Source organism: Limanda limanda, chromosome 23 (assembly GCF_963576545.1).
Source record: "Limanda limanda chromosome 23, fLimLim1.1, whole genome shotgun sequence".
Taxonomy (NCBI): domain Eukaryota; kingdom Metazoa; phylum Chordata; class Actinopteri; order Pleuronectiformes; family Pleuronectidae; genus Limanda; species Limanda limanda.
This window is the reverse complement of record NC_083658.1, coordinates 11,915,526-11,987,614: the sequence shown is the minus strand read 5'-3', so window position 1 is coordinate 11,987,614 and position 72,089 is coordinate 11,915,526. Positions and strand designations below refer to the sequence as shown.

At 43.8% G+C, this 72,089-nt stretch overlaps 1 protein-coding gene and 1 long non-coding RNA gene across 2 annotated transcripts; one reads left to right on the top strand and one right to left on the bottom strand.

Moving 5' to 3' along the window:
• Positions 1-20,022: 20,022 nt before the first annotated feature.
• LOC132996471 (uncharacterized) lies at positions 20,023-20,443 on the bottom strand. Its single transcript, XR_009677119.1, has 3 exons — positions 20,385-20,443; positions 20,172-20,265; positions 20,023-20,080 (listed from the first exon to the last, which is right to left on the bottom strand). It is a non-coding gene; the product is annotated as an uncharacterized LOC132996471 (long non-coding RNA).
• Positions 20,444-33,541: 13,098 nt separating this feature from the next.
• LOC132996911 (SLIT and NTRK-like protein 1) lies at positions 33,542-35,656 on the top strand. The gene has a single exon (XM_061067272.1). The coding sequence runs from the start codon at positions 33,542-33,544 to the stop codon at positions 35,654-35,656; it is 2,115 nt and encodes a 704-aa protein (XP_060923255.1).
• Positions 35,657-72,089: the final 36,433 nt, after the last annotated feature.

Sequence of the window (72,089 nt, the reverse complement as noted above, 5' to 3'; positions counted from 1 at the left end):
TAACCGCTGCTTTACCTTTATCTCCATAAGAGCAGTTATCTCTTTGAGAGTTGTCCAAGCAGTATGCATCATCCGTTGGCGCAGAGCAGAGGAATGCATCACGCAATCATCGAGCGATTGTATCCCCCTGTGTAGTGAAGCGAGGGGCCTGATTCTCCTGGTGGGCAGACAGACGGGGATGGGAAAGAGAAATACGTAGAATTGGTAAATTCAATCACTTCCATACTTCAGTTGTGCGTTATTATGATGGTGGACCTGTGTGGGCCCAGTTCACAGGGCACATCTATAGGGAATTATCTCTCTCAGCTGGAGTCTCACTTATTCAGCTTGAATAGAGTCCCAGGAAATAGATCAAAACCTCACCAAAGACTTACACGAGCTTCCGATGCAAAGAGATGAATTTGAGCTGCACAGAAAGTTTACTCGTTTGCATTCTTTTTATACGTAGTTTTTGTCCTTTGGCTCTAAAAGGCAGCGTAAACAATATTGGCAGCCGAAAAAACCGCTCTGCTTCACACATGCTTTCATGTATAGATTTTTTTATTGTTGCAACGCTCTCATTTGGCAGAATAAGCCTCACGCTGCAGAAAGTTGTAAAACTCAATACCACATGGATATGTCAGATTTTCTGAAAGCTCAAACAATTTATGAGTTTCTATAATCCTTGGGTGAATTGTTGACCTTTGCTTCGGCGGGCGGTGAACCAGAGGCTGCGCCATTCTCCCGCCGACACATGCAAACACCGTCAGACACAAACACAAACACACGCGAGCCCCTATTTGATGCTACAAGGGTAAGTGCACTGGGATATTACGCTCCCCTGCACTTTGGTACTTTGTGAAACATTACCTCGCACAGCAATATGATAATACATTGCATAATGCACGCACACTTAAAAGCCCACACAGGCAAATTACCTGGAAGTGCAGTGGGCCGCGTTGGACTCTCCCACTGTGCCATGTATCGCAGATCGCAGAGGAGTAGTTGGTACGGGGGTAAGGTGAGGTGGACTTGGCCGCGTTGCACCGCCCGATCAGCCTGGGTGGAGCCTGAGGCGGCGGCGTGATGGGTACTGGAACAAATGCGAAGGGAAAAGAGGCTCACGGTCCTGCGGTCCCGGCTCGAGCTGACTCCACATCGGCCTGACACATGGAGGCCGCATGCCGCTTCAGGAGCGAGACACAAGGAGGCTTCATGCTAAAACAAAAGGGGGGAGAGAGGGCGAGAGGAAAGGAATGAGTGTGATTTAGAGAGAAGCAGAGAGAGGGAAGCGGCCTGTGTGTGTGTGTGTGTGTGTGTGTATGTGTGTGTGTGTGTGTGTGTGTGTGTGTGTGTGTGTGCGTGTGTGTTTGTGCACATGTGGTCAACAGAGTGGCCAGTAAGGCGAGGAGCAGGCAGGCTTCTGCTGCGATCCTCCTTCAGAGCTTCTGACAGATGCTCACAGACAAAATAAACAATCTAAATATAGTAGCTTGTACACACACACACACATACACACACGTTACTGCTGCTCATTGACTTAAAATGGGGCAAACAGGTCCCTACAAAGACATAGAGCGTAAGTACACAGAGGCAATCTTAATTAGGACTTTTCTTTGATTTGGACAACCTACCCAAAACCTTATACCTAACTCTAGACTACCCATAATTAACAATTGTTAACATTATATTTGGAAATGATATAGGGCCAAGCTTAGGTCCCCATTAGGTCTATTGGTCCTGACAAGTTCAGTGTTTTATGCTGGAAAAGGCAACAAAACACACACTATATTTAAATACATGTGTGTAAACCTACTGTAGAAATACACATACACACAGTATTTGACAGTGGCTTCCATTGGTCAAGACCTACACCGACACTATGTGTCAAAGGAATGATCCACTGCTGGTTTCTTTTTGTTTTGAGGGGGGTTGTTTCTCCTGCAACGTGTCAGCAAGTCTACTGGACAACAACACCAACAACACAATGACCCGCTGCCTCTGTGATTTATCTCTCAGTTGGTCTCAGATTGATCCCTACGAGAGCTTCCTTTGCAACCCCCCCCCCACCCCCACCCTCCCCCCGCACACTTCCCGGTCCTGGATGTTTCTAGCGCACATAGTTTTGTTTTAATTTTGTCCATGTTTGTCAGATCTGTGTACATTTCCATCCATTAAGCAGCCTAAAAACGAAAATTAATTACAAAACGTTTTCAAATAGATACAGTGCTCGGGTTCCCTCTGCTTTTTTAAGGTTTAATAACAACTTGTAATGCATTATGTTAATAATATGTGACCCGTGCGTATGTTCCCTGGTTAGATATCCTCCCACACTGCCTTTTGAACAGGTGGAGATCTGAAAAACCACTCTTAGAAATGGTTCTTCACGTCGGAAATGTCGTGCAGCGTTTGGCCCCATGGCTTGATCAAACAGGTCGCGGCGAATTATCAAAAGTAAAAGCCCCTTCACTCAGACGCAGCTTTTCCAAAGGGAGGCGTTATTACTGCGGAGAGTCTCTTCAAATGAAAGCTTTCTAAGAGATACAGAGAGGAGAGGGCGGCACGCACAAGAGCGGGGAGGGGGTGTTCATCTCGGAGGAAAATTAACGAGGAGGAGATGCAAAGGCTTGTCAGTTTGTTGCTCATAAAAGGTTTGAATTTGCTTCACATCAAACAGCACGGACACAGTTCAGCCCTGGAGAGGATTCAAGGTAGATGTCCTTCGTATAAAACGTGTTTATCTCAGCGTACTAGAGGTACTCGCAGAATGGGCCGTAAAAGGTTTTAGGCAGGACCTAATAATTTGAAAGGACCTTTAGAGCTGATTGAGAACCGTCTTCCGTTGCCGTTTAACATTTCTGAATCAGACTCAGCGCCTCTGCCCTTCTCCGAAACTTGAGTAAAGCTCCATTGTTTTGTTTTCAACCTGCCTCCTTATTATTCATGCCATCTTGCATCACTCCAATCCTCCATTATGACTTATAGGGGGGGAAAATGAATGGCAGAACAGCAAGTTGGATAAGTTCAATTGTCAGAGCCTCCGCATGTGGGAGTTTTTGGAGAAGCCTCCTGCTATTACCATTTAAATAATGCAGCTGCCGAATGGTTTGGCTAGCAGCCATTACATTGCTTTCCTCTATTCCACTTTTCTATTACATATCGTTCCATTTCCCCGCTGTGCTGCCCCGTCTAGCCGTCTATACCACAAACACTTCGATGAGCTGGTGATACACCCGACAAAAGAATCGCAACAAGTAGGAGTCAAAGTGATGAGCCTGAATATTTCTTCTCTCCACTCTTCCTGGGCATGCAGTGTGAAATATCGATTGCTCCACCTGCACTTAGGGGTGTGACAGTTTGATGGACGTTTCTAACAAGACTGTAGTGCAGGACTCGTTTCCTCAGCCCTATCTCTGTTTCCCACAAATTAGGTTTCAGGAATTTTTCCAAATTACACGCGGGAGTATGAGAGGATATGCAATAAGGGTGTTTACCACCTGCCTCTTCTTGAGCTGCATACAGTGTAGACAGTGAGAGTTAAAATATTATTCAGCTATTTGAAACTCGTCCGACATATGTCAGGAACCCGAGAAGACCTCAGCCTTGGGCTGCCCACAGTCTTTCTATTCCGCTCTCAATCAAAGCATTTGTTCATTTTATTATTTTGTGATTAGGGTTAGGGTCAGGGTAAGGGTATGGTATGGACTCATGTCCAAGATGCTGTCATAGACTTACTTGAATTATACCCGACACAGTTAACGTTTTCAGTAACCCCTCCGGGCTCTGTGGTGTTCCCTAAGGCTTTTTCCTTTGTACCCTTTGGTTGTTTATATGCATGTTCATATTTCACCAGGACATATAATCCCCAAACAAAATATTAATTTATACAGACGACCCTCCACTTACATTCTCAAATATCGTGTCTTTCAAAAATTGAGCGTTGGATGATCAAGAACTCATTAAAACATATTAACAACAGTGCCACCATGAGAACAGTTAGAGTACCCCATATCTGCTTTTACATTTTTACAGCTTGAGCTGATACTTAATTTCTCAGATATTCAATCTATTCTATTAAAGAGACGAATAAATGTATTAAACATTTGAATATATTTTATAGTATTTGGACATAGACTTTGGTCTGAAATTGCTCGTAGGTGTGTGTGAATGGTTGTTTTCATCATTTCATTCAAAGTGGACTGGGATTGGCACCAGCAAAGAACAAGCAGTAAATCTAACGGATGGATGGATGGAGTTACATTATTTCACGTCTGAATATTTTATGAATATCCTTTTCATTGTGGTTGGTGGGAATGAGCATTAAATCATCAATATCGAACCAAGGCACGATCTCGTGTTCTCAAACTAAGGAAACTCTCATGAATTAAATATTCTGTCACCTCTGTATCTTACTTATATTACTGCATCATTTGCTTGTACCATTCCCATTCCCTTAAAACATTCAGGAGACAATCGTATGCCTTTACTGATTACAACATGTAGCGACACGACTTCTGGCCTCTCTCCACAGGGCGATTAAACAATTGATTTTATTATTAGGACCATTTAGATCAGTATTTCCTTGTCCCAAGAACGGGGTTAAAAAAATATACCTGAACATGTGTTTTTGTTTCAGATTCATGATCCCAAGACCTGACACTAATTAGGCGTTTTCATAACCCTGTAGGAAATAGGGCAAAAAAGAAAGAAAAAAAGAAACTGAATACTGACAATGTGCGTTGCCTTGCTCTCCTAGATAAAATAATTATGGGAGGACAACGAACTCTGGCAGTTCTCTTATCATGCAGCCAAACCTGACTTGAGACGATTGTGTACACTGTCTGGCCGAGTGAAACAAAGCAAAGTGAGACTGAAAAGAAAGCCCCGAAAAATGTGAAGCGTCAAACTCGGTGGCATCGGGAGCAAAAGCCACAAATGGAGGGAGACAGATAATTGAGTGCGTTGCGTGTGTCTTCCCCTGGAATCCCCTCACTGCCGGGCGACATGGGGAGTAACACATTGTAATGAGTGTCACAGATGTTAATGAGGTGCCTCCTTTGGCGACACGCTCTCTGAAAGACTCTAACTTCTTATAGTGAGAGAAGATGGCCAAAAAACAAACTCTTGGACATGCATAGATTACAGTGAAAAGTGGGAAAGCCTGACACCTCCACGCAGAATCTCTTACAGGCCGACTCTTGAGGACATTTAAGGATCCATAGAAATCATAAGTTCAATTTCCTCCCTGGGTAGTATGTCCATTAATTGGCTTGGTACAGTGGCGAAGGGAATCCACTGTCTTCAATGTTAAAAAAACGAATAATTTAACTGAAAAGGGAGATTTCAATTAGACTGAAAGGCTGTACGAGAATGGCATTTTCAATAAAAGAAAAAGTCCCTGTCCTGTCAGACTCAACCTGAAGTAACCTCATCTATTTGACCAAATGAAAACGGTTGGCGATGGGCACAGGCAGGGAACGTCCATTGCATACAGAAACCGGTGGATCGAAATCAAAGCGGGCCACTGCTCACGAAAAACGACAAAAATGTACAGATGAATACCGATTCATTTGCCTTACAAAACCACAAGAATGAAATAGGATCTGATAACGTGTGTGATCTCTAAAAAGACAATTCACAAAATCCTCCTTTTATCCCCAACGCTGTGGATAGGGATTGCAGCTGTCACAGATGGAGTTAGAAAACTTCAGAGTAGCCATTTACATGATTTGAGCGTCTTTTCCGCTTAAAACTACAAAAGATATCGAACATGTTTTATATTTGCCGTCAGGGAGACTCACAGGGAACATGGATTGGATGAATGAGCACAGTGACCGGTGAGAGTGAGCTGATGTGGAATACTTGTGTTTAGAACTTCCTGCAGCGTAATTAAAACTTTATTTTCCTGTACCAGTGGAACAGTAGAAAAGGATACATTTTTTGGAACTGTGACAGTATGAGGGCTTGTTTGCGTACATACACATGTTGATACAAAGGTAGTTAAATAACAAAAGAAGCTTACATGCCGATGGGCCGAACAGCTCAGGCGACTGAAGAAGTTTGGCATGGCTGCAAAAATACTGACAAACTTTTACAGGTGCACCATCGAGAGCATCCTCTCAGGCTGCATCACTGTCTGGTTTGGTAGCTGCTCTGCTGCTGATCGCAAGGCCCTGCAGAGGGTGGTGAAGACAGCGGACAGTGGACTTCTCACACTGCTGCCGTCTGGGAAACGCTATCGGAGCATCCGAGCACGGACCACCAGGCTCAAAAACAACTTCTTCCCCCAGGCCGTAAGGCTTTTGAACAATCAACACTGACCCTCTGAACAGTTACCATGCACATTCTGCTCCACCACCCATACAAATACACTTACTACACATATATTCATATTCATATTATTTAATTTAATTTAATATTCCCCACTCCTTCACCCGGTGAACACTTACTGCTGCTTCTTTTTGCAATCTGCTACTTCATTTTGATATGTTGCTGCTTCGTTCTGCTATGCTATAGGTTATATGTTATATGTTATATGTTATATGTTATATGTTATATGTTATATGTTATATGTTATATGTTATATGGTATGTGTCATTTTTTAAAATTTTGTAAAAAGCCTGTCTACTGCGTAGATGTTGCCTGTCATGTCATAAGAATTTCACTGCTCTGATGACACTGTCATTGGTGCATGTGACAATAAACTTTGATTTGATTTGATTTGAAATACAAAATCTCAAAAAATCCACAGAAAAAGGCAAAGCCACTGGAGCGTGAGGATGCATAGAGTATAGTGAGAGATATAGAGGACTGGAAAACAAAGACAGGAAGAAAATCCAAACAAGAGTCTTGTCCAAACAAGAGTCCCAAAATCAATGAATTCAAAACACAAAGTCTCACCGAGATAATTAATATTAATGTAACTGGAATACACTTCAAAAAACATTAGAAAAAATCATTTCAAAGCAGATCCTGTGACATTCCTTCTCAAATGCCTTACGGATGCATTTTCACCTCAAAAACATCCCATAACGCGGTGTGATCTCTGTGCAAAGAGGACACAGGGTCACTGCTGACTGCTGTTAGCAAACAGCAGCCCCCCCCACCCCCCATCCCGGTGTCAACGCCTGACACTTTGAACGCTGGAGAACCCTCCCGGAGGTTTTGCATCACAATTACATCAGGCTACTCGAGAGAGGCACAGAGGAGACGTCACTTGTCGGGAAAACATTGAGGTCGTGCAGGCGTCTTGGGTAAACAACTGAAGCTAATGTTTTTACCGTGATGTCATGTCACATGGAGCTTTTAGGGGATTTTAAAGCGTATTTTTCACAATATTTGCAAATTGAAAATAGCACAAAGAAGTAGAAACGTTGTGGGTACTGAAATATATTGTCGTTATTCTGCTTTTTTCTCATTTCAGGAATCACCCAGGAGCTTGTTTGCATCTATTTTCTCATCCTCATCCTCAGTACTACATTTCCCACTCCATATATACATTGGTTGCCCTTTAAATATATTCAAATGCATATTTGATATAAAAAATAAATATCTCCTGGTGGTTTTCTCTTCATCTCTCTCAGCGATGCACAAGCAGCCTTCCCTCCCGCGCTTATGTATGTGTACAGAATTCTGCTTAAAATCGACTGTATATACGGCCTCCAATCTCCCACGGATCTCAAAGTGAGCAGAAAATTGTCTCGCAAGAAAGTTTCCTCCAAATAAAACACATTTTGTTCGGTGTCGGGGGAGCCCTACAGTATCTCCGAGGAGCAGGTGTGTTTGGAGACAACTGCTGTGATTGTCATCTACTACAGAGAAGCCAAGGAGTGCAAAGTTTGTAAGCGCTGCTTTCAGAATCGAGGAGGAAACTGGGAGGATGCACCCAAACAGACACAACACAGAGGGAACCATGCGCATTCATATGCACGCTTCCAGTTTGGTTTTGCATTCATTTTTTACACCACAATCTGTTGATCTGTGTCTACAGGGTCCTATCTTTAAATAATAGATGTATTAGAAAATGGAGCATTTCTACCACTGTAAAAGTCCATGAATAAATCAGGATTATGAACGTACACCCCTTGTCTGTGTGTCTCTGTGTGTGTGTGTGTGTGTGTGTGTGTGTGTGTGTGTGTGTGTGTGTGTGTGTGTGTGTGTGTGTGTGTGTGTGTGTGTGTGTCTGTCTGTGTGCACTCCGACACCCGTCTCACTTGTATTCCTGCATCAGGACTGCTCGTGCCCGTCCCCATTAAAAAGTCCCTTTACAAGCTGTTCATGTTGTCGTCGCACTCCAGTCTCTCCATGCTGCGATTGATTCCCCCCCCCCCCGTCTTTCTTTAAACCATTCATCATCCATTATGCTTAAGTCGGGTGGGGGCTACTTTCAAAATTAAATCTTTTACAAATGAACGATTAGTGCGGTGGTACAGAAAGATGACCAGGAGAATAGGGCTGTGGGATCGATGCAGCTGGATTTACTCCAACTGAGCCCCAAAGTGTCATTAATAATTTTATGGATCTATAGCGAGTTAAACGGGTTGAATTATTGCGATATACTGATGCTGAGTTGTATTTTTTCAATATATATTTTAAGGAACATTTTTTATTTAAAGATCTGTTATTAAATTGCTTCTCACATTTCCTGGAATTACCATTTTCGTTGGGAACATGATTCGGTGTAATCCAAACTGCGATCACACATGATATCGCTACGGGCGCTCATTATGAAACGTGTCCATATAAACAATATCAAAACACTGTCGGTGATATAATTTTCGTGTAAACACTCCAGTGACATATTTCTCCATTAAGATGATGTTGTCGCTACCTGACAATAATCCTTCTCGCCTCACAGAGTACGAGTCCCCATCCGTCTTCATTCGCGCAGCCATATTTGCTTCCCACAGACGACAGGTCAAAGGTGAAAGGCCATTCAATTTGACATTTCACCCACCCCTGTGCTGATTTATCGCTCCGGTGGGTTACTGGTCTGTATTGGGAGACAGTGAAGCTGGATGAGAGGGTAGATTAATGATGTATGTGTGTTTAGCGGTGGGTCACTTGTTAAATGCATGTGCGTGAGGGCGCTTTTTGAAGATAGGTGTTTATTTAGACAATTTACTACCGTCACTGCAGGAGCTGATTCTTTCAGCTCAGCCTCACTAAAGAAATCACCAATAAACATGTACCACACAGCTTTTCACAGGAGGAAACCCACTGCCAGAGTTATCTAAATGTTTAATAGATAAACAATTAATTGTCAAATCTCTAAATCCTTAATGTTGAGAGTTAACGGCAAATTAATTTAAAGCACCAACAAAGTTTTTTTTTCTATGCATGCAATAGGTTTTGTTGTAGAAATGTCTAAATGGATGTTATCGATTTCAAGTGTATGTCTTTTTTACTTGGTTAAGTTCTTCTTTGACACATTTAAAAAACGATTCCTCTGATCACCAAAATGAAATAAAAAAAAAGTTCCAATCTTCCTGTGATGTTATTTTAAGAGCTATCAGAGCAGCTATATACCTGAGTTCTGTAGCTGCAGATCCCACTGGACCCACACAATGGGATGCTCCCACACTGCCCACTGTAGGTCGGCGGAGGGTGACACAAACAAAGGCACTCGTGGTGTGACTCTCCTCTGCAGGGCAGAGCAAACTAAAAGCATTGCCATGTGCACACGTCGCCGCAAAGACAGTCGAGGCTCCGACACAAAGGAAACAAAGATATGACTAAAACAGGAGGAGTGAAGCCTGGTGTTAGAAGAAGAAGATGAAGAAGATACACTTTTATTTATCCCACACACATCCACAAACATGCATAGACACACTCATGCAATGGGGAAATTAGTCCTCTGCATTTATCCCATCTGGTGTGATATTTGGACAGACACACAGAGCAGAGCAGAGTTATCCATCATGTTTAAAAGTCTTCTTGTCCACATGACACCTGAGGTTGCAGCTGATGCTTCCTGCTGATTGACACCTCACCTGTAACACGCCGCCGCCGCCCCCCTGCCGCAGCTCAAGGTGAACGCCGCAGCTCGTCGCATTGATTTATGGTCGAGACGCACGAGGGCACGCGCACAGGGGAGCAACACACATGCATGTGCGCAGATCAAACGCACACAGAGTCAATAACCTGACAGGTGTCAAACCCAGTTTTAGCGAGGCTCCCTCCATCTCATTTGCCCTCATCGTTTTTATTTTTTTTATCCCAGCACCAAAGCTCAAGTGCCCCTGAGTATTAATTATTTGTATTGCCTGCACTCTGATCTACAGTCTCCTGTTAGGATTTGCATGGATGGTGCAAGGCAAGCATGTCTAATCCTTTGCCAGAGAGAATTCAGCATCTTTATGTAGTAAGAAACACGAAGACAGGTTCAGGGTTTGGTATCGATGGAGTTGTTGCTCAGATTTTCTTCAAATGGGGGAAGGAGAAGAAGACGTGTGCAGCTGCTGAGGGAGGATTCAGATCACATTTTTGGGGCTTTTCACCGTGAATCCAGCGACAGGGTTTGGCGGCAGATCACTGGGAGGGAACAAAAAGATTAACTGATGAACCTACATTATTCACACACTCTGGGACACTTCAGGGCCTTAAAGTAAGCCACCAACACCCCTGCCTGGAGTGATCATTCAATTAGACACTGGTTTTAATTTGAATTACCATTACTGAAATCCCAAGGTCACTGTGGCTTTTTTGGCCGAGGGATTTTAAGACCCACTTTATCTGTGGATCTTTGAGTTCTGTCATTTGAAGCTTAATAGACAGAAGCAGGGATTTGGGGACGTAATTAAATGTTCCCCGACTGGCGATATCTGTGGCCAGACCTAAATGTCCTGATGAAAAGTGAACTGAATAGCAGCAGGGAATTATTAGCGAGAAATGTAATTGATAGTGCTGATTACAGACTGAATAAAAAGATGGATGACGCGTATCCATTTTCTCCCTCTTTTTTAGAAATGAAGCCAAAATATCACAGATACGAATGCAGCCAGAGTCTGTGGAATTGCGATTGTCCCAACAATACACACATACACAAATATTTACATAGATTTATGTACAACTTTCGAAACAGGACAGAAAATGAAACGGATGGAGAAACGTCTTATCCGAAGCTTGTGGTACATACCTTGTTAAACCTAAAGAGCTAAGTGCTAACGTCTCAGCTTAGCATGTGCGCCATACACTGTATATAAAGATTGACCAGGTGCCTCCATATACTCCCTCTATTCAGAAATGAAGCCCACATATCCTGAATACATGGAGAAAACAATCTTTACCTCATTTTCAAGCAACAGCATGTGATGATTTAAGACTGATTAAGCACAACTTCAACCAGTGCTGTAAAAGTCACTCAAATCCACGAATCAATAATTGTCTACATTTCCTTTACTTGTCTGTGTCTGTGTTTTTGCTTCTGTGTTGTGTTGCCTGTAGCGGAATGACGCATGTTCACATGTTGTTAATCCCACAAGGTCACTGTCAAGCTCGAGGAGAGGCAGCTCTGTATCTATTCCCACTACTGTATATGTGCTGCAGTTGGTACTTTTGCCTTTAAGCAGTAGCAGTTGGCATTTATTTGATATATGAACATGTCGAAGTCCTGAATTCATGTTGGTAGATGTTTACACCCCAAAATTCCTCTTAATCCTTTCTCAGTAGGGCTTTCGAGACGGCACTTTCATTTCATGAGATCACTTTAGCACTCTCTTCAACCTCTTGGTCCTGGGTAAAAGATCTCCTGGTGCCGCAGTACTTAGGAAACCCATCCCCACATGTGCCTCCACTTGCCTGGAATCAAACCCACCAGGCCCCACTCGATATATTCTCCACCACTCTCCGACTGTCTCAATTAGGACGTACTACAGCGGCTCCCCCAGGCACCGCGGTTAATGAGAAAGTGCTCTTAATCTTTGCTTTAGTCTTCCTCGCCTGTTAAAATAGGGGGTATAAACAATAAAGAAAGAGTGGAATTTTTTCAATCACATTCTCTCAGCGATTCAATGGGATGCCTTGTCTCAGGAGTTCAACTTGTCTGGCTGGGGATCAAATCCCATCTGAATGTCCTCACCGCTATCAGTCCTGTTCCCACAGAGGACACATGGGTGTTTGTGAATACAGCTAAATGAAGCATATCTCTCATCAGCAGCCCCGGTCTCCTGGTGGCTCTTATTCTTTTACTACCGGGGCTTTAATTTAATTCAACCGAATGTGCAGGAGGATTCAAAAAGAATCCAAGCTGTGACCACAAAAAAAAGAAAAAAAAGACAAAGGTTTTTTTTATCACTGTCCGTGGTGCTGAATAAGAATTTTGTGTTACTATCCTAGGTACTGTAAAAAACAATTTTTGTCACTATGTTATACAACCACAAGCTGTGAAGGAGATACAATGTAGTATGATTAAATAAATGTCAAGACAGAACAAGTTGAACACTGCTGTAACCGATCTGGCTTTAGACAGGGTTAGATCCGCCTACCTATATAACATCTGGACACAGCAATAAATTAATAAATATGCAAAAAATAAATATATAAATAATTTCATGTATAAATATGTTTTGGGGTAATAACAGAAAAAGTATTTTTCATTGAAAATTACCTTTTTCTTACATTTATTTTTACTCATGTCATTATAATTATTATTAATAATAATAATCTGCATCTCAAATTACATTTAAAGTTACTTTACAACACGTTAATGTTTGTGCTGGTCTTTATTGTTCATTTCAAGTTGAACAATCAAATATTGAGTCTGATTTAAGCTCCGTTGTCATTGAGGCCTGGTTCAGATGCAGAGGCTGGTGTCACTCTCCATGGTTCTGATTTAAGTTTAGTGTGCACTCTCCATGGTGCAGACTGAAAAAGATCATCGGTGCTGTATGCATCACTATCCATGGTTGTGTCCAAAATCCCTCTGTCATTCACTGCTTCAATCCCTAATTATAGTAGAAAATATGCGGTAGAAAGAGAACAACGTTTTGGATAAACATTGATCAACTGTAATTGCAACATTCAGAAATAGCACTTTTACCTCTGCCACTAAAGTTATGTTTTCATTTTGTTTGTGGAAGGATGGGCTATCATCAGGTTAGATATCGTCATTGTTGTAAGAATTATGATTTTTGTCCGATAATTATGAAACTAGGAGAAATAAAAATATGGATGACCGTCACAGTCGAGAATATAAATAGGAAACACGGCCTTGAGATGGTGAGATGGGGCATTAGTCTTGTCAGAGGTATGCACTCTCAGAGACAGTTGCATGTTAGTATTTGCAACATAAGTTAAACCCTGATTTCTTTTGTGTTTCCAGATTTTGGACACTAAATTACACTGACTACAGAGTATATATAACTTTGACACAGTCGCTATCGGTGGTTCTAAGTGAATTGTGTCGCTGTCCGTGGTGCTGAATCATGTTTTATAACTCACTGTGACTCTCACTCAAAGAAGGTACGTTACTGTCGTTTATCCTGAATCAAACTCCATGATTCTAACTGACACGACATTCCGATTCATCTTTGCACTATTTGTGGAGTTAAATCAATCATGGTGCGCTGCCGTCCATCTTCCTGGATCAAGTTAGTGTGTCACTGAGGCGAGGATTTGTGTCACTGTCCGTGGAACAGAATCACACGGCAGCCTTCGAAAAAAAGACTTTGGCAGAACAGCTAAAAACATTTCAAAACCTTCACCTACTTTTGTATCAGCCAAAATAGAAAGGTTAAAAAATTATTAGAGTCATAGTTACTATTACTACTAGTTTGTGTATTTATGGTGGAGATCTGATATTCAGCAGTATCTTTTGAGAATTACCCTTTCAACTTGATTATTAATTTATTCTGCCAATTATTGTGATGGAGCAGTGGTGTATGGAATGTCAATTCTTCTCTCCTTACCCTGTAACTTTGCCTTAATCTGATTCATTAAATATCTAAATCACTGAGGACATTGCAGCTCTCCAAGGACAAGATTTGATGAAATATTTTACATAAACTCTGGATTGCATTTAGAGTATCACACTGCTGCTTTTTTTGAATTGTCTTTTAGTTCGTATGTGCACACAGGTTCTGAGAAATGTAATTTTACCAGTTCCATGTTGCTAGTATCTGTGTTTGTAAAGAACTACAACATAAAGAGGGATTACCTGATTATAACATGCAACGGAAGTAGGGTTTATTGAGTGTTAACATAATTACGACTTAAGGCTCATTTACAGGATTTACGTGTGAAAAGAGATTTATGTAACTGGCACGGAAAACTCCAATGCGTTGTTTACGGTAGTATGCATCCAGGAGAGGGCAGTGCAGAGTTGAGAGCGTCTGACAGCAATCGAGGCGACAGTGGAAAAAGTCTCATCGGAACGTTCCACTTATTGGATATACTGCCCCCCACATGATTCCCGGTAGTACTGCACCGGATGAAATGAACAGACGGGAGGCTCCATCTGTTTCTGTAGCTAACATTGAGCATAAATGAGCCTTTACCTAAACACATCTAAGACAAAGTATGTATTTAAGCCATTTGAAGACCCTGCAGTACCCCTGTGATACTGCATGTGGATGACAATAATCCACAGTTTGCATACATCATAAAACCCGGCCTAGCTGGGCCCGCAGGCTAACTAGCTGTACCTCGCAGTTGACATGAAAACTGAAACACTGGCCACAGCACAGCAGGACTGTATTAGCCGTGCTAGGCTGAGTGCACAATGAAATGAGGATTAAAATGCTTGGATACGAGCCCAGAAACCATTCAGACAGGGGACAGGCTGCTTTTCTTCTCCCGCATAGACGAGCAAGACGAAATGACTGCATGGCTTCTAAGTGTTTTTGTATTGTATTGCATATCTTGAAGTGAACGCAGAGCCCTGATTGAGATTTACCACTTTAATAACGCCGCGATTGTGCCATCGTTGTGGATGCAAATGGCAAATTGAAAACCCCTGCGTGTTATCAGTGATGTATTTGTCGGCAACGCGGTGCATTGACTAAACTTACAATGCACACAGACGGAAATGAGCGAGTTGTTTCCTTCTTTAACATGCCGCGAATAAAAAAGAAATGAATTTGCATAAGCCTCCTCTTTCTCCCCTGTTCAGAATTGTGCACCCAAAAAATGTGTCCTGTGCAAGAGTGACAAGACGGAAACATTCAATCTCTCCACTCCTTCTCGTGGGAACGCAGCAGCGGTGCGCGGTGGCTGAGACGCTACTTGTGACAGATCTGCATCTGTGGCTGTCGTTGTTTAAGAACCGCTGCTTACAACTCCATTACAGGCTTCAGGCTTTAAACTGGTCCCATAAACGCCAACATGAAAGAAAAGAGAGAGAGTCAGAGAGAGAGAGAGAGAGAGGTTGCTGCATATGGTCACGTGCTGCGGAGACCATTAAACTGTCGCAGTGATCCACAGTGTTTACACAGTACATATGTTTGCATGGGCAGGGTCGGCTGCTCTGCATATCATAAAACAATAAAAATTCTCGGGTACCACGTCTCGGGGTTAACAGCGACCATTTACAAGTCGTTTTATTGCGATTTGGTATTTATGTGCAACCAGACTTGTTTAGAGTTATTGATTTTTGCAGAGCGATGATGTTGTTTGATGAGGTTTAATTGAATGCTCCTGCACCAAAGCTCCACTTAGGCCAGCTGCACGTATGCAGTCATGAGAGTGGATGAAGAAATATCTTCCACGAGAGAAGCTCAACCTAAAATTAGAGACAATTATCGGAAAGTGCTTTATTTTTTCAATTCATTTTTTTTCCCTCCCCTCCACATATTTATTGTCTGAGCCCTCAAGGCAGCTGATCGATCTTTTGATGATCTGAGAAGAAAACTTTTCACAGCTGGATTTTGAACTGAGGCCTAAAAAGCACCAGGTCCAGATAATAATCCAAATCACTAATTCAGAGTGTTTACACATAAAATGCAAGGTCAGTTTAAGGCTTTAAGACCTTTTAATAAAACTAGAAGCTTACATTTTAAACCAACCTGGATTAGAAATTCACAACAAAAGTATGAATACACTCCACTGCCTTCATGCGTATCATTCCAAGTTATATAATAAAGACATTTTACGCACAGTGTAGTTTGCTTTATGAGAGCTACCAACCACTACAAGTAATCATCATTCTCAAGCCACTTGACATTGATTTACATCTCTCCATGTTCATAAACTAGCCATCAGGCTTTCGAGAAAAGCTGTAAGTGGATGAATATACTAAATGACGCAGCAGATACCAGAACAAAAATAAATAAATGTAGGTCTGGCAGAGTGGAGACATTTTCATGGTGACCTTGGGAGAAGCGTGTCTACAAAACACGACCCATAATGAATTCAAGTTTTTTAGGGGCCTTTATTTGTGAAATCTAGTTGTCAAAATCTTGCTTTGAAACCGTAATTGTTATATATTTGTTAATCGTTAATTTTTCCCTGTTCCTAATATACAACCATCAAAAACTAGGGGCAAGTTTCCCTCCATCACATTAGAGGCTGCAACCAACAATTATTTCCCTCAATAATCAGTCGGCAGCGTACAAAATGTCAGTCTCTCATTATTCCCTGAATCCAAGTTACCGTATTCAATATATATATATTTGTTTTTTTAAACCCAAAGATGGTAAGTTTAGAAGAAGAAGAAAAATGGAGAAACAAGTATTCACACAGGAGAGACTGGTATTACATTTGACAATTTTTGTTTAAATTTAAACATAACAATTAAATATGCCATATCATTTTCTATCAATTACTATTTTTAAGCGCTATGAGGCAATTTGTGATTTGTGAACACGGGCCATACAAATTAAATGTGATTTATTGATTAACTGACAGAATTTTGGACAGAATAAGGAAGGAATAACAAAACTGCTGTAAATCCTTGGTGGCCAATAGGGGCAGAACAACAAAGTTTTGCACCACAGGTCAATCCGGACATGAAATATGATGAATAACTTGTGTCTATGTAGTTTTTGATGGCTTTGATGATTCAAGGAATATTTTGCATCTGGGACTTTATTTCTCTGTCCTAACAGGTGTTAAAATAATATATATTTCCTCTTATAAAGGATTTTATCTATCTATATTAGGTTTAGGCAGAGACAGAAACGCTGGTGTTAAGTTTCAAAATCATCATGGAAATAAAAAAAGTGGGGGAACTGTACATTACCATCATCGTGAAGAGAGAAAAGAAACACGAGGGGGGAGATAACAAAGCAAATGTGAGACTGAAACGCCTGATTGAAGAGCTCTGATCACCAACCACAGGCCCAGATCTGTCAAGCCTCTCAAAACAAGGCCTCTGATCTTAGAGGGAAGAAGGAGGACGGGTGGACAGAGTCGTCGAGAAATGACACGGGACCCTGAAAACAGGAAGCGTGACACATATGTGGAGCTGCTGCTTCTAAAGTGTTTTTCGTTTTTAGCTCCTCTTCTTTTCATTGTTATGGTTCGAAGAGAGGTTATCTTTTGAAATATGCTGCACAAAAGGCAAAAAGTCAGGTGTAAGACAAACAACTTAAAACCCGAATTTAGTTGTGTTTTATATCAATCAGTGAAGACTGAACATAATTAGAAAAATCTCATTTTCATAGGGGCCCTGAGTAAAAAACCTACACTGTATACACACACACACACGCACACACACATATATTTGAAAGAAAACTAGTACAAATTTTGGTGATTCCAAAAGTTATATAGACATAAAAAAATAATTTCTTTCCCCACACAAGAACAGGAATATTCTGCTATGAGTCACCGCCCAGTGTTTCTCAAGACAATACATTCAGCATGATTCACTATAGCTTTTCTCAGAAGGTGCAAGTGGTTTTAATAGAGTTTGGTATTTCAGTGTTGTTTTATACATAAATGTCTGCAGACATAAACAGTGAAGGGTGTTATGGGTGAGCGTAGATTTCAGGGAGCCTACGTACACAACTCCCAATGCCTCCTGTCAGCACTCGGGCTACAAAGTGACACTCCGCTAAAACGTACCATTGACACCAGCAAGACCAGAAGTATTATTCCAGTTTACCACCCTCCCATTATTAATCTGCATATTCATCCCAGGACTCAACAAAGGTCTAAAATTTAAAGATTATAACTCTATTCCTTCCTATTCTTTACAACAAACCAAAACACTTAGAATTTATGTTTTTCCAATATTGGCAAAAATAAAATCCAGCATTTTAACCCTTAAACTTACATTTGCTCCGAAGAGAGTATTTATTTTATGTTATTTATTTGAAAGGGCTGGTGAAAAAAACAAATTTCTCCTCTACCTGCTTCTTTATTTGTCCGTAGAAGGTGCATAAGTGTGCTCTCTTGTTTTGTAGATTTGTTTTGGTTTGCTCTGAAGGGAATGAAATAAATTAAATTGAAAAAGAGAGACGCAGAGGTCTCAACCTGTTGCAATTTGGTTTTCCTTTTGTTTTCACTAGGATGAATTCCCCTATGATTTAATTTACGTTTTATAAATATATTAAAATACAATCAATTGTACATGTTGTGGCAAGTAAGTATTTTTCAAACAATTGTTTTCAAAATGTCCTGTCTTCGTGACGCATGAATCAAAGTTGGAGATAAAGTTATTTCTATAGATTTCAACAAAACAACGGTTGAACCAGGCGCAGGGCATTGAGGCTGTCAGGATCATCAAATCCCTCAAACAGGAAACAAACATCCCGTCCGACAGGATCTTGTCGGGGATCACAGATCGCTCCTCCAAAGGCCTGAGCACTGCGAGGAAGAGGAAGTGCCTGTAACACATTTGATATTTGGCTCCGAGGTCCACGGCACGCAGCAGTGGAGGGGACCTCACAGCTGACGGGTCAGAAACTCTTCGACAGTTTCGGAGAGTTTTGATGAAGATGAATAAACTGGAGTATTTCTCACATTTTAAGATCTGATGATGTGCAGAAATTGTTATTCATTTTCACTCGTTTTGGCAGTCAACACCATTCACCCTATTATGGATGAAAAAAACCTTTTGGTGCATCATCCGTCCCATCCAGACAATCATCTACTCGTCCTATCTGCTCGTCTCTGGCTCCCATTTATCACGGCGGGCTTGTGGAACTAAGGAGCACTTCCTTTCATGTGATTTCCTGCCAATTACCGTGAGATCAGGGCTGCTCGCTCACTCCCACTGAATATCTGCTCCGAGTGTGGCGGAGAAGGAAAAAAAAATAATAAGACACTGATTCAGCAGAGATGAACTGGCTGCCATGGTAACAAGCCGCCGTGGCATCAAACGTGGCGCTTTAAGACGCACGACCCTGCGCTCTTTCCACTAGACGAAAAGCAGTATTATTGTCACAGGAAACCTCTTCGGACAGGCCTAATCCCCCCGCATTTACCTACTGTTTCCATGACGTTACCTCGGCGTTCGCCAGTGGCAATAAGCTGAGGGAAGCGGCGTTTGCGAACCTTATGGGGGATATGGAGAACAAAGGAGAGAGCCGCGGGTGGGCTCGCTGAGCCTCGCGGACCGATCGCGACGTGTGATCTAATTAGCATATGAATCGGAGTCCAGCCGCTGGAAAGAACCTCTCTCTACTCACCATTGGAGGATACCACAGGATACCCAGCCAAGTACTCGTGATTGGCTGGTAGAAGTGTTGCTATTGGTCACCCTGGGTCATTGCAGTGCACACGTGGGGTCACAGCATTCCGCACGTGGGGTAAGCCCCTCCCACACAATATTAATAATAAAAATGTATATATTAATATTTATTATTATTTATTAGTAAGCCTTTACCAAAAGCACTGCAGTTAATTAAAACTAAACATTCATGTGATGCTTGATGTTATAGGTGAACATATTGTACAGGGAACAAATGTGAACAAGGTATATGTGGAGTCAAAGCTTTATTTACATACAGCAAAAATATTGTACAAAAACTCAGGTGAGGCTTGAAATGTTTCTCTGCAGCCTCTGGGTCATGACTTCTTTGTGGGACTCTGTGTAGACGTCTGTGGTGTGTAGCTGTGAGATCCAGTGTAGCTTCCAGTCTTATATGAAGTGTGGGTAACAGGTCGGTGAGCTCCTGGCTGTGGAAGGATGGATGCATGTCATCTGTCCCGCTTCAATCAGCTGTAAACACATTCAGTAAAATTAGCACAGTTCAATGACAACATACACCTTTACATGTAACTGGAAAAATATTTAATGAATATAACCTTACCCTCTTTCTTCTCCGACAACTCCTCAATGCTGATGTAAGGTCTGGTCGGATCATACTGGCTCATAGTGTGTCTTAGTACGTCATGGACAGGCAGCTGGAAAACAACACGAGTAACATGAGTTTATTATTAATAAACGGAAATAGCCGCGCTGCATCACCGTTGGAAGATCCACAGCAAAAAAACACCATAACAATTCATAAACAGTTACTTACATTCAATGGCTTAATTTTCTGCACTTTAAATCCGGACTTTCAGCGTCTCGGCCTCACGCGCAATGACCGCCTCGTTGTGTGTGTGTGTGTGTGTGTGTGGGGGGGGACTCAGGCTGTGAAAACATAGAGAAAAAAGTCACGTTGATTAAAAAAAACTTAACGAGAACAAACTGTTACATCTAAGTAATTCATACATATTTACACATGCACTAGTTCTGCTCAAGCACTCGATGCTGTATTCGTATTTTAGCAACTTTCTCGCTATCCCAAAGTGGCGGACATGCTTTCAGATGTAGGGTTAGCTTAGTGGTTAGCATGGCGTCTCCTAGCTTAGCTCTCACCTTAACTCAGGGACTGTGTGCCCGTCTTCTCCGCCTCGACTCGTCCACACCGCGGCTCTGCTTACACACGCACTCATCTTCTCCTCCAGGGAAAAGCGTTGTGTCGACTTCAGCAAGTTATTTACCCCGAAGACAGAGTCACTCGTACGGAACAAACTTAACATAAGCCGGAGTTTCATATCTGCGGGAGACTCGACGCTGCTGCACTGCGTTTACGAGGCTGTGATTGGACGAGCCCATCAGCTGATGACGCGAGCGGGTGACGTGAGGTCACCCGCTCGCGTCATCTTAAAGTAGCGGTTACTTCATATGGGATGAGTATGTGACTGAGGCCCAGTTTATTTTTTCTGGTGTTTAGTAAATGAACACACATGATTCACGCTGTTCTGTGTTCGTAACCTTATAGTTGAATGCACTTATTGTAAGTCGCTTTGGATAAAAGTGTTGACTGTTTTAATGGAATACTGAGAAAGTTTAATAACAACAATTAGACAATTGAAGTTCAAATTATGAAGGAATTTCAGCTCTATATTGTGTCTTCTTTATATTTAAAATAATAATCAAACTGAGTGGAGATGTATGTTGTAGCCAAACAGCCGGCTGCTGTGTTTTCTCACTGTGCAGTCCATGGGGGATTAAATATTATACTGAAAAAATAAATCATTAAATCAATGAATGTTTCATAGCAATTTTGAAAAAAGTGGTGAAAAGGTAGCATTTATAATTCATGGAAAACAGCTTAGTTTTCCATTGACATGTGAATTTGATGCCAGTATTTTGGGAGGACAGATATTTTTATGGAAAGCCAGTAGAAGTTTGGAGTTTACAGGAGACAGATGATCATACCCAGCATCATTTCTTTGCTGGTAGAGGTGTGGTTAACAAATCCTCTGTGCATTTAACCAGCACAATTGAAAAAGTGACTGTAATCATGCCACTCTGTACAGTGGTTGAGATTCAGGATTGTTTTGGATGACAATAAAAATTTGAAATAAAGTGCATTGTTTAATTTGACAGCATTGACCTTTGTTCGTGGTATACAATGTAATTCATTATAGCACACTTACTTATTTAAGAACAATTTAAAATTTCAGGTTTCATATATATTTTCAGCGTGGTTCACTCTGCCAGATAGTTTAGTTTACTCTTAGAAAAAGGTGTTATCTGCTCTGAGGGGAACTATCCTGATTTGCATTTGTGAAGCTCAGAGCATTGTCATTTGCATGTGAAAGCGTCCTCTAGGCGTAGGAGCAGGGGGGTCACCTCACAACAGCTCTCAGGCTTGACAACTGCAGCAAACTTGAGAGTTTCCTTTGCTGCCTGCAGATACGTGTGAAAGTCGTTAACCGAAGGATGTGCCAACACTTTCCTGCGACACAGATTGACACAAACGCTTCTTTTCATGCAGTGTTCACCTAAACCGATACCCCATTGCTTTTCACCTCTTCACTACATCAAGGGTGCATTTTTCAGGAACTGATTTTTTCACCTCCATCGTGGGACTTGGATGAAATCTTAGTTGTAGTACTGCGGAGCAACACGGTGAGAGACGGAGAGAGAGAGAGAGAGAGAGAGAGAGAGAGAGAGAGAGAGAGAGAGAGAGAGAGAGAGAGAGAGAGAGAGAGAGAGAGAGAGAGAGAGAGAGATAAGAGGCTTGCCAGATGCTTTAAAAGGCTTCTAGAGCAGACGCAGCACTTGCTGAATAACAGAAAGAAGCAAGGTCCCTCAAACAAGATTTGGGCTTTTATGTGTCGACGTTTATGTAGGCAGAAGTATGAGCGATAACTCAAATCGATAAGCAGGCCGCCTGCTTATTGGCTGATGTCGCCTCGGAGATGGCAGCGCTCGGAAAACAGTAGAGGAGATTTTAATTCTATAGCTTGATCAGGGTTTTGTATCACTTTTTCATTTTGATCCCTTATTCCACACGGAATCGGTTGAAACGCGTTTGGCTCAGACTGGACGTGACGCTTTACAGAATTGTGAACGTGCAATTTTTCCTTACGTCCCTTCCTTATTTGTTCAAAGCAAGAATTCAGATTTCCTACGCCGCTGTCCCAATATTGGCCCACACACTAAAACAGAGGTCTTCAACAGGGGGTCCGCGGCCCCTAGGGGGTCTGCGGAGGTACTGCAGGGGGGCTGCGAAATCTTTGGTTGATTAGACAATTTTTAAAAAATTTTATAATTTTTTTTTTTTTCACAAATTTAATTGTCTTTCAATACACATTAACATGCATCCAACATATTGTGAGGCTGATTTGACCCTCTGCCTGACAACCTCCATCCATCCAAGATTAGATAAGTTGTGTGCTACCCATCAGGGTCCGACATCTCACTAATGTGGGAGTATGTGTGCCATCCACAGATGAGGATTCACTGTCTCTTCTACATGTATGTTTAAAATAAAAACATGAGCCTGTGAATTACTTTAATAGCTCAGTGTTGTATGCAAGATGTACAGTGGGTATGGGAAGTATTCAGACCCCTATAAATATTTCACTCTTTGTTTCATTGCAGCAATTTGCAAAAATAAAAAAAGTTCATTTTATTTCTCATTAATATACACTCAGCACCCCATCTTGACAGAAAAAAAACAGAAATGTAGAAATTTTTTCAAATTTATTAAAAAAGAAAAACTGAAATATCACATGGTCATAAGTATTCAGACCTTTTGCTGTGACACTCATATTTAACTCACATGCTGTCCATTTCTACTGATCCTCCTTGAGATGGTTCTACTCCTTCATTGAAGTCCAGCTGTGTTTAATTAAACTGATTGGACTTGATTAGGAAAGGCACACACCTGTCTATATAAGACCTTACAGCTCACAGTGCATGTCAGAGCAAATGAGAATCATGAGGTCGAAGGAACTGCCCAAAGAGCTCAGAGACAGAATTGTGGCAAAGCACAGATCTGGCCAAGGTTACAAAATAATTTCTGCAGCACTCAAGGTTCCTAAGAGCACAGTGGCCTCCATAATCCTTAAATGGAAGAAGTTTGGGACGACCAGAACTCTTCCTAGACCTGGCCGTCCAGCCAAACTGAGCAATCGTGGGAGAAGAGCCTTGGTGAGAGAGGTAAAGAAGAACCCAAAGATCACTGTGGCTGAGCTCCAGAGATGCAGTAGGGAGATGGGAGAAAGTTCCACAAAGTCAACTATCACTGCAGCCCTCCACCACTCAGGGCTTTATGCCAGAGTGCCCCGACTGAAGCCTCTCCTCAGTGCAAGACATATGAAAGCCCGCAGAGAGTTTGCCAAAAAACACATGGAGAACACTCCCAGACTATGAGAAATAATATTCTCTGGTCTGATGAGACCAAGATTGAACTTGTTGGCATTAATTCTAAGTGGTATGTGTGGAGAAAACCAGGCACTGCTCATCACCTGCCCAATACAATCCCAACAGTGAAACATGGTGGTGGCAGCATCATGCTATGGGGATGTTTTTCAGCTGCAGGGACAGGACGACTGGTTGCAATTGAAGGAAATATGAATGCGGCCAAGTACAGAGATATCCTGGAAGAAAACCTCTTCCAGAGTGCTCTGCACCTTAGACTGGGCCGATGGTTCACCTTCCAACAAGGCAATGACCCTAAGCACACAACTAAAATAACAAAGGAGTGGCTTCAGAACAACTCTGTGACCATCCTTGACTGGCCCAGCCAGAGCCCTGACCTAAACCCAATTGAGCATCTCTGGTGAGACCTGAAAATGGCTGTCCACCAACGTTCACCATCCAACCTGACGGAACTGGAGAGGATCTGCAAGGAAAAATGGCAGAGGATCCCCAAATCCAGGTGTGAAAAACTTGTTGCATCATTCCAAAGAAGACTCATGGCTGTACTAGCTCAAAAGGGTGCTTCTACTCAATACTGAGCAAAGGGTCTGAATACGTGTGATATTTCAGTTTTTCTTTTTTAATAAATTTGCAAATATTTCTACATTTCTGTTTTTTTTTCTGTCAAGATGGGGTGCCAAGTGTACATTGATGAGAAATAAAATGAACTTTTTTGTTTTTAGCAAATGGCTGCAATGAAACAGAGTGAAACATTTAAAGGGGTCTGAATAGTTTCTGTACCCACTGTATGTTTATAAATGGCAGTGGCATGGCCACCCTGTACCGTGCACATGTTTAAATAAATGTATGAACCCGTGTAATATTTGAATTGCTTAGTATTGAATGCACAATATCAGGGTTGTTATGTTGAACATGGCACTAGGTCCAGTTTAATATTAAACACAATTTTATACAATATATATAGTATGGGGTCCCTGCTCCATCTCTCCACCTGTTTGGGGGTCCTTGGCCTGAAAAACGTTGAAGACCTCTGCACTAAAATACACCTGCACATGCATTGGAAATATTGAGAGTAAATGATCGTTAAACAAATAATAAGTGTGTCTATCTATTTCTCTGTCTGTCTGTCTGTCTGTCTGTCTGTCTGTCTGTCTGTCTGTCTGTCTGTCTGTCTGTCTGTCTGTCTGTCTGTCTGTGTGTCTGTCTGTCTGTGTGTGTCTGTGTGTGTCTGTCTGTCTGTCTGTCTGTCTGTCTGTCTGTCTGTCTGTCTGTCTGTCTGTCTGTCTGTCTGTCTGTCTGTCTGTCTGTCTGTCTGTCTGTCTGTCTGTCTGTCTGTCTGTCTGTCTGTCTGTCTGTCTGTCTGTCTGTCTGTCTGTCTGTCTGTCTGTCTGTCTGTCTGTCTGTCTGTCTGTCTGTCTGTCTGTCTGTCTGTCTGTCTGTCTGTCTGTCTGTCTGTCTGTCTGTCTGTCTGTCTGTCTGTCTGTCTGTCTGTCTGTCTTTCCGTCCATCCGTCCGTCCATCTGTCTGTCTGTCTGTCTGTCTGTCTATTTATCCATCCATCCATCCATCCCTCCATCCATCTAAATCTGTAAACATACGGATGCCACAAACAATATATATTTTCTGCAGTTTCACCACAAAGTGAAATACCACCAAGAATGAAAGATGTGGGAATCTCCCATACATGTCCGATCCAATTCTTATATTAACCTTAAGGTGAATCGAACGTGGCACACTGACACATCACTTTAACAAGCATAACTTTCCACAAGCCACCTGTCAAAGTCAAATGTCCTTTTTCCGAAATTTAATTTGAACTAAAGGAAAGTGACTTATCCTGAAACTTAGCTTATTTCTTTTTTTAAACTCTTATGAACAGTGTTTGGTGCAGACACAAAGGGCAAAGAGTGTGTGTCTACCACCACAACTAAAACAACACAAATCTAAAAATCTGCTTCCTGAATGTCTTTGTACTCCGATCTTCACTAAAGAGGAATGGAGAGGAGAGAATAAAACATTCATAAGCGCCAAGTGAAGCAAATATTCCCAACTCAGGTTGTCAGCAGAGTCAAACCCCGGTGAGATCAAATAGTTTTTAACAACCACAAGCTCAAAATTGTGCAACTAAACGCTAACAGGTTCAGCTGTTGTCACGGAGATGAGCGCAGCAACGCTAACAGACGATGGTTGACGGTACAAAAGTAAAGATCAGGTTATTATTGGATTTACGAGCCTCGATATTCCTTAAGATCCTTAAGTTCGACACGGTACTTTAAGAATAATAACGTGCTGCAGGGGTGATCAACCAGGAAGTGGGAATCCCACTGAGCCAATCGGATCTTTTCTTTTAGCTTTGTGAATGAATACAGAAAAGACGCTCAGTGACAAACCAAGGTTTACGATGCAGACACCTTTTGTCTGACCAAGATATTTGCTGCCTCTGTATGTTTAAAAGATGAGAAATTTCCCATCACTGTAATCTTTAGGCTAACTTCCAAGAGTATATTCAAAATGCATGCTGGTGCCAGCAGCCCTTCCTCGTCAAGTGTCGGGATTTAAAATGGAACATTTACGATCTGTCATATGAAAATATTTAAATAAAAAGTGGAAAAAAAGAAATGTATTGAGAACTTAAATAACTTAAAAAAAATGTAATGTTGTGTGTTTGAATATAATGCCTTAATTTTTTTCAATAGTTCAATATCAAAACAACAAAAATTCTGCTTTTTAAATAAGATATGTATTTCTTCAATGGCTCTATGCTCTATACATTAACATAATTTATTTATTTAATTTATTTAATATGAGTTGATTCTTTCATCTAATTTCATCAAGAAAACGTTCCCTGATCCGTACAAGTATTTTTGAAGTCAGGTGCTATAAATGAACAACCCCTCCCTTCCAGCTGTAAATTGGCTTTAAGGCTAAAGCTCACAAGCTAACACCAGGAACCTCTGACTGGCGTATGATGAAGACGCACACTTTGCAAAATCAGCGGGAGAAAACTGTCAATTCCTGTTTTCTTCTTTCTTGTTCTTCAAAGCACTTTTTACGGCGACAGGACAGAGCGGGCGAGGCAGCCTGCGATGTCAGGAGGCATCAGTTTAGTGTTTCAAAGCTATAATTAAATTGTTCTCCTTAAAGGCAAGTGACTAACGGTCATGTCAGACTTTTGTCGTGTTGTGACACTTTGACGTTCGCATGAATCTTAAGAAGAAAACTCCCTTTTTTTTCAGGGCTGTGAAAAACAAGTCGTCGGCAGATTCAGAGCTCAAACATGCATGTGCGCCTCTCGGGCCCCAAGTTTGCAGAGGTGGTGGGGGGGTGGGGTTTGTGGACGGATGTGTATGGATTTGCTGTCAAACATTCTGCTGATTCCCCGTGCGGCATCATCAGTCGATGCATCGGGAACGGGGCTGGGGCCTCTTGCCAATAGCCGTATTGACTTCCAGTCCGCACTTGACCCGTCTTTTTCTGTACATGACACATCTGAAAGACCTTTGCTGCATAATTAAAAAAAGGGTGATACAAAAGGGATTGAGAAAGAGGAAAATATCACCTGAGGAATAAAAAGCCCCCGTATATATAAAGGCCTCTCTTTCAGCCCGCATATAAAAAGTTTGGCAGCTAATGTCAAATGACACTCTGCCCTGTTCCACTTCACGTAATCCACTCGCTGATCAAACATTATTTACCCACAATGCATGAATCACCCCCCCCCCCCCCCAATAAAAATAAATAAGCAAACAGCCGGGCCTGATTCTGAATGCTGCCTGTGCACGCTGAGCTGAAACATGCTGATGTGAAAACAAGCTTAACATGGCTCCTGACCTTTCTGTAATTACCCTCTAGAGTATTTCAGCCTCCCCCAAAAAAACTCCCCCTGCCTCCGGGGCCCGACGCCGAGCGCGCACATCTGGAGGAAAATGGGAGCAGAGCTGATGTGGCATGTGTCTGCTCCCCACCCCCTCCAAAAAAAAGACAAAAAAAAAATTCACAGTGGGGGATTTGGAGGCCGAGGGCAAAGATCCCATTCTTTGCTGTTTGATGAAATTATTTGCTTGAAAGTGCTAAGTAGATGTAGCAGGATGTTTTTTTTCTTTTTCTGGTCATACGCTCATGAGATAATGTGGGTTTTAATCATTTGAGAAAGAAGAGGAATACAAGCCTAGGGGAAGGACAAATGTATGTTTCCAACAAGAAACACGGAGAATCACAGGATTGTGTGAATGCATCTCTCGGGGGGGGGGAGATTCAACCTAAACGCTCTGGATTACAAAGGAAAGCAAAGCGCCTCTAATTTTATATAAAACAGCTTTTGATAATTACATTTACCCAAGGTGACAAAAGAGATGTCAAACCACGGCCTGCAAGTCACCCGATTCCACATATCACTGACGATTTCCGATAATGTCCGTTTGGAAATATCCAACCGCATCCGAGCCCGCCGAATTGGAGAGGGGGAAATTGCGAGCACTCCCGTCGCACAACATCGCCGCCTGATTGAATGCTATTGATTGTGTATATGCAGTTTTTTTCTCTCTCTCTCTCTCTCTCTCTCTCTCTCTCTCTCGCTCTCTCTCTCTCTCTCTCTCTCTCTCTCTCTCTCTCTCTCTCTCTCTCTCTCTCTCTCTCTCTCTCTCTCTCTCTCTCTCTCTCTCTCTCGTGTGTGCAACATGCAAACTAGAGATTGCAGCGATCAAAGGTTTGTTCGATTTCATTGAAACTGCGTATTCAAACGAGTGCAACGGCTGTTTCTGCTTGGCAATAGCAATGTTAGAGTCATCTACCATCTGGAGAACAGCACTATCATAACGCTTAATGTGTTGGATACCTCAAATCAGCAGCTGGTCTCCAGGAAAATATCTCCTGTGACACTCCACTGTAGAGTGGAAGACTTTTTAAACTCTACTTTAAGTTGTTTGGTCGACTGGTTTCCAAACGAGGGGTCGGACTTCTCTGAAGGGCCACAAGTTGAATTTAATCGGCAGAAAGATTCTTGAGTAACAAGACGAAAAGAAAAATGTTCTATTAAACAGAATTAAATTAAGTTTTTGGACTTTTCTCTTATCTTTGATTTTGTTGTGAAATATCATTGTATAATAACCTCTTCAAACCGTCTTTAAAATGAGACCTTGCAAGACATTTAGAGTAGAACTGCTAACAACATTTATTTAATCTTTAAAGCAACATTGTGCAATATTTCTGTTTAACACTATTGTATTGGTTATCTTTGGGTAATCAATACAATTATACAATTACACATCACAAATCTGATGGATATACCCCTACCCACAATAAGACCCACCCACCCCCAACCAGCCTACCCCATGCAGCAGAAGTACATACAATAGAGACACTTTAGAATGTATATATATATATGTATATGTATATAGAAATATTAGATTATTACAATACAATTACATACAACACTGCTGCAAGACAAAGCAGAGAAAAGAAAGAAAGAGGAAAATAAAAACACATTGTGTAATATTTCTACCTTGAAAGAGCAGCTTGATGGTTCTCTGACCTGTAATAGGGAGGATGTTGCCATTTCCGTTCCCACTCCTCACCCTGAACGCCTCATCTTGCTCTATGTAACCTTGGTGAGTGTGTAAAATCTCCTGTGAGAAGTATGTAACTAAGTGCAAGAGTTATGCCGAGCTGTAGATCAGTTAAAAAGACTTGTAATTCATTAAAAACCAGCGTTTATCTGTAACATACATTATATATTATATATTCTTCTGCCTCGGTAAGCCGGGGATCATGGGTAATATCCACCGTTCAGTTGTGTTATGGTTGATTTTCTCTACATGAAAACAGCGTAATCGGTGAGAAACGAAGCCAAACCGAAATAATCAGCATGTATAGCTGCAGAGGGCGCTGTTGCTCAGTAAAAGTGGGGGCTTTAACAATGTATCAAGCTTTCACACTGGGGGGATTTTAACAGTAAAATATTACAAATTGGAATTCTTACGACGCTAATTCACAAAGTAGCAAGGATCTTCAGCTGTTTAGTAAAGAGTATAACTGTTATCTTTAAAATGAAATGGATTAAATGTATAAAGCAGCAAAAAGTTCTCTCAAAACTGCATTTAAATACATGTACTCAGGGCTGTTCTGATGTTCTCATCGACTTTCATGGTATTCCCATACCCTTGTTTGTGTGTTTGTGCTTCTTTGTATTCATCCGCTTGTTGTCTTGCATGTATGTGTATCAAGGCCTGTCTATTAACTTAGCTTATGGCCATGAATACATTCCGGTTTATGACGTTAATCAATGTTCGGCACTTGCCATATTAGGACGAACAGCAAAATCAATAATTAAATACAACAGCGCCTTCACCTTGACGGCGTGCGAGGCCCTGAAACTCGCCCAGGCTGCATTGTGCGCCTGGCAACTATGTATGCGAGTGACGTGTGAGCTCCTCTGGTCCCGCCTCACGCTAATGCAACTCGACAGTATCTGCATCACATCATGACGCTGAGCCCCATGCAATTCTTCCTTGGGATACATTCATACTCATAATCCAATTAGTTTTGACTCCAAGATAAGGGCTTTTTTTTTACCCTGATACAAATATGATTTATCCTGTTTAGGGGGGGAAGGGGGGGAGTGGGGGGATTGGGGGGAATTATATCAGTCTAAAATGTTGGGCCTACGAGGGCCGAGCCAAAATGGAGTTCGGGTTGTTTGTCAGTTTGTTTTTTTCTTTGGGTGAAAACAAGATACTCAAGCGTGACTAAGCTGTGTTTGCAATACTACACTCCCACCAACACACACACACACACACACACACCTGTAAACCTCCTTGCAAGTGCATGAATGCACAGTTAGCCTTCACGCTGAACTAAATCAGCAGGAATCTCCTCCAACACCTTCTATTAAACATTAACACCCACCCACCCACTTATAGCCACCCACACTCACACCCACACCCACACCCACACCCACACACACATCCAGCATCCAATTAATTAGTGAGGATGAGTGATGTGTCCTTGGCTCGGCTGTGTGACCCTCCGTCCCCCCCCCCCTTTGCCTGTGTTTGCCTTTTGCACGCCCCATGGATTGACTATTGGTTACTTAGTTTGGCTAGAACACAAGGCCGCCCGCTTCGATCCGGCCGCCCAGCGGGACGCCGCGCCACAAACGAGGTGGTGTGAGAAGAGGCAGGTGCAGGGGGGGGGGGGGGGGGGAGAAGAAATGTAGAACTGGGGTGATTTACTACACTTGATGAGCAGGTTTTGCCATCCACACGCATTCATACAGTGCACTTTCTCTGCCACATCACTACTGGCACAGCTGTCAGGGGCAATTTGGGGCTCAGTATCTTGCCCATGAAGAATGGGAGGGGACTGGGATCGAAAGCGTGGAAGAAACATGCTTTCGATCCCCAACAAAACAGAAATAAATTGGACAAAAGAGGCACCAACAGGTAGGCAGGCTACTTGACAAGCAACAGTACAAAAGGAAAGCAGACACACAAACCGAAAGACAAACAGGTGGGCAGGGAGAAACCATCAACAGTCAGCGGGCCATACTGGGAATGCTTTACAGACATATGTAGGTGGTCCTAATGATGTTTTGCTTATTGCAAGCGCAGCTGGAATCTCCCGACTCGCTTGGATTGGTCTCTCATTGCAATTGCCTAGTGTGCGTGTGCGTGTGCGTGTGCGTGTGCGTGTGTGTGTGTGTGTGTGTGTGTGTGTGTGTGTGTGTGTGTGTGTGTATGTGTATGTTGTGTCCTCTCTGCATAAATGATGTCAGCAAGTGAGGATGTTTAACTTGGTCTCCCTTCTTTTTTTCCCCCGCCTGCTCTTAATTCCAAGTGAACACTGCAGATGGAGGAGGAAGGGAGGAGGGTGTGTGTGTGTGTGTGTGTGTGTGTGTGTGTGTGTGTGTGTGTGTGTGTGTGTGTGTGTGTGTGTGTCGAATAACTACCTCAACTCTCCTGTTTGCCCCCCCCCCCCCCCACCACCTCGTGAATACTCTCAAACATTGGAGCGAAACACAAAAAGCCACGAGAGATGAGAGGAGATGAGAACACGTTCAAACCCCTTTTACTTTTCTTCCTTTCTCTTTTTTTTTTAAAGCGGAGGAATTCTATCTCGGAATAAGAAAGAAACGTCACGCACACACATGCGCATATAGGGTGCCACACTGACGCATCGCCTGTTGTATAGTCAATTGGATGTTTCTCTTTTTTTTAACTGCTGGACTGAGGCATCCCTGTAGCAGATAATTGTTTTTTTTTCTTTCTTTACCGCATTCAACAGTGTTTTCAATCCGCGGGTTGCAGCACGGACTCGGAGAGATGCGCCCAAGTGCGGAGACGTCTCACCCTTTTAGGACGCAGGCGTAATTGTTAAGGCTGAGCTGAGGCGTAACGCAGTTCTCATGTGAAGTCTCACCAGTGTTTCCGACGATGTCGACCTGGACACTTTCACCATGGACAAGCGGGCTTTGAGAATTTGCCACGGGAGCCTGAATTGGGCGGCGATTTTGGCGCATCTGGACGGGAAATTACGCACAGCTCCAAAGCTTTAAAGTGTGAATCTCAGAAGAAACAAATGTACGTGGATTGATCCCCCCTGCTCTCTCTCCTATCTGCATTCCGTTAGTCAGTCGACGGATTTATTTTGATTCATTTATTTATTTTTGTTCCATTACACCTCAGTAGAGGGTGTCAGATATTTCTTGGAGCACCGCGCAACCACGAACACGGTCTCCGCGTTCCGTTTTTTTTTGTGTGATTCCCGAATCGCCACGAGAAAAAAGAAGCAAAGGGGGGGTGAGGGAAGAAAGAGACACAGGGTGGTGGGGGTGGTGTCGGTGTCTGTGGTGGTGCCAGTAGGACGGAGAGAAGCGGCGCAAACGAGCGAGGGAGGCACGCCGGAGAATGTGAGGGGGGGATGCGGGTGTTTTGCAGCGGTGGCATAGCCTGTGAAGCTCCGGCAGCAGCAGCGACTCCAGCAGCAGAATCAGCAGCATCTCAAGCAGCAGCAGCAGCAGGAGCAGCAGCAGCAGCAGCAGCGGGGTGTGAGTTCAGCACAGGGGGAGCGGGGACAGCTCCAGACGCCGCAGCAGCAGCACGACCGGAGGAGACGGAGCAGTACGCACGGATTTGTTCACGTTTATCCCCCCCACCCCCCAACCCCCCTTCTGCTCCTCGTTGCCAAGGTCAGTCTTTAACGAACTGAGAGAAGAAAAAGAAAAAAAAGCCAAAAGATGCGTGGGATTCGGCTGCGGCTCGCTGTTTTTGATTTTCATCGCCAGCATCACGCGGCGCCTGCGAGGATTCAGTCGACGTGAAACAGACGTTTTATGTGGCGATTTCCACTCCGCAAGTCTGGAGCAGCGCAGCTGATAGACGCAGCATGGATGTGTGATTAAGAGAGAGAAGAAACAGAGACTGCCTTATCTCCCTCCGGAAAAATGTCTATCTCTCCCTCCTTTCTCCCACAGCTCCTATGTCTTGACGGCCGGGAATGAATCGTCCACGTTGAAAAATGCTGCTCTGGATCGTCCTGCTGAATGCGGCTCTTTGTGTTGCCAGTGGAAATGTTACAAGGGACGTCTGTAAGGAGCAGATATGCTCCTGCAACGACGTGGAGGGGGATCTGCACATAGACTGCGAAAAGAGGAGCTTCACCACGCTGCAGCATTTGACCGGCCCCAGCTCGCAGTTCTACCACTTGCTGTTGCACGGGAATTCACTGTCCAGGCTGTTCCCAAACGAGTTCGCCAACTTTTACAACGCGGTGAGCTTGCATTTGGAAAACAACGGCTTGCACGACATCGTGCCCGGCGCGTTCCTGGGGCTGCAGCTGGTGAAGAGGCTGCATATCAACAACAACAAGATACGGTTGTTCAGGAAGAGCACGTTTCTAGGATTAGACGACTTGGAATACCTGCAAGCGGATTTCAATCTATTGAGAGACATCGACCCGGCCGTTTTCAGGGACCTAAATAAACTTGAAGTGTTAATCCTTAACGACAACCTCATCAGCTCGCTACCTATAAACGTGTTCCAACATGTGCCCATTACGCATCTCGACCTGCGGGGGAACCGAATCAAAACGGTGCCTTATGAGGGGATCCTCGAGCAAATACCGGGCATTGCGGAGGTTTTGCTGGAGGACAACCCATGGGACTGTAACTGCGATTTGGCTTCTCTTAAGGAATGGCTGGAGAACATCCCGCATAACGCGCTTATTGGGAGGGTGATATGCGAGGCACCCACCAGGCTGCAGGGGAGCGACCTGAACGAGACGTCAGAGGAGGATCTGTGTCCTTCACAGAGCGGGGGCGTGGACACCAGCCTGGTCGCCCCTCCCACCCAGGAGGAGGTGGCAGTCACAGTGGCCCGTGGCCCCCGTCCCACGCCTTACAAGCCCAGCGGAGACGCCAGCGGCCCGCCGACACCTGGCGGCCACGGATCCAAAAGCCGCTCCAAATCTCGTGAGAACTGGCAGCTGAAAACTAAGCCCACTCCAGTGGGCACAGGTGTGAGCGGCGAGAGAGAGCAGCTGCACAACATCACGTGCCCCCAGCCGTGTAACTGCAAGCTGGTGGGCTCCAGACAGGGGCTGGGGGTCAACTGTGAGGGCAAGAAGATCGAGAGCTTAGCCAACCTAAAGCCCAGGCCCTTGGTGGCGCACGAGTTGAACATGAGAGATAACAACATACACGGAGTGAAAAAGAACCAGCTGTTGGCCTACTCCAGCCTAAACCAGCTGGATCTGGGCGGCAACAACATCAAGATGATTGACAACGGCACTTTCCAGAACCAGAGCGAGCTCAGGTGGCTTTATATGGATAAGAACTATCTGGATACGCTGCTAGCAGAGATGTTCGTGGGCCTTGTGAATCTGGAATATCTCAGTTTGGAATACAACGACATCCAGCTGATAGTGGCAGGCGCCTTCGGCCCCATGCCCAATCTGAGGGTTCTGCTCCTCAACAACAACTTGCTCAAGGCTTTACCTGTGGATGCTTTTCTTGGGATTTCCTTATCCAAAATTAGCCTGCATAATAATTATTTCCCCCACCTCCCCGTGGCTGGCGTCTTAGACCAGCTCAATTCAATCATACAGATCGATTTGCACGGGAACCCCTGGGATTGCTCGTGCAACATCGTGCCCTTCAAGCAGTGGACGGAGAAACTCGGGGCCGAGGTGATCGTGGGCGACCTCAAGTGCGAGTCCCCGGAAGAGTTCTGGAAACGAGATTTCCGCTTCGTCCGGAATGACCTCATGTGCCCGAGACTCTATGACCGGATCGCCCCGACCACGCTGTCCAAAAACAGCACTTTCACCCTGGACTCGGGGACGCGCTCAAACACTTACTTGGAGCCCAACAGGGTCTCCATCTCGGTGCTCGTCCCCGGGTTGCTGCTGGTGTTCGTCACGTCCGCGTTCACTGTTGTGGGGATGCTCGTCTTTATTTTGAGGAACCGAAAGAGGTCAAAGCGGAGGGAGGGGAACTCGTCCGCCTCGGAGATCAATTCCCTGCAGACAGTGTGCGACTCGTCCTATTGGCACAGTGGGCCTTATCACGCAGACGGGGGCGCACACCGGGTCTTCGACTGCAGCACGCACCTCTCCACAACAAATGACGCGTAAAAATATAAGGGGGGGGGAGACTCTCGTACAATAAACCTGGATTACAAACAGTCAAACTGGACAAGGACTGACAAATGGCTAAAAAACAACAAGAATCCCCTGTTTTTGTTCACCACGGGGGGGAACACAGACTTGTTAATGTCTTATTTTTCTCCAGCTGAAGCAAGTAAGTCTGCTGCTGCACAGGCCCCACTCTGTAATATATGTATATGCCAAGCCTCCCCCCCTCCTCCTGGCTACCACCCCTTCCTCCCTCCTCCTCCTCTTCCTCCTCCTCCTCCTCCCAGTTCTGCTATTTGCCGCAATCGGACTATACGGATCAGTGTGAGACAGAAAAGAGGGAGAGAAAAAAGGAGCGAGGGAGAGGGCTTGTGTGTGTGTGTGTGAGAGAGAGAGAGAGAGAGAGAGAGAGAGAGAAAAAGAAAGAAAGAAAGCAAGGCCGAGGACCCGGGGAATGGTGCACGAGCGCATGAATGTAAATGTAAATACTCGGACTGATGTAACATAATCTGCATGATGATATTTCGCATGGTTTCAACACACACACGTCGGCGAGGAACCATAACCACCATAACCAACAAAGAAGCCAACTCGACCCTTTCATGTTATATCAATATGACGACTATATATAGATATTAAGAATTATGTATGACTATTACAAAGTGCCATTTCTCTATTTTTTGTGAACCTGCAGTTAGGATTTGTATTTGTTGTTTTAAACTTGTTTGGAGAAAAGAGAACATAAAGAAAAAAAAACAACAAACGGATCATGGTGACTATCTGGACAAAAAGGGGGGGGGGGAACGATGGAAGTGAAGCTGTCAGTGCATGTTACTTTTTGTTTGTTATCATTTGATTGTCGATAAATATTGGGGTTATTTATACCGTAACTAGATGGTGCAGATTAAAGATCCACAGTCTGCGCAGTCATCATCTCCTTTATGAATGTAAAACTGTGTTATTTTATGGTGTGCCAATTGTTGACTTTCAGATATTCAGACATGCAGATGAGCATGACCAATTAACGTCACTCAGATGCTTATGCTGCAAAGTTAATGTAGCTACAATAACAGTTCTGTGGTTTTGTGTGTCAATGAATATAGCCTGCTTTGGGTGAGAGGAAGAAAAAACTAAAAAACAAATCAAATAATTCTAACAGGGGGGTTTATACCATCATATTTTTTCAACAACTGATTAAAGAGGTGTTTTCAATCGAGCTATGTAGGTTTAATTCGATCTATGTAAACAGCCGCAGGTAGACTGATATAGACTAGAGTGCTTTTTTTAAATGTCAGAAAAAAAAGTATTCCTCCACAAGAAAAAAAAGCTTATGGCTATAATTCACCTTTCATCATATTGTGAGCTTTTGTAAAGCCATCTAACCTTGTCCAAATAAGAGAACTGAAACTCACTGTATTTACTACAAAATGTGCTTGAAACAGGCTGTTTGTGTGTGGGGGTGGGGGTGGGGGGGGGGACCAGCGTCTCCACGCTAACGGCGGGAACTCAGCGGGTGGCCGCAACATTGGAGATGAGGGAGGCGAGGGAGACGAGGGTGCACACACACAGACCTACACACAGAGACATCATTAGATAATGCAAGATGCCTTTTTTCCAATTCAGCATTTTGAACTTGAGATACTTCTTCTTAGGGTGGGGGGGGGGTCGGGTGGTTTTGGTGGAGTTACGAAAACAACGCCATGACTGGATAACCTGTTTTGCAGAGCTCCACATGTCGGGACTGCTGCTCAGCTGACTCACTGCTTTTAACAGGAACTGGATCCAAGAGGAAAACAAACAAAAACATACAGGCATTAATGGTCGGGGGGAGGGGGTAAAAACCAACAGAACTCCACAAATTTCCCGAAAACAATTGTGAGGAATGTTCAATTTGCAGCCTTTTTTTGGTTTATTTCCGTTCTGTTGAATTGTGATGTAAAATTCCAGTGCTGATGTTTTTTCTTACTTTTCTGTACAAAAAAAGACGCCTCATTTAAACAAGGTTTCCGCATAATTTGGCCGAACTCCTACCCAAGATGCCGCGGGCCATGACGAGAGTCGGTGCGAGATGGTCCGACTCCCCCTTATCTCCCCTCCCCCCTTTCCTCCCCCATTATGCCGACTACCGCTGTCCATGGTGCTGAATCACGTCCTTCCCCACATCATCTGCTTTCTGTGTACGCCTGCCTATTACCATGTCCGTGCGTGCAGGCCCAGGAGGGCACACATGCAGGCATGTTCCCTCCCTCCCTCCACACACACACACACTCACACTCACACACACACACACTCTCTCACACACACACACACACACACACACACACACACACACACACACACACACCCCTCACGCATGTGTGTGAGGATGAGAGAGCAGTTGCGTGACTATTTGCATGTATGTTTTCAAAACTTTTAAACTTCCCGTGACTTCACACCCTCCCCCCCCCCCCCCCCAAATATGTAACTGTGCCGCTGCTTGACCTTGGGGACTAACATCTCTGCAGATCAGTGAAAAACCCTCATCAACCTCATCGCCACCACCTCCCTCGCATTCTTTGTCCAGTCACCTTGCTCCCCCCCCCCCTCCTCCTCCTTTTCCACTCCCTGTCCCTCGCTCTTTTGTCCGAACACAGGGAGGCGGCAAGGGGGACTGGCGTAACTATATGTCTCCTCTGTGGAGTATTAACTGTGCCACAGCCCACTGATGATTTGTCATGATTTTCAAAAACGCTGTGTTTCAAAGATACATTTATATGCTTTGCAATATTTGACCTGCTTCTATTTTGTTAAATAAAGTGTGGTTGAGGTTGAGTGAAAACAAAGTTTGGTTTTAGGAATTTGTAATTGGGTTTCGATTCAGTTGTTGTACGTAGAAATGAGACATGTTTGATTTATCCTCTGTTTATATTACTCTGCATAATTTATGTCCTGAGGGGTTTATATATAGGCTCTAACTGAGATACACTGCCTTTGCTCCTCATTACAGGAACAAAATGTCAAAATAAGTGCAGTATAGTCTAGTACAGAGCAGGTTTTTACACTGTATAGCATCAAGATGTGTTCTTAGCATTTTCTTTTCTGATGATATTGTCAGGATTCAATCAGGATCCTTGAAGAGAAAATCATACATTTATGTCTCCTGCTGGTTGCTCAGTTCGAAGCCATTAACAAGAACAACTTTTGGGTTGCCAGGCTGTAAAAGAAAAAATCCTCCTCGGGTGCGATCACTTGGCTGTGTCTTCAACATAATGACCAGGAGTTTGCAAATGGATTGCGGTGCAGAAGTGGGGAAAACAGTCCATCGGAGAGGTCCCGCTAATGAAGCAGTTAGCCGAGCGAAGTGTTTGCTCCCCAATCTGGAAATGTTGTTCTTATTAATGCCTGATAACTGACATCATTCCTTAAACCATTAATAAAGAAATTTACTACAGCTTATGACCGCTTCATAAATGCTGCCTTAATGTAAAGTTGTACCTTTCTCTTTTGTCAATCCGTTTCTTGCCAAAATTCAGATTTCATATTGATGCTTTTATTTTTTCTATTAGAAACCGATAACAAAACACTGCTGGTGTTGTACTGCGACTACTGTAAATGCAAATCTATTGGACAGAAGAGTAATATGCTGTATATTCTACGGGATAATACATCTTTCAAACATTACATAGCTTCTGTGTGGCTCTCTTAGTTTCCTGTCAGCCGTGTCAACACTAGGACCCATTCATTGACGCGATGGATAATGGCTGTTGGAGAACTCAGCCGAGTGGAGTAGCCTCTTTTACACGCTGGGCACACAGCGCTCCAACGCTGTTTTGGCCCAGCAGGCTCACTGTAGCTCGCGTGGCAGCACCCCCCCCCCCCCCCCCATCCGGAGGAGCTGGCAGTTGATGTGACGCTTCCAGCAGGGATAACATCATCTGCACACCTCATAACACTCCGCTTCGGTGTTAGTCTCAACGGCCTCACTTTGGTTTAAGTCGGGGCCATTTAATCCTCAGTGTTCGGGAGATCTGTCCTCTGTTTGGGATGTGTTTTCTTGCTTCAGGGTTACTTGCGAGGGATAAAAACAGTTCACTGAACCTGTGGCTGGTTTGGCTGGATAGTCATCGGTTGGAATCCCCATCACAGCTACAACACCCACCATTAACATTGTCTCTTGTTTTGTTGTACCACCTCAGGCTCATCTGCTATGTTTGTGACACTGCCGCTCAGCATATTCAAAAGCGCTAAATAGCAACATTACGATGGAAAAAATGCGAAAAGACTAAAACACCAGTCTCGAGCTAGAGCATCAGTGACTGGCTTTTAATCTTACTCCCACTGGTCAGATTCAGTGTCTCAGCTCTTGTTTGGGTTTTAAAAAAATCCCCAACGGATTTGAAGCAAGGGTATTATCCTTTGATGTTAGCTTTGATGAAGGTCCCATGTGTTGCAGTGCAGACTAAAGAGTCGCCAGTAGTCCTGCCCTTCCAAACGCTGCAATCCTAGCTGCTGGTATTCTCTCATGGGTTGTGTTGCAGTGATTATGTGGCATTATCCCCAGGGAAAAGTTTGTGTGATACTAGCAGATATTATTATTAGCCCGTCCCCTGAAGAGCTTCTTTCTTAGGCACAATAGTTATCGAAATGCTTTCCGTGATTTTTTTTTATATTGTGCTCGGATTCAGTTGCAGGGATTGGTAACAAATGAAATGAGTGTTGCAAGTGTTGTACATGAAAGGAAACACAGCGGCGTGACAAGCATGCATTAGCTTGTGTAATCACTGTGCTTGTTAATATCCCTTTCAATATGCAAACCTATCCTAAAAACACATCTCAAATATAATTACATCACCAAAGAGAAATCTTTAGAGGCTGAAACTGTGTTTGAGCTGGGTGGAATTTGCCCCGAAGCCTCGCACAATGCACAGTTTTTGATGCAGTCGCTGGGAGTCAATTTTCAGAGTGGCTAATCAGTCTTTTACTGTTGTATATTTGGCTTTGTGACAACTTAACTCCGGCTCAGGCCGCGCGGAGCCTTTAGATCCCTGCACCCGAGGAGCAATACATTAAAGGAGTCACATCCTTCTGAAGCGGCGATACGCGCTTGGAGTTCAAACGTGGGCGAAGACAAATCAATCAGACGGCAAGGCGCTCAAATATTTCAAACCTTTGCTCCAGACGGACTATAGAGCAAAAGCCCCGGGTAATTAAAAAGGATTTCAACTCATAATTGACCCAGATCTGGTGTCAACCCACTGCACTATGGCCTATGTCAAACCACCAAAGCGGGGCCTTTAATCAAGATGAGTGAATGGCCCGACGAGTGTTTCCTCCAGCCCTAAGTAATCCTCTTCTTCCAGCCCCCACTTATCGATTATCTCATTGATTTGATTTAGCGACCACACGCGCGCCTATTCCTCAACGGCACCGCAGGCATTATGTGGCTCCACCTGATCGGATTACACGGCTCGACCGGGAGCAACAAACCGCAATACGAAACCGAAATTTGATGGCGGTCATAAAATAAGCATGTGTGAGATTTGTTTTTGCCGGAGGAGAGGGGCTATGTCTTCCTCTTTATAGCAGGCTCCTCCGCGTAAGGCCACATCCATTAACACACCTCACCCTGTATGTATAAGTAGGTGGACGTATGGTCACACACAAGAAAGTTGAATTTCTTGAATTTTGGTCTCAACCCAATGAAATCTGCCCTCGTTGTTTAAATATTTTGTCCCTGTCAAAGAAAGACAAGATAAATTGTACATAGTCTCCCTTTCAACATCGGCGTGTTCCCAAATCCAAGCTTTTCCATTCTTGCGGAATAAGTGGCATTAAGGTGCTGTCGATGGTTGATAACTGGCAATTCCTACTTATACAATATTCAAACTGCAGAAAACAAGACGCTCAAGGACAATCTGTGCGTCTGTCTCCTTTTCTAATCCTTCCATACGAACACCGCTCAAAAAGTAAAAGCATGCACTGAAAACTGCTCCAGAAATTCAAAAAGACTTTGATGCAGATTCAGGGCTACAGCGGTTTGTTCCTGTCGTGCGCTTTCATGCATAAGCACCTTAAATATGTATTTCTTTAGTATTGTTATTCAGTTTGACATTGACCGAGTCAGACCAGAACACGTTCCTTTGAAAAGTGTGAATATTGCTGTGATCTGTGAGATACTGGGAGCACAGGAGGGAGTCCATGTAACAAACCCACTGCTTCTGCACATCAAAAACTCCACCTCAGAATGATTGGGATCATTAACCTCCCGCTGACTCACCTTATGTCTAAAAAGAAAATATATATTTTCTTTCAAACATTTCTCTTGAGAAGCCAATATATAGAAAAGTAAATACTAAAGTGGAAACCTTTCCCTTTGTCACAAACTGCCCTCAAACCTATAAAGAGGGTTGATTAATGGACTCTGCATGAATGAAGTAATTTCATTTATTGGTGAAAAAGTTAATAAATCAACAATTGTATTTAGGACATATCTGCAGTGCTGCATAACAAGAACTGTCAACACCACCCACAGATTGAAAGCAAGGGGAAATCCATCGAATTCAACAGTTGGGATCCTAAGCCGAGGGAATGCATGATCTCCTATAATAGATTTACAGAGGCACCAGTATCCCGCCGCTCTTAAAAAGTGTTATATGCAATTCCCAGATAATTAGGAAATTCCATGGCGACACAATGTTTTTAAAGTTATCATCATTGCAAAAGCATATTGTAAACACTCTGTAAAAACCTTAATTCATATTTATTGGTATGAACCAAAACAGAACATTCTATTTTTAATTATTTCAGTGATATCAAACGTGCACAATGGCATAACCTATAGGCCACAGGAAGTGATTAGGGGACCGGACTTTTCATCCACTACACAGTTCTAATATGCAAGATTAACTTCACTGGCTCTTCACGCATGCTACAGCCATAAGTGTCCTCATAAACATATAGACATGCGCGACAAACATCAGAGCAATGACCCATGGGAATACATAATGTGGTACCATAAAGTGTGTACCTGACCATACTGCAAATACTTAACTGCATATAAGAAACATGTTTATTCATTTGAATGTGGGTAAACAATTTTCAGTGTGTGCAGTGAGGCTGGTTAGTCTTGCCCGACGCTGAATGCATCATTTTTTTTTATGCATATTGCACAATCCCCACCTTTGACTAGATTAACTCAGTGGCTTCATCTGCTTGGAGGTACCTTTGAACTCCCCCCTTTATTGAAATATCAGCTGGAAGCAGAGAGAAAACATGAAAGCTGGAACTCATTTGCATTGCCTCACGCTGGGCTGGTGCAGCGAGGCTCGCCGCCATTAAAACGCACTCGCGACCGCCTCTGACGTGTCAATGTACAGCGTCGGTGCTGTGGGACACGTTTCGGCACAGAAGGGACACAAGCCGGGCCTATAGGAGAGGGACACACACGCTGGGGCTTTTGTGCACCTGCTGCAAAGACTTTACAGGCCACAGATGATATAAATAGCCGAGGGGGAGAAAGAAAGAACGCTGTGATGGCGAAATACCAGAGGAGAATTTCTGTCCGCCTGAAAACCCCAGGTGAATGGCACAAAGGTTTCTTATTTTTCATCTCGGTTTCCGGAGTCTTTCAAATGGATATGTTTTGATTTTTCACCACGTTGTCAATAGTTGATGGCCCCGGCAAATCGATAGGCCCTTAAAGACAAGGGTCATGGGTGGGAGGTGGCGGTGAGTGGGTGTGGGGGGCGGGTTCACCTTCCTGACACCCACTCGATTTGGCCTGACAGTTAGAGGCAGCTCGCAACAAAACAAATCACCATCGCCATCAACAGCAACAAACAAAACAATCTGAGGGAGGGAAGAAAATCAACAACCGCTGACATATTTCCCCAAATTACGTGTATGAAAAGTCGTTCACGTGTGTCCTCGTTCCTCTTTGTTAAAGGTGGCGACAGCATGTTTTCCTATCTGTGTGTGTGTGCGTGTGTGTGTGTGCGACAAGAGATGAATCTCTGCCTCCTCTGATCGCAGCCACTGCTCTCCAAGAAAAGTTTCCCGTCTTCTTATTGCCTGGAGGATTTTTTTTCCTCCCCCTCCACTTTTCCTCCCTCTCTCGCTGTCTCTTATATTTAGCTTTTCGACAGAATGCTGAACGGTTGCTCAGCACCTCAGGCTGCAAGGCGCTGATGCACGGGAGATAAAAACCAAAAAAAAGGAGAAAAAGGTTTGTTTCAGAAATACCGTGTGACGAGGAAGTGAGAAACTTTCCGAAAATTTTCCGAGATTCAGCTTTTACCTTTGGCCCCCAAGGCACTCAGTGCACGGACGCACAACCCACACACCAAAATTTTCTTGCAAAACACACACACACCAAAATCTAAATGCATGCTGGATAAACGTTATCCTGGCGTACTACAAACCGCTCAGCAGATGACAGCTGGGTCAACAGATGCCCTGTGCATTTTAGCCTGCTCTCAAACAAAGAACTGTCTTGTCATCTCTGGGTACACACACACACACACACACACACACACACACACACACACACACACACACACACACACACACACACACACACACACACACACACACGTATACACACACACAGACATGCCGAACCACATGCCTGCACATTTTGAGCAACGGTGACAGCAGTCGACAAGAGATTATGAGGTTTTATCTTGCTTTGTGTTCGGGGGCAATGGAATTGCAGCGAGCAAAGGGGCAGCAGGTCAATATGAGAGGATTTTGGGACATGATGAATCCTAGTGAATCACACAATGTGAAAGCAATGCCCCCAAAAAAAAAAATAACACAAGAGGCACGCAAAGACACACAAATCCTAAGCATTGACTTTATAAAAACACAAAATAAACTAAATCTACTGGTTTAACAGGTTTTAAAAGAGTATATTCCATAAAAGCCTGCCAGTCAAAGATAAAACCATCACATTTTCAAGCTTCTGTTCTCTGCGTCTCTGATCTTTGTTATCTCTCCCCCCATTCTAATGGTTTTCTCCATCTCTATGACAATGAGATGAAAAAAATAAATAAATAAGAAGTACTGGCTTTGTTCCAAGCTCACGCTCTCAACCACCTCCTTGCTCTGAGTCACTGTCAGGCTGGGAAGCCCTCCAAAGCGATAGCTACAAGGCGTAGTGGTAAAACAACTCCACTATGCGATGAGACGCTGCTCGTGACTCATATCAGCAGACGACAGCAGTGGGAGGGAAGCCGCATACAAATGCTGACGACGAGGACGAGGAGAGCCAAGTCCTGATGTTTGATGCTGCAGTTTTTGTCGTCCCTTGCTCGGGTTGTTAGGAAGGAGAGGTGGATTGGATTTGGGATTGCATTAATTCAAAATGTAGTGCCCTGACATCTTGGTGCCAGGACAACAACCTCCTTCTCAACGTCGGCAAAACTAAGGAGCTGATCATGGATTACAGGAAGGGACAAGGAGTGGAACACGCCCCCCTCTTCATCAACGGGACCCCGGTGGAGCGAGTCAGCACCTTCAGGTTCCTCGGTGTCCACATCAGTGATGACCTGACCTGGAACCATCACACAGACTCCATCAGGAAGAAGGCCAGGCAGCGACTCTTCTTCCTCCGCAGGCTGCGGAGGCTCCAAATGGACTCCAGGATCCTGTGCAAATTCTACAGGTGCATCATAGAGAGCATCCTGACTGGCTGCATCGTCGCCTGGTACGGCAGGTGCACCGCCCTGAACCGTAAGGCTCTACAGAGGGTGGTGAAGTCTGCTCAACACATCACCAGGACGGAGCTGCCATCCATGGAGGACCTCTACACCCAGCGGTGCAGGAGGAAGAGCAACCGGATTATTAAAGACCCCCTTCATCCCAGCCATAAACATTTCTGCCTGCTGCCGTCTGGCCGACGGTACCGCAGCATCCGGGCCCGCACCACCAGGCTCAGAGACAGTTTCATCCCCCAGGCCATAAGACTTTTAAACTCCTCTGAACTGCAATAACTCCACCAAACCAGCACCCTGGAATATTTGCATATTGCACCAGCACCATAATAAGCCTATTTGAATATTTGCACTACTGCACAAACTGAACATTCATCTGTAAAGATATATATTTAGATGTATATATTTTATTTTCTATTTTAATTTTTTGATATTCTATTTTGTTGTTATTCTATTTTATTCTTTTTTATTCTATTTTATACTATTTCAATTTTATTTTATTTTTTTGGGTTGAAATTACTGAGCATTGTTTAAAGAGAGTGTGTGACCCAAGAATTTCATTGACAGTGACTACTTCATGTTATCTCTGTTCATTTGACAATAAAAAATCTTGAATCTTGAATCTTGACAGCAGAAGACATCTTCTCCTACACTGTCATCCATATTCATTTAATATTAATAACCAGCTGTTCTATCTTCAGCTGCGACTTCTCCGTTTACCTTGTCGATACAGTTCTTAAGAGCGGCGCGGCGCATCTGACCGCAGCCATGGTTAGCAGCTTCGGCCGATTGTGTTTAACACGAGAAACGGGAGAAGGCCTATGGGAATAGCTGTCACCAGTTGTGAGCAAGACATTTATAACCTGTACTGTAAGCAAGCCCCCGGGAGGTTTTAGGGGAGGGCTCATGTCGACCACTGACCACTTTTTCAAAGTGATTGTATGGTCAAAATAGTCAACAGAGAGACAACACTGTAGAGCACAATCCCAAACACAACGGCAGTAACACACATATAAACAGATTGAAACCTGGGACACACTGTTACATGAATGTGCCAATGGGCCTTTGACTTCCCTAAGAATAGACTCATTAAAATAAAGTTTAAACCTCAAGTTGTTCTTTACAGTGTGAACCTAAAGGTCGTAGGTTCAATCCCCCTCCAGAGGTTGATTAAAATATAGCATGAGGAAGCATAGATATAATTCCAAGATTCAGTGTCCCAGGTGCATGCTGGGAGGTCCACCTTCATATCAACAAAGCACATGAATGAGTCTAGTTTGAGAACTGTTAACATTTGTCCACCACCTGCTTCATTTATTTCAAATGAGTAACACTTTGGCCAAATTCAAATCGAACCCTCCAAGAGTGGAATCAAATTATTTTCAGACTGTTGCAACTCCAACATTCTCGCTGAATGACTGTGAACGTTTTGTCACAGCTGGACTGCCAGCGTTGGTGGATTTCCATTCGCCAACTGTGTTGACACTTTTGTGTGATGCCAAGTTTCTACACTGCTATTTCGAGGCAGATGTGGACAGAATTTTCCCAGCTGGTCACCATTTTATTTTCGAAACAATCACTTCAAAGTGAACGAGCAGCATGTTATCGTGCGCCATTGGTTTTAAGTGGTCAGCGCTTGAAACTTGAATAAAAAGTTCTAAAAAGAGAAAAATCTGTCAGGAGGCCAGGAACGAGGTGTGGAGGAAAATGTGCGAAAGGCAGCGCTTCAGAGCTGAGTCATGATGTTCCCTGAGATGGACGGCAGGTTGGCCACTGATTACCACGGGAGGGGGGTGGGGGGGGGGTTAATGCCGTATTTTCTAGGGATGGAGAAAGAGAGAGATGGGGCAGGGGGAGGGGGGGACAGAGGTAGCCAATATATAGGCTGTCAGTGTCTCTCCCTTGATGGCCGGATGATGGATGACTACTGCTTCCCTAACAATACCAAATCACTCCCTGTGTGGGAGCCCTTTTTACTCAGGAGCAAGGCATGAGCGATGAGTGTTTTGGGAGACAATTAGTTATGATTTTATTTATTTTCAGACTGCGACTGACAGCTGACATCGTGGCCTTACATGTAGAACGATGTGCTGCGTGACACTCGGGTCGGCCCTTTTTTTCCACGCGATAAAAGCAGGAAAAGAAAGAAGAAAATCAAGGGATCCTGATTTCTTTGTTTAGACAACGTTGCCACTTCCCCCCCCCCCCCCACTGCCGTTGCCACTTTATACACCACCAAACTATTGTGCGGCTCGCACGCATTACAAATGATCTGCCTCAGTCTGTGTGATCTCCACAATATCCACACTCGCTGATGCGATGCATCTCAAATCAGAAAATCACGCCACAAAAATCAGAGATGATGAAAGCCTTCAGCGTTGCACAGATGGCAAAGAGGATGGAGGGGAAGGGAGGGTGGGCTGCTGCCTCCCACTCCTTCTCGTCTTCAGTCTTCGAGGCCTCCGCTGGGTCTCCAGGCTTCGTCTCTTTCTCTTCTCTTCCTGTCTTCAATTCTGCCTCGGTTACTCGCTCCGTTGCTCTTCCTCTCTCAACCCCTCGTTCCTCCTTCCTCTCTCCCACCCTCTCTCTTTATCCCTCCCTATCTGGTCACTCCCAGGGGCTTAATTTAGGGTTGTAGAGCTGCAGAAAACACAGGGATGACAACCCACGCTCTCCTCTGCTTTGTTAGCTTGCTAGCTTGTCGGCTGGCTCGCTGACTGGCTGGGTGCACAGAGTGTGTGTGTTCATGTATGAATCGCTGTTTCAAAGCAAAAAAAAGAAAAGACAAATAGAAATCTTCCCCGCTGCTTTTGTCTCCAGACTCATTATTTCCTTTCCGAGTTTTCCATTTCATGTCCTGGCTGCTTCACATTGTGCAGACTAAAGCATTCAAAGACAAATCTAAACTGTTGTAGTGTATTGTTAGTCTTCAGTACCTGTATATATTTCCTGGACTCGTTGAGGGAGGCAATTATGAAGAAATACTGAGGAACAGGGTTTTTGTGTGTTTGTCTGGTTGCTCATTCTCAAAGTTGTGGAAGTGGACATCAATATTCAAGCACATCGACAGTATATACACTTAAATATATGTGGTGCAAGGGTCAAATCAGTAAAATCAAAACCACTGGTATGAATTGGATTACAAATTTACATTTCATCATGTGCAGCCATTTGTGGACAGAAAATTGTATTTATTCGAGAGATTTAAGTGAGCTACACTGACATTGGGCGAGGGATTAATGAATGATAGAAAATGTAGAAAGATCTATTTAGTTAATAGAATCAAATAGAAAATAATATACTCCTTCACCTGCTCTCTTCATTGTGTTCTCAGCTGCTAGTAGTAGCCAAGTCCCTCACCATAAAATGCCACTCACATTGTTTCTAGTGATTACATACCAGCCAGACCAAACATCATAGTTGTGTGTCAGAGCCCCAAAAGAATTAGCAATTAGAAAGATGGGCCATAAAAAGCTACAAGTTAGGTATTTGTACTTCCAACCGGTACATTAATAGTCACTTTGAGACATGATTCTGGCCACCTAATGAAAGAAAGGCTTTTTTAGTTTTACTTTTAGCTCAGTTTTGGGTCAACAGTTGCCATTATTTGACAATTCACGACTCCAGTGTCCAATATACTGTTTCAATAGCAGCTAATTTACAGAAATATGATTTTAGGGCCTTAGCTAATCCTCAAAAAATGTTTGGCTCACACCAAGCCACTAATGGTGCACAAATAATAAAAAAAAAACGGGTTATTTTACCTTTATGGCTACTGGTCAGACCCACATCTGCCAAGTCTCGCTTCTACTACTAAGCTTTCCCTTGGATGAATCACTCAGAGCTCGCAAGTGATGCGTCACACGGCTGGGTGTCACCTCTGCCTTTCTTCCGTGTGTCTTCTTGTTGATGAAAACAATACGGGCAAGGGCACCCAGATGAAAATTAATTGAAACTAGTGCGGGGCTCAGCAGAGCCTGCGAGCTGAGGGTCTGCGATGATCAAGGGGACTTGGAAAGTGACTCACACCTACGCCAATGGAGCACCGCTTTGATTTCCTGCAGTCAGCCACACATTCCGCCACCAGATGTATTATATAGAAGGTGGTGGGTGAGCTGCATAGGAGTATCATCCAGGAATGAGCACTGGCGATGCATGACCTGGGAGAAATGGAGGCGTCATTCGCAGGCGGCGGGAAGTTGATGGAAACTGCGGGAGCGACATAACAGAACAATGGAGGAAATCAGCAGAGGGAAGTATAGTGGGCTGATTAGAGGTGTTTGTCGTGAGTTCAAACAGCATGATGAAAAATTAATTTGATTTGATATCATGTTTTTGAGCCATTTCCATGACGATATGTGCTGTGGCCCTCGAGTGCACATCATAACAGCAGATCACAAAAAAAACAGAGGCACCTGCTTTTGACAAGGCTCGTTGCTGATTGGACGCATTCACTGCCCTTCTTTTTAACAGGACGGAAACGCTGACGAAACCTGTTTTCTGATTTGTTATGTTTTCTTACTTGCCCGTTGTGTTTGTCGAGTTGCACTTCAGGGCCAAAGCCCAAATGTGTCCGAAGAAAAAACCCTGTGTGCTGAAAGATAAAGATGAACTTGACAAGGGGGGGTTTGAGCGTTCAACAATGCCCTCTGCTCTGGTGGGTTTGAGGCTGAATGATGTTGAGGGGTGAAATCTGGATGCAGGATGAGTGTCAGGTTCATATTCTCCTGCTCCCTGCCACAACCATAATTCATCCTCCAATCGAGGCACGGAAAAAGAAGACATGAAAGCCTTTTCCTTCCCTCTTCTCTGTTCTCATCAGTCGCCGCCTCGCACGCATCCTCTCGATTACCATCGCTCATCTCTTCCCTTTTGTTTCTCCTCTCGTGTCCCCATTCAATCCATTTTCATTTCCCCTCGGTTCTCTTTACAGCTGCTTTCATTTCAACCCAATCTCTCAATCTTCCCCCGAAACCCTCTATCCGCCGCCCCTCTTAGTCTTTTCACCAGCTCACTGACGAGCTCTGTATCACTTCCTACACCTGTCTGTCATTTCCCTCCCTTTTCTTTCAACCCTCTGTTTTTTATTTTCCCTCTGACTGCTCCCTTCCCAGACTTTCCCTTTCTTTATTGGCATATTTTGCCTGTTTCTCTCTCGTCTTATCCGCCACGAGCGCTCACTGAGTTGGCACTCGCTTCCCTGTGTTCTTGGCGGAGCCCTCCACGGACCAATTAAGTTCACCAACTTGATGTCTTCCCCAGCCCCTCTTGCTCGGCCTGAGTGGACAGTTCGAGTGGTTCAAGGGCGGAGGGAGGCAAAGCGTGGATGATAGATTTAACAACCTGGCCCTGAAACGTCAGAGTTATCAAAGTGTGCGGAGTATTTGCGAATCTTCATCTCCCTTTGAGCGCTTCAGTGACCCACCAAAGAACTTAAGATATACCCGCTCCAAGGCGGGGTTCCACGCTTATAATAACACATTCTGGACTCATCTAACCCCCCGAATTCATCCCAGAATCACAAAAAAACAAAACTGCGCGCTTTTTCAAATCAAAACTATGTAAACAAGCTGGGAGTGCTTTGTATTAGTGTACTGCGCAGAGGAGGAATTGCCAAATGTAAAGAGTTGAGAAATAGGCCCTAACACAGCAGAAATTGTTGTTGGTGCAAATAAAAAGAGAGAGAGAAGGAGAGACAGAAAGAGAATTAAACTCTCCGGGCATATTACACAACACACCAGGGTACTGTCACATTTGCGTGCAGCTCATTTCTCTCGCAATACTGGCACTGACACTGAGAAACATTTGTGTGTCAGCCCGTGCACATAGCGTCGGGTCTGGAAGTTTTTCAAGTGACATTTGAGGCTTAAAAATAAATAGTTTGGAAGGATAAATCCTTTCGTATGCATACTGGTACAGAAATTGGATTTTAATGCCAAAAAGTAAATCACCTTAACTAAAGATTTCCCTCGAAAGTAATGGAACCTACACCAAACGCAAAAGTCCCCAACAACAAATCTCATCACTCTACTGTCTGAGTGACAGTTGGAGCGCAGCGTTTCCATCTGTTACTTTAACTCTCTCTCCACACTCACACAACAACAACCTGCTGGACACAAGACTTCACGGTATCTACCGTCCAACACGTCAAAACAAACTTACGTCAGTAAGCATCGTGGAAAAAAGCGATTCGAAAGATTGCAAATTGGGGTAACAAGCCGAAAGTTTTACAAAAATTGGTAATTTATGCTTCAAGCCAGCAGTAACAACAGCGCCATCAGCAGGCTGAGGGTGAGATATGCATTATATCTGCGTTAGTTGTAAAATGATATGATGCTGATGAGATAGCATCATATCATTTGATGAATGATATGCATCAAATGACATCAAATGATATGCATCAAAAAAGATAGCGCCATCTTTTTTAGTCTGCGTGAGTGGCAGCCTGTTACAGCAGCTCTCACTTTTCGTACCTCTTTTAGTGTGTAAATAGTGTTTTTAGTGTATTTTTGTTGTTGTTTTTTTTAATACATTGACACTTTAAGCAAGTGCGCAGCTATGGATGTTCACATTTTAACATTCGTAGTTTGCTCCTTGCTGTTTTCGGCACTTTTTGGTGTGGCTGTGGGAAAGTCACTCAACCACGGCTCCCCATTCAACCACGGCTCCATTGTTTACACCCGTGATCAGCTGTTGGGCCTGCGCCACACACCCCTTCTCTGCGCAGAGCGGCCGGAGATCCTCGAGGAGTTACGGAGGAGGAGAAGAGGATGCAGAGCGGGAGTGAAGCGCATGGAGCGGAAAAGACGGTTTAAACCATGTTTACCGTCTGTCATCATGGGGAATGTAAGATCTCTCCCAAACAAGATGGAAGAGTTGACGGCGCTGACCCGACTGCAGAGGGAATACAGGGAATGCAGCCTCATGTGCTTCACAGAGACGTGGCTGACTGAACTTTCTCCGGACTCACACGTAAATCTGGACGGCTTCCAACTCGTACGAGCGGACCGAAAAGCAACGGAGTGCGGTAAGAAGAAAGGAGGGGGGGTCGCTGTGTTGGTTAACGATAGATGGTGCCATCCGGGACACGTCAGCGTGAAGGAGATGCTCTGCACCAGAGATTTGGAGCTGTTAGCGGTCAGCATGCGGCCGTACTATCTCCCGAGGGAGTTTTCACATGTTATTGTTGTGACTGTGTACATCCCCCCCTCGGCGGTCGCTGCTGTAGCTTCAGATCGGATCCACACAGTTATCTCGCATCTTCAAAGCCAGCACCCCCAAGCCCTCCTCCTCATCTCCGGTGACTTCAACCATGCCCCTCTGTCCTCTGCTCTTCCCACCTTCACCCAGTATGTGAACTGCCACACTAGAGACAATAAAACTTTGGACCTAATGTATGCAAACATCAAGGATGCATACACCTCATCCCCCCTCCCCCCGCTTGGTCGCTTGGATCACAACCTCGTTCACCTCGTCACGGACTACACCCCTGTGGTGAATAAACAACGACCTGTGAAGAGGACTGTTAAGGAGTGGTCTGAGGAGACCAGTGCCAGGCTCAGAGACTGCTTCGAGACTACAGACTGGGAGGCACTCTGCAGCCCCCACGGCACTGACATTGACAGCATGACCCACTGCATCACGGATTATATTAACTTCTGCGAGGAGAACACTGTGCCCTCCAAGCTGGTACGGTGTTTTCCCAACAACAAACCCTGGGTGACCCCCGAGATAAAGGCCCTGCTGAACGAGAAGAAGAGCGTCTTCAGTTCGGGGGACAAAGAGGAGCTGCGCAGAGTCCAGAAGGAACTCCGGCTGATGATCAGGAAGGGGAAGGACAGCTACAGGAAGAAACTGGAGAAGCAGCTGGAGCAGAACAACGCCAGGGACGCCTGGAAAGGGCTGCAGACCATCGCAGGCCACGGAAAAGGTGTGGGAAGACAACAACCCAGCGGGGACAAGGACTGGGCAGATGAACTGAATCTGTTCTTCAATAGATTTGATTCCCCCCCCCCCTGCCCCCTCTTCACACCTCTCCTGGCCAGCCCCCCCTCCCCCTCCCCTCCTCAGCCTGCCACCTTCGACACCTGACCCCCACCAGCCCACCCCCACCCCATCTCCAGATCATCATCCCCCCTTGAGACTCTCACCACTCCTCACCCCCACCCCAGTCATCCTCCACCCCCCTCTCTATAACAGATGATCAGGTGAGAAGCCAACTCAAGAAGATCAAGGCAAGGAAGGCCCCGGGCCCGGATGATCAGCCCAAGACTGCTCAAGGACTGTGCTGACCAGCTCTGTGGTGTGATCAGGCATTTGTTCAACCTAAGCCTGAGCCTGGAGAAAGTCCCAGCCCTGTGAAAGACCTCCTGTGTGGTCCCGGTGCCGAAGACGCCGCGCCCCAAGGAGCCTAACCACTTCAGGCCAGTTGCCTTGACTTCTCACCTGATGAAGACGATGGAGAGGATTATCCTGAGACACCTACGACTGCTGGTGGGCACACAGCTGGACCCCCTGCAGTTTGCTTACCAGCCTGGGATTGGGGTGGACGACTCAGTTACCTACCTGCTGCACAGATCCCTGCTACACCTGGAGGACAGCAGGAACACTGTGAGGGTCATGTTTTTTGACTTCTCAAGTGCATTCAACACCATCCAGCCTTCACTGCTCAAAGTGAAGATGGAGAACGTGGGAGTGGACCAACACCTGGCTGCATGGACAACGGACTACCTCACCAAGAGACCACAGTATGTGAGGCTCCATCACTGTGTGTCTGACGTGGTGCTCTGCAGCACAGGTGCCCCTCAGGGTACGGTGCTCTCCCCTTTCCTCTTCACCCTCTACACCTCCGACTTCACCCACAACACCACCCACTGCCACATCCAGAAGTTCTCAGATGACACAGCCATCGTTGGATGTGTTCCTGAGGGGAATGACCTGGAGTACAGGGCGGTCATCACAGACTTCGTCAGCTGGAGTGAGCTCAACCAGCTTCAGCTGAACACCAGCAAGACGAAGGAGATGATCGTGAACTTCCGGAAAAAAGCATCCAACTTAACACCAGTGAACATCCAGGGATTGGACATAGAGGTGGTGGAGAACTACAAATTCCTGGGTGTTCACCTCAACAACAAACTGGACTGGTCCGACAACACACATGCCCTCTATAAGAAGGGCCATGTGCTCCACCTGCTGAGGAGGCTGAGGTCCTTCGGAGTGTGCAGGGCTCTCCTCAGGACTTTTTATGACTCTGTGGTGGCCTCAGCCATCTTCTACGCTGTGGTCTGCTGGAGGGGGGGTAGCACGGACAGAGACAGGAGCAGGCTCAACAGACTGATAAGAAGAGCGAGCTCTGTCCTGGACTGTCCTCTAGACTCCATTGAGGAAGTGGGGGACAGAAGGATGTTAGCCAAGCTGGCGTCCATCATGGGCAACACCTCTCACCCCCTACATGACAATGTGGGGTCCCTGAGCAGCTCCTTCAGCAGCAGACTGTTACACCCACGGTGTAAGAAGGAGAGGTTCCGCAGGTCCTTCATCCCGGCTGCAGTCAGGCTCTACAACACCAGCACCACCTGATAATGTTGTAGTCCCTGTCTATTATCTCAATCTCCACTCAACCTCTCACCATAGCTGTATTTGTATTTGTATTTTTCTTATTTATTTTTAATTTTTTACTCAGATCACTACTATGCACAATAATATACAACACTTTACATCTATATTTATATCATGGTCACTTATAATGGTTACATTGCAATATTTATATTTCCATTATGCTATCTTGTAGTATTATTTATATTATGGTCACTTACTTTTTAATTATTTTTCTGTATCATGGTCACTACTGTTGCAATATTACTTATAATATTTTTGTTTTCATTACAATAACACTTACATCATTCCACTTTCTCCCCAGTACCTGCTTTTGCACAGTGTCTGTTTTGCAGGTTGTTTTTGTTCTTGTTTCTGTACTCTCATTTTGTGTAGTTTAGTAAGTGTATATATTTTGATCTTTTTTATTGTGCTTCGGCACTGTTATTTAAATTCTGTTTTTCTCTTATTTTGCTGTAACAAGTGAATTTCCCCGTTGTGTGGATAAATAAAGAAATCTAATCTAATCTAATGGTTCAAGCTGAAAAGTTACTAATACATTCATCTCATTCAATACTTGGCTCCAAATTGAGCATTTCAAGAGTGTCTGAGGTTTGCAAACCCACAGGCGTCAGCCGACACTTGGTATGGTCCCTGCTGAGCCTCTGCCAGGTCTGAACTGCAGCCATTGTTATTTCATGCTCGTTTTGGGAGCGTTCTGCCCTCAGCCTCGTGTTCCTCCAGCGAAACCCGAGCACAGTTGGACCCGAGATCAGGTGAGGACATTCCCCTCTCCGAAGACTTCATTACGAGGAGAAGTCCTGCCTCGGAAATTTGACTGGAGTTAAAGGGTAAAGGAAGTATCAAGTGTCAAAAGAAAAAGTAGTAATTATGCACGATAGTCTCTTGACAGTGGTATATTACTGGATATGAAGCATGTATTATTATGTAAATGCATTTCATCTCGTTTATATAATACTATATAATTATTATATAATCATTTCATTTTCTTGGAGGCTGAATCAATAACTAAAACAGCAGGGAGCTGAACTTGTTAACAAACCTTAGAAGAAATATTGTATTCGCCACAGACTATTTTAGATCTGCAGATTAATACAACTGGTTCTCTATCCCATTGTCATTATTAAGGATCTTAACTCTGTATTCCAATCCAGTGCTGTAGTGTCGACTTTAAACACAAGAAACCCACCGGCAGACAGCATCACCACAATGTGTGCGGAGACAAGTCGACAATATTTACTACAATTCTGCAAAATTCAACCCAGACGCCGGCAAATTTGTAATTTGGAAAAGTCAGACTGTGAAGGAAACACCGACACTAATCTCCTTCAAATATCCTGAGTCACAAAGAAACAAACACAAATAAAGTCTATATTTAGTTCCAGGGTTTTAATTCTCGACCCCGGTGTGTTACCACAGTTTCTATTTCATCTCTTTTGAGAGGACAAAGATTCTCGAGCTGCTGTTTGTTTGTTTACTCTTTCTCTTCTTATTTTGCTTCGTCATGGTTAAAGGGTTGCAGGGGGGAGAGTGAAGGAGATGATAAAACTTGGAGTGAGACAGTTATACAGAAAGGCCCATGATATGGGTGCATTTCTGCACATGCAAACACACACACACACACACGCAAACACACACACACACACACACACACACACACACACACACACACACACACACACACACACACACACACACACACACACACACACACACACACACACACACACACACACACACACACGCACAGGCCATCAGCCTAATTACTAGCGACAGGGAAGGAGCTGAGGGAAACAGCTACAGCCATGGCCACTTCCACTTTGGGGCACCGCTGGCAATATGCCCCATTTATGCATTTAGCACACACATGCACACACAAGCACACGTGTGCACACAAACACGTCCAAAACCACACAAATTAGCACATATACACACACTCACACACAGAAACAAAAAAGCAGAGTGTGAGCACGAAAAACACACATGCGGATACACACGCACACATGCGTGCACACAGAGGGGCAGGAACGGAAAATGAAATTACATGGTTGGCAGTGTTATCGTTTACAGTGATTCAGCACCATGGACAGAGCCACGTGTGGTCATAGAGATAAAAAAAGAGGCGCATTTGCTCTGTCTCTCTTCCTTTTCCATGAACAGACACACACACACACACACATGCACACACACACACATATGCAGGAATGATGCCAAGTCCTAGGGCACAGGCCTTGTGAATCTTTTAATTGGATGTGTGTTTTGACAGGCTAATCTCAAGAACAGGACACTGTCTGCCCACCAGAGTCTTGCCATGTTCACTTGAAGACCACAGAAATGCATCATTAATGACCTAAGTGACATATTTGTTCAGTTTTATAATTGGCTGCCATTCCTGTTTATACTTGTGTACCTTTCCCAGGCACAGGTTGTGTGTACTTCCAGGATTCAGTGCAGGTTGTCTGTTGGCGTTTTCTGCTTCTGTTGGATCCGCTGGAGTTAATTCATTCCAACTTTTACCGCAGGCTCCCAGGGTCCAGGCTGATGATCGGGAATGGCTTCTTCACCTGTCATGGGAAATATTTACAGAAATGCTTTATTGGAGTCATTGACGAGCACTTTTTGTCCTTGTCCAGAAGACAAATGCAGGTCATGAGACAGAATGAGGACAGTCTTCTGCAAAGCCCTGCAAGTGATTCAACAAGCCAAATCTGAAAGAGCGAATTGCTAATGTTAGCATAGCAACATGTCAAAGTGACAACTACGTTGAGCAGGTATGGGTCTGTTCAACCTAATGGGGATCTGCACAGCGCTGACTTAAGGTGATGCACGCTGGACTTAACACAATGCAAAACGATACAATGTCACCAGCTGCAGGCAGAGGAAGTCAATCTCGAATGAACCTAACTTAGCGTGTTAACCATAGACTTTATATAGAGGTGGACGGCACGTCTCTACTTCTTCCCACAAAATATCCTGCATTAGAACGCTGCAATATTGCGGCGATGATGCAATTTGGAGTCAGAGTCTGTACAGTAGGGATCGGGAGATGGGGCTGCAGAATAGAGGTACCACTGAAAACAATAAATCAATTAAAAACCATCTCTCGGAAAACTGTACCGGCATCGTCGTTTTGCCATCTGCAAACATGAAGGAGGCAGGTTTTATAATTCGTACTCCAGCCTCCAGGGGCCAGTCAAAACACTTTGGCTTCACTTTTGGGGAGCCATGCATGTATGAGGTCACAAACCAGGAAATGTACAAATAGCAGTGTTTGACCTGTTGGTACTGGTGGAAAAGTCCGGAACACAGACTGGGAGTCAAAAAAATGTGAAGTGGGGTTACATGAAATGACCCTTAGCAGCATTTCACCACAAAACAAATATTTTGAACAAAGTGATGGCACCAGAACGTGCACTTCAACAGTGGCAGAGGCAAACATTCTGGTCTTCAGCACTGTGACACACACACACACACACACACACACACACAATTTATTTCCTGGCAACAGCCTCACAGACTTTGAACTAGAGCACATCTGAGAGTGTTCATGTGGAAAGTGCAGGCTTTGTCGGGCAGGCACATATGATCCTCCACGCAGCCTGATGCACCGATGGAATATCAAGTGACGTCTTTCCACTGCATTCATCCGGTCACACAAAAAGTTTCCTTTTTATAGGCGGCCTGCACTGAGGCTGCACAGGCTGTTCCCACCATGAAAGCTGTGCCGAACACGCCTGTACCCAACATACAAAGCGAAGATAAAAACGCTGAACTCAGCGCTTGAGACCATTCTATGCTGCCAATACATTCTAAACAATGTAACTGCCACTGCCCACATGCTTCCATGCGTCCTCCGAGGGGAGCACAACTGAGCTTCTGATAACAACATGGAGGAGGTTAGGAGCTGTACTTCCGAGTATTAACCAGGCGAAATAACATCATATGGATAAGTTTCTTACCAGGGTGAAAAGTCTCACATTGTAAAAATGTCTCCCTTGTATCCTATTGTCGAATATCTTTAACTATTGGCTACACGCCCCCCCCCCCCCCCTCATTATTGTCGGTGATACTGCTCCATTTCATTTGATTAGTCACTGAATGTTTTGTAAAGGCTTCAATCAATTATGTATGCCAGATCATTTTCTGTCCAATATCCTTAAACAGCATCAAGCAACACAAAAGCTCTTTATTTTTCTTCTTTTATTGCTATTTATTTCACCTCCTTAACATTGATGTCGTTCACCGACCCCTATTTGATTGTTGGACCAGTGGTTTTTGACACGTTTCATATTGGGATGAATACATTTGACTAAATCTGAATCAAAAAGGCTGTCATTGAAAAGAAAACAGAGTGTTCTTGCTTTAACCCGCTTTCTGGTCCTTAAATTTGCGTTTGCATTTAGGATCTCCTTGCATTAGCTTAAAAAGTGAAGTTGTTATGGTGTCATTGTGACATCCTGCTGCCGCCGCCGCCTTACCTGACTGCCCTTGGTGTCATTACGGAATGACAATGCAGTGCACGTCTCTGACCAAATAAAGAGGAAGTGAGAGAGAAAAAAAGGAGAGGCAAATTACCGCCCCTGCTTTCACGACATCGGACTTCCATTGTCAGAAGCGGAGGAGGGGAAGGAGGGAGTGAGAGCGGGAGATAAGGAACCAACTGGGGGGGAGAAGATGGACTCTGTACAACAGCTGAATAAAAGTGGGGAGATTTGGACGAGGATTTTGTCCCTCCGCTTCCTCATGCTCTGTTTACCGAGGATGCGCTGACATTTTCTATCCCGCGCAGCCTTTGTCGTTTTGTCACACAATCACTAGCCCTGGCTGTACCACAGTAATTATTAAAAGTCAATATTGAAAAGATCATCATGCAAATTGGCGTGTGCATGAGCATGCATGGGATAATATGATGCTATTCTATTCTACATTCTACTATATAACTACAGAGTTAACCTAGAAACCGTTTATCAATCTATCTCATTTCGGAAAATCGCACATACCATATGCAAATTCCCAAAAAGTGATCGGCATCAAACTGAGATGCAACTGTTCTGCAGGCAAATCGTCTGAGTGTCCCCCCCCCCCCCCCCTGTCTCTTTTATCTCAAATTCCCATATAGTCCTCCCTGGCACTCTTGGCAAGTCGGCTGCTGAAAGTCCCACCCTGAGGAAAATGACTGGCGAGGACAATTCTGATCCCGCAGCAGGTGGGATGACAGCGCTTTCATCTGACGGAAATTGGTCAATTAGCTCTAGATAAATTCTAACATTTCCCCACTTCCTCTGGGGGTTATGGATAAAGAAGTGAACGGAAGAAGGAGAGGCCTCGGTATTGCTCATTTAGGACATGCTATGATTTTTAATTAGCCGACGGAAGGAGTCTTTTATTGAGCTACACGGCTTCACAGTGTCACCTGTCTTATTGTGCGTCTCCAGTCCTGAGGGGAGTTGGAGGGGGAATGTAATTACGTTAAGATCAATAGCCAAGTGTTGACGATGACACAGTAACGATTCATATTATATGCTGATTGATTCATTCCTGGACATTGTGTAGTTTAATTTAATGGAAGTCTACAAGCTTGGGGGAAGGGGGCTTGGGCTCTGAGTGATTTCCCACATCCAGAGAACAAGGCCATAAAGACAATTATTTGGCCAGGTTTAATTGTCTGGGAGCTATATGGACTGATTAAAAATCACAGTTACAGCAACGTGCTGTGGATTTTAGGGTAATTTTGGAGGCGTGTTAGATAGACGATTAATTTTATTATTTTTAAAGCTTTACAAACAGGGTGTTGCCAGTGCTGGAGTGGTATTTTTGGAAATTAGTACTGGAAATAAAAAGGCAGAGGAGGACAGAGTCATCTCATTGAGCAGTATAGCTGAATGTATAATGTAAAGAAACCAGCCATGCATTCATCCATTATCGACACCACCTAACATTTTTTAGATAAAAAGCAAAAAGGTTGCTAACGTTCATTCTCAGGGGAATATGAATGTTTCCTGGCAATCAATCCAGAAGCAGTAAAGACATTTCACTTAAATATCAACTAGTCAGTCTTGTGTTAGAGGAAAAGTTAGGAATCACCGAAGCCAATAGAATTCATCATCAACCAAAATCGGTGGGTCAAAAGCTCACCAAAGTCAACCAGTACTTGAAAAAACAGTTAGCCTCAGAGAAAAATTTGAATGAATCAAGATTTTCCTTCTGTGTGTTGTGTAACCTTAAAAGCCTCTGGGGAACATGCAACACGCCACAGGGCATCGGTATTGGTATAAAGCATTTCTCGTTCTTTCAACATGGCTCACTGGTCCTCAGAGTTGAGGTGAAAGAGAATATTTGATGGATGGGCGATCGGACTGGAAGACCACTGAGGATACGTAAGAGCCTCTATCAGTATCTTCAAAGTGGAAATAATCGACAGTATTTTGTAAGGCCGACAGCAGTTTCCCCGATGTAACGCACAAAGCTTGTCAGCTTTCACTGACACTACCAGTGCGTATTCAAAGCAGACATCTATCGTGAAATACCACACTCAAAAACGATGAAAAAAAAGTTGAGTCCTTTGAGTGGCTGAGTCATTTCAGGATGACACTGGTATAGATGGTATGGGGGGGAGAAGAGAAAGAGAGAGAGAGAGAGAGAGAGAGAGAGAGAGAGAGAGAGAGAGAGAGAGAGAGAGAGAGAGCAGCAGACATGTCGGAGGAGTGAAACAATGGGACATGTCAGAAATAGATTAAAGCCGCCTTGCGTGACTTCAGGTTTTTACGAAGTGTGTGCCCCCGAGGACAGTGACATCGGCGCCAATGCCCAAGAGGAGATGTAATTTAGGAAAAAGAAAAAAGTTCGCACTCCACCGCGAGTTGGAGTCCGGTCAGGGCCTCCCAGCAGACAACTGGAATACGTTTGCCAGAATGGGTCTTTTTCTGTCCAGGACCACACCAGCCTTGCATCCATTACTGAATCCCCTGAATTCATGCAACATTAAACTGGCAGTAACCCAGATGGTCCCTTTCTGTATCACTGACTGAGATACCTGAGCAGAGGGCCCATTGAGCGACTGTACTCTGAACGTGCAGCATGATGAATGGAGCAATATTGTTCGGGCACGGACCAATGTTTGGCCAAAACAGGCAGTCTGATTTCATTAGAATTTTTTTTTTTTTCCGACACCACTAAAATGCCTCTGGTAGTCTATTAACTGCGCGAGATCCGTTTTAAGGGTGTTTAAAATGAAAGAAGGAAACCCTTAGTACAAGTGTCCTCTGTTAAGTAATCCAACCAAGATTTATCACCTATACAAGACCTGCTTATGAAATCTCTTTGTGATGTGGAAAATACTGGGCTGGCCTTTATCTGTGGGTGTGCGTGAAATATGAGGAAACACAGGAGCTTATATATGACCTCAACCTGTAGCTGCACACTGCAAATAAGGCTCAATAATCAGTTAATTTATATGTTGAAAAGACATCTGTATATGTGTACTTCAGCTGGAATTACTCGTCAATCAGTCCATAAAATAACAAACAGATTTTCAGCCCTTTGAAAGAGAAGATTTGCTGCTTTTATTTCCCATTTACATCATTATAGATTGAATACTTGATGGGTTTTGACTTCTGGCGGAAGAAAAACAAGACATTCCCTTATGTAAATCAATTAAATGTTCATTAGGAAATTAATGAATTGTTACTGCTCTGAGAATTGTTTTCTCAAGATTGCCTCATTTGCCGTGTTCAGTTGTTTTCTCCTGCCATTGATAAATTCCCTGCACTTAAACTGGACCGAATTCAAAAGTGGGTCAAAGCTTCTTACCTACAGCAGCAATAGAAACTGATCATTTAGGCACTGCACAACACATCTGATGAAAGTCACTCTGTAGGATCAAAGCCAGGTGGCTATATATCAACAAATAATATGAACCCCTTAAAAACCTGCTAATATGTGTATTATTGGCTGAATGAGAACATAGGTGGCAGCTCCAGCCCATCACCATCCCAACACCCCACCTCCCGGATCAAAAGCATTCGGTAGAGGAAGTTTGGACCCAGGCGGAGTTTTACATGGAGCCTTTCATGTCACAACAATCAGAATGAGAACGCGGTGTGAACAGGAAAATGCCCCCGAAAACCGTCGGATTGTCAAGTCCGGAAAGACACATTACTCAGCTTTTACTTTTTTAACTATGCTGCCCCGGGTGGTTCAACTCATGCAACTGTTTTTGAAAGCAATCAGTGATGTATATGCTGTATAAGAGGCACAAAAGTGAGGTTGTATAGCGGTAGAGCAGGGAGTTAATGAATCTTATTGTCAAGCTTGTAAGTAAGATTGTGCTTTCAGCAGTCCTCACTTTGTTAAAAGAATTAATAAAAATTTAATAAAAAAGAAGATGTAATAAGTACATTGCCTGTGCTGTTATCAAATAAAAAAAAAAGCGACATCCAGCAAAAATTTAAAATAACCAGAGGGACTCCTGATGCCTATGTTTTTTTTAAATCTTAAACAAAGTCTGTGGAACTTGCAGTAGCCGCGAGAAAGAAAGTGACTCCGCTAAGGTCAAATCGGAGGCGCACTCTTTGATCGACATTATGCAACGAGAAAACGAGCAAATGTTTCACTGTTCAGCGTAACGCACTTGTTTTTCTCAGCCAAAACAAAAAAAAACTCCCCGCTTTCAATGTAGGACACTCAGTGTCTTTCATTGTGAATATTCTTCTACCTCTGATCTTTGTTTCTCTGTGGCTGTCATTGCTCCCAGTGTGTTTACATCACTCTTGTTTATTTTTTGTTTTATCGTCTATATCGCTGCTTCGTCTCAGGCTAATTTTTAAACTGTCCCAAATTTCTGCTAGTGACAGAAGGCGATAGCGATGACCATGTGTCAGGTTGTGGGCCGTACAGACAAGTGATGCACTGGTTGCAGTTCAAACCGTGGACTCCTCATGTCAGGTGGGTAGGGTTTGCAATAATTGGAAGAGTGATCGGAGCACAGTAGACTTTTTCTTTCTTCTTTTGGGGAGAAACTAGGCCAATCAATCCAACAACAGCACTTCGCACAGAATATCTTGTGCATTACTGCAACAGCAATTTGCATCATTGAGGCGAGGCGTAGTCGCCGGAATCCTGGCACAGTGGATGTTATTTTAATTTCATTTTTTCAAAAAAATAATTCCTTCAGGTTGGTAATGGGTGGATGAGTCACGCGCAAATGCGGATTAGGTTGACGTCAGAGCCGATCCAAGGAGCTCTAGTACATACTGTACTTTAACACAGGCTGCATACACAAGAAAAAGGACTTGTAAAATGTATCTCTGTGATTCCAAACAAATGTGTGCAGAAAAGATTGGGTTGACACTCTGAGCTTGGTGGCACATGGAGCTGTCAGTCCCTGCTGCCTGAGATCCTCTCTACTTTGTGCAATCAGCTGTAGTCAGAGACAAGACTTTTAAAAGGAGAGAAGGTACTTGAGGTATCATTACTTCCCTTATGGTGGATGTGTTTTGCTAAAAGGAAAAATGAAAAAGGACAGGAAACAGCCAAAGAAAAAAAACATCATGTTTTTGGACAGATCAAGGATTACTTTTCACTTTTCTATCAAATTGTAACACTTTTGGTATTTCCCCTGATGTCCCTGGAAATAATCCTTGGAATTGGATGAAACCCCAGGCATATTTAAGGGAGTGATATCTATTACCATGTCCATTTTGGTAGAGATCCAAATTAAAATCTGGATCTAGCTGCTTTAAATGCATCTTTAAAAGGGGACAGTTGGGCCTTACTGAGTAGCATTCAAAATTATCAATGTCCGGAGCACATTTTATGATCATATGTTTGATTAAATATATTTTGTTCAGAGAGGATTTCATTATTGATGTGATGCAACAGGATTAAGTCATTATTTTACTTCACCGCTGAAAAAATACTGTAATTTCCCAAAAAATATACAAAGTTTAACTGCAAAATGACACATTTTTTCAATCAAAACCTCTTGCTGCAATTATGTGTTCATTTCGCATCTCTGCTCTTCACTGCTTACAATGCAGTTTGGCCTGTGTGACTGCTGCCACTCCAGGAGAAAACATCTGGGTTCATAGCTGCCACGCTTTTTATTGTACATTTCTGAATTAGTCCAAATCCCCTTAAGTGTGGATTCATTTTAATTCCATGGTGTACTTCATTACAACATTTATTATTGTAGCTTACATGTGTTGGAATTAATTGAGCTGAGGGGACATTCGGGATAACAGTGAAGAGTCCCGGTTTTCCTAGTATCCAATACTTTGTATGTAAATGTATGGAACCACCTGCTTGTTCATGAAGCTGTGTGAGTAAATTAACTGCATGGATGTGAAATGAAGTGTGTTTCTATTAATGATGTGACAAAGAGCATCAACCCCAGAGAGAGGGAGAGTCTCCACATGTGTGCCTCCAGACGCCCACGTCACACTGGGTACCTCACATATTTTGCCGGTGGTCTTCTTGCCTATAGCTCATCTATTCCTCATGAATATTATGCAAGATATTTTCTCAGTAATTAACCACCACACCTCAACAGCCCTTATATGTCTATTTCAGTGGATCGCTGTGGGGAGCTGGTATTTATGCCTCGCTCAACGCACACATTCATGGGATGCGTGACTTATGTATAGGACCGCAAGCAGATGTGCGTCTGTGCAAAGCAACCACACGAGATGTGGTGCGACCAGCAGGCCAAACAACACGGTTGGCTTGGATAAATAAACCAACAGCAGCACACTGGAGGCTGTGCATGAGCAAGGGCAGCGGCGATTTTACAGCAGTGTCTTACAGGAGGTGACCACGGAGGGGGAAAAAATGAAAGATTCCCCCGTCTGTTGCCAACTCTGCTGTGCATGTCTTCCAGGAAGTCACTTCACTCTTCGCTGCCAATCCTGGCAAAGAAAGAACCCTGCAATTTGCCAAGAATGGACATTCAAAGAACCGCATGTCCTTCCACAACAATAGCAGAGGAGCTATGGGGACCTTGTTGACCCTCGCATTGATTGAATAATCCACGCGGCTTTTGTCCTCAGAATCGCCTTCAGGAGAGTCGCGATGGGATTTTTCGTTTTGTACATGATTATAAAAGCCATGGCTGATTAAATGTCAGTTAAGAAAGAAAAGAAAAACAAAACACAAAGGTATCTGGGAGGATGCTGTGGATGAAGCGAACGAGAGGAAACGCCCGCGGTGCGCAGACGTGGCATTTGAGGCAGAGCAACGTGGCTGGAAGGCAATAGTTAGCCCCGTGGAGGATGGCTGCAGGGGTTTCACCGCAACATCCCCCATCAGGTCGCTCAAAGATCCGGGGATCCACGGACAAGCCCTGCGCCGGCACCTTAAAAGAAACATCACGTACTGAAGAGCGCTGCGGTAAATGGATCTGGATCAGGAGGAAAGATCCCAACTTGTTACGTCCAGTCCTGGTTACTGAGTTAAGTTAGCCTGATATTTATCGTTTATTCTTCTGTTCTGTGATTCATCTCTCCTCTCTTTTCAGACTCCTCACTCCCTCCCTTGTGTGGGCTCCACCTTGGTGATTGTCTGCTCCTCCTCGATTGTTTGCACCTGTTCCTCATCACCTAGTGTATTTAGTCTGTGTGTTCCTGTGTCGCGTTGCCAGTTTGCATTGTTTCCCCAGTGTCTCAAGCGTCCCAGCGATTCCTGTTATTATTAAGCTCCTAGTGATTCCGACCCCGGTCCGTGTAATCGACTCCGCTTTTGCTTCATCCCTGTCTGTTTCTCTGCCTGCTCAACAATTGTCTACCCGTGTACCGAACCTGGACTGGATCTTCACCGAACCCTGCTACTGCCTGACACTCATTGGAATCGTGTGTTTGTTATTGGACTGCCTCACCTGTGTACTGAACCTGGACTGCATCTCCTTCGACTTCTGCTGCTGCCCGACACTTATTGGAATATTGTGTTGTTACTGGACTGCCACTCCGTGTACCATAATCATCCAGTAAAAGCTTATTCCTTATTGTTTCTGTCTCCGAGTCGAGCATTTGAGTCCAACACATCCCTGTACATTACACAACTGGGCCCCAAGATGCTTTGGACATGCATCCAGGTCTGATCAACTTGTGGTGGGCCTGTCTTAGAAGAGGGTGTGTTGTGATAAAAAGTCTGAAACACCTTATGCAATAGGGATATTCAACATCTTGTCCTATTTTGTATATATTAATATATACACTAAATGACATGGATCACATGTGCAGGTTTTCTACATGATGCACTGCCCACAAACTGGACTTGGACTGGATTTGCAGCGATGCACTGGAAGTGGGAAAAGGCGAAGCCACTATGGGAGGAGAAGAATGAGATCTCTTCCCTTCATCCTCCGAACCTGGCAGGCTGGTGCTGGCAGATGTGTCTTTCTCTGTGAACATCACTGTGACTAAAAAGAGAGCCAGAACAATCCCGTCACCTGGAGTCAAATCACAGATGGCTTCCCCCCCCGCTCCTCCACCTCTCAGCCCTCAGCAGAAGGTTGTCTTACTCATCTCAGGGATCACCTCTTTACTACATCAGCGGATGCGAACATTATGCAGGCAGAAGCTGACCACACAAAACACAGTAATGCTGTTTGCCGAGCAGACTGTTTCCTCAGCGCTTGGGCCTCTCGTCCACTTGCAAACCCGCATTTTAAGTCACTAAAACGGATTTGTACGAACTCCAACTTTGTTTAGCTGAAAAATCATGACGTCACAGCAACAACAACAATGGTACTGGTTTCTGGATGTTTGGTTTGCAGCTAACTTTAGCATCGCTCCACAAAATTAAGGACATTTAGCGTTTGATTTTTAGATCTTACCACCACCTACTGGCAGCTTCTCTTTTTTAAAGGAGGGGGACACTAAAATCTGCAGTCGTGTAGACAAGGCCCAAGTACAAGTCAACAGAAACACCATTACAAGACCTTTTCTTGCAATCAGAATTCAGAAGTGACATAAGGGGGAAAAAGAGTCCTGTGTTGTCGACAGCTCCTGCAAACCATAGGATCCACCAGCCGATGTTGACTTTTCCGAGGCCTCCTGGCTGATGGATCTTTTGAGGGGGAGCCGGCCGGGATGTCTTCAGCATGAGGGAGCGCAGCCTCTTTTCTAAGAACCAAAATGCAGTGACGATTCACCGTAACATATGAATTCTGAGATAGTGTCAGCAGCAGCAGCCACCAGTGTAACCAATGTTTCTCCTCTTGCAAGCCGTGCATGCGGGTGTGCGCGTGCACAGCTCCGGTTGCTATGGTTATGCCTTTTTTCTCTGGATCAGTCTGCAGGCGGATAAATAATGCACACTAATGCTGGCGTGGTGACAGCACTGCAGCAAGCTGTTGCTCACCTCAGCTCTGCTCTGGAAAACACTCACAAATATAGACATAAATATGCTAATGTACCCATGTGACGGAGATGCATGTATACACGTATCTCTGCTTGTGGACAGTGCTTGCAAACATGCAAACAATGAGGAGTACAGTGTGCAAACAGGAGCCCGCACATGGTTTTATTTGTATCCTTTGTGATATTGATTGGACAAAAGCTGCCCAGGCTGTCAGTGGAGTGAGATGTCAAAGTTTGCTTTGACAAAAACCCTGTTTAATGAAGCAGATGAACTAAGTTTGATGGGCTGTTGTCAATACCGTCCCCACTGTGGGTTCCATCCAAAGGCCTCGGTCGGCCCTCGCCTCCACAGAAATCTACCAGAAAGGCCAAATGTGGGATTTGACACAATGATAATGAAGGTGGAGTAAACAGCATCGTTCGTCTTTGTGTTTGTGGTCTGGGTGAATAATAAGAGAATCAGGCTTTCTTTGCACCAACACTTGACGCCCTCCACCGACGAGATGTTCATTTGAATGTTACTTTTTACACACAGGTGGACGTTTTTACCATCTTGGGGGAGAATTTTTTTTGTAGAGGAGGCAAAAAGGTTCTTCTGGGAAGTGAAGGATATCCCGAGCTGAAATAAGACTTAGAATAGGCACGTTTTAGAAAAGCACGTGCAACAAAAATGCTAATTAACACTCAACGTTGCATTCATTTATGCAAGTTTTGCATCTAAATACCTTGAATTGAGTGTTTCTCAGAGTCCGTATTATATACTGGCATGCAGTCAACTTGTACTCAGCATTTTCTCAAATTGTTGGCTAACCCCCGAGACTGAGCCGTTCTCAGCTCTGCCTTGATGCAAAAAAAAACAAAACAAAATGGCGGAATGTGCCACATTTTCTCAGAGCTTTGAAACCGATGCTAAAGGGAACCTATACATTAAAGAAGCAATTTATTTTTTCCATCTCCATAGAAGTATAAGTGGGTGGAAGGTGAACGACAAAGAAAGTGGTAAGGAGTTGAATCCATAATTTAAAAAAATATGTATCCCTCAATCACTCAACATCGGAGTTTCTTTTATACGAGTGATAACAAAGGGCGAATGGAGAATAAAGTGCAGGGGACAGACAGCAAAGGGAGACACAAAAGAGAAAAAGGGAGATGGAGGGTTCTTTATGTTCTTTAGTAAATGCTTGGGTGAGTCATTGATCATAAGTCTGTCTTGATATAGGGAGAAGAAAGCGTTGTATTTCTACCACAAAAAAAGATAGCCGTGCTATTTTTACTGTATTTGCTCAGACTCTGGGCTCACACGTTATAGCTCACATGAGATTGGATTCAAAGCCTCCTGCTCAAAAGGAAATAGATAAATGAATAAATAATGTCCTTTGATTTTTCAATGTCCAACACTTTTATGGTGCGGGAGCTTAAGTTCCCCGTCTTTCCAATTTTAAAAACCTTGCAATAAATCATCTTTTCGCACAAGGAATGAATGCATAACACTGCGGTTACAATGCACCTGGATGCAGAGGCAGGGCTTTATTATTATTTTTTTTTAAAGAACTCGTAATATGAACTTTCATAACCCTCTAACCAAATACACGCAATGGCCGAGAGAAGGCAATAACGGCGGGGAGAGTGCTGGGCAGGTCGGTTCATAAGAAACACAGGAAGAGAGGGAAAAAAGTGCAATAAGCTACAATTATCAGGTGCCTCTGTGGCTAGTCAAGGCAAATCGAATGAAAGTGGCCAAACCTGAATGAGAAGAGATGAAGGTAGAGTATTGGAGAAGCTAGAACCACGGATTTCAAAATGACCAACCTACTAACCTAATAGTTGACCTTCACATTACTTTGAAATTGTGTGATATTGTATTCATGTATTATTGTCAACAAATCCAGGAAATGACCAAAATTAATTTTAAAGTACAGTTACACCATCCTGCTGCTGTAAATTTACTAAAATACCAAATACGACTGGAAACAGGCGGCGACATACGGCACTCGAGATAAGACTTATTCAACCCAGAGGGATATTCTTGTGTCCAAAATAACAATATTACCATTTATTCCCTCCATGAGCTTGACATTTGTGCTTCGGACCAAAATTCCTTGCCAACTGCTGGATGGAATATTATGCAATTTCATGCAGGCATTCATTAGGTCTGCAGGAAAACATGCCACGGTGTCCAAAAGCCTGATGAGGCCACACACATTACTTTCACTCATCACGGCTACAGCCCAGTGACAGAGGAAAACAACACAGGAATGAGATGGAGGTCGACAGACATAGCAAGTTGCTGGTTGCAACACATTGTTTATATTGATTATTTTATAAAAAATTAATGCATATGCATGTTATAATGACCTATCCCACATTATTCCACTAAATCAACCACAAAAATCACAATTTTCAAAGTAAATGGAGGGAAATTCCAGACCAGATATCGGAGGGGAGGACTATTGCACCAAGAGGGTACCACAGGAAATAATACACTTTCCTTTGACCCCTATACGAACACTGAGGTGTGTGAAAATGAGTTGTTTGAATCTATTATTTATAGCGGGTGAGAGTTAGAGTAATACTTTTCCCTCTCTGTATTATTTACACTAATATATGTCAAATTCTTCTGAAATATTAATAGATAACCTGTATCAATGATTTTGAACATTTTATTTTTTATGTAACGTTTGGATGGGGATCCTATTACTGGTTTCCATTACATCCCACTTCACATTTCATTCATGAATTGTGTGAAATAAATCAAATTGAATACAACTAAACTACAAATTAGTCAATTCCAGCAGCAACTGCTTAATGTCAGGTAATCAATGACATATATTAATTGTGTTAAAAACAAACAAAGGGTCTTTTCATGGGATTTACTGACAATAAAAAACGGAAAATCCCCCCCCCCGCTTCGTCCTTTATATGGCACATCTGAACGCTTTGATTTTTGAAGACATAAAAAAGGAGGCATGAATAAGAGTTCTGTTACATCATAAATAACACAAAGGGGCACACTAGCTATAGTATTTAACGTACTACAGAGCCTGTTGTTTCAATCGCACTCTGATTGCAATCATGTCAAAGTTTGAGGGTCTCTCATCCAACCTCCCACTTATATTACACTCCTACTCACTCTGTGTTTTGGCATCAGAGCGGTATGATGTAAAAAAAAAAAGAAGAAAAGCGAGGGAATAAAAGAAAAATGGTGAAGATATGTGAAGAGACAAACAAGCAGCGTTCCCTCTGATTGACTCTCTACATTGTTGAGTTTGGTCAAATTTTGAGATGCGCTAATAATACCTGTCACATCAGCCAAACTTGTGAATAGTACTCCAAGTAAATAGATGATGCTAGTAAGAAAAACTCCATCTAACATGTAACTATCTCATCATATGAACCGCTCAGCCAGTAAAACTTCATGTTAAGGTTAAGGTTCATTGCCATACAACACCATTAAAGCAGGATCCAAAGTCCTCGAAGATCCGTAACGCCATACTTTTTCATTAGTGCTCCTGATTGCTAATTTTAGGTGAATTGCCATATTGATTTCCCCATTGGTTCCGCAGGCCGTTCACCGAGTCACACACTGAACAAATGATTCACTGCCACCGCATTTATTTAATAATCGGAATTTAATTTTCAAATTATGTGCCAGTCATAGTATGATCTCACATTGATGGATGGGATGGGGATAAAAAAAAGGGGAGGTCTGTGGAATCCATATTTGCTAATTAATATAGATATGACTAAAGCGATGCATTCAGGGCTGTTCGC

Bases quoted from the DNA above. Each gene is read 5' to 3' on its own strand.
- LOC132996911 (XM_061067272.1), top strand. From the start codon at position 33,542: ATGCTGCTCTGGATCGTCCTGCTGAATGCGGCTCTTTGTGTTGCCAGT.